Source organism: Ixodes scapularis, unplaced genomic scaffold, assembly GCF_016920785.2.
Source record: "Ixodes scapularis isolate PalLabHiFi unplaced genomic scaffold, ASM1692078v2 PGA_scaffold0__279_contigs__length_252992795, whole genome shotgun sequence".
Taxonomy (NCBI): Eukaryota; Metazoa; Arthropoda; class Arachnida; order Ixodida; family Ixodidae; genus Ixodes; species Ixodes scapularis.
Genome location: NW_024609835.1, coordinates 5,812,077 through 5,871,948, shown reverse-complemented (window position 1 = coordinate 5,871,948; position 59,872 = coordinate 5,812,077). Strand labels below are relative to the sequence as shown.

Genomic DNA, 59,872 nt, shown 5'->3' with positions numbered 1-59,872 from the left:
CAGCAGCTACTGCGCAAGCTCAGAGCATGTTCCACATCACAGTAGTCAAAGGTGACAGGGTGACACAAAGGTGACAATTATTAGAATTGTGTATACGTTGATTAAAGATACCCTTGTCAGCAAGCGAACGTTTTCGTGACAAATAACCCATAATAGCAGCTCAGCTCTTGAAGATAAAGCAGAACGCACAAGAAATTCTCTTTTGGCTCAGAAAATGCTACGGTGAATTTACTATAAATTTATCGCGTGATTCCAGGCCGTTGGTGCTATGACAATACATGCAATCATTTGAAATGTTTACAAAACGTAACAATACCTTGCAGCGGTAATGTTCTGATCGGCAACCTGCAAAGTCGTACAAACAATGTTATGGTAACGTATTAAAGATAGCGTTACTCACCTGTAATGAACAGCGTAAATTTTTGTGCAGCTTGCGCTCTGTATAGAAGCGAGGTGAGGGAAGGGTAGCTTGGTAAGTTGGGGAGTTAAGACGGCAAGTGCCACCGCGCTTGTGGCGGCAAGGCCACCAGCAACAAAGAATACTGAATTATTTTCAAATGTACTTTCTCGTGTTAACTGCAGCACAGTAGGACAGTCGATGATAACGGTAATGCCGAGTGTACGGCACCTAGCGGAAATGCGCAAAGGGCTTTCTTCGTCAGCGGATTTTCACTACTTAGTAGGCCACAAATTGTTTTAGAACAAATTATTTGTTCGATAATGACGAGAATGATAGACTTGAGTAATTTAGTTTTTGTTTCTAAACCTTTTTTGTTATGTGTTCGACTTACTTTGAGGAACACTTTGCCCAATTCACTTCTTGTGAGGTTCATTGTTAATATTTGTAAGCTACAACGCAAAGATGAGACTTTCAAAAGTTGATTTAACTAAAACAAGAAAAAAAAATGGACCACAAAACCCCGAAAAGCAATCTACACAGAACTAACAATTTAATACAACCCTTGCATTGCAAACGCCAAAATTAAAGAAAGTTTTCGAAAGTCTAAGCGCAACACCTCTTTCTCCACATTTTGTGTCCTCCACTGATGTCTTCAATGTCTGTACTAAGCGGCGACCCATCATAAAATATTATTCATAGTATTAAATATAAAGTAAAACAAAGTCCATCGATGTTTTGCAACTTAGTTGCGGTCGCTTTGGAGTAAGTGTCTTAATTACCTTCCTCGTCAATATACTGGGGACATTTTATTGAATTTGTAGCTACTTATTTCTTATCAAGGGGTCAAAATAGTTTTTAGAAGGGCTCTTAGAGGTGAGATATACTACTAATTAAAAGCAATATTCCTGGAATTATAAGAGTCAATCAATCAATAAAAAATGACATTGCTATAGCGTCAATTTCTGAATATTTGCTGACGTTATCTTACGTGCTGTGTGGTCCTGCAATCAATCCGTTGTCTCGATTTTATCCTTATTTATTTTTGAATTTGAGCAAATGAGCGAAATTTGTTTCTGCTGCATTTTCTAATGGAAGCACTCAAAGAAGTTTTTTTCCCCCGCTTTCTCTTTCTATCGCTAGAGGGCATCTGGCGTTGCAAAATTCATTGTCCTAACGAGTTCTCCGTAGCAAAGGGCCTTATTTTCGCCTAACAAAAACACGCAGGGTGACTCCGGAGGTCCCGCCATCCAGAGGCACGACGGCTACGCCTTCCTGACAGGTGTCGTGTCGTGGGGCATTGGTTGCGCACATGCCAACTATCCGGGCGTGTACGCTGAGGTTTCCTACTACATCGACTGGATCGTCGATCACTTGACATTCTCAGGGGCTTGCTAGGAGTGCTCGCCCAATTTTCACGACCTTTAAAAGGTGTGACCAACTACGCACCCTACTCCATGTTATGTTTGCGACTATATACTTTGTAATTTGTGTGCCGTGTTTGATTAGCTAGCAACGTAAGCAAACTATGTATTATAGTGGATGTTAGTGAAAACAAATTTAGGACAGAGCAAGTCTACAAAACGTATAAAGCTTGTTTCAGTTGTTAAAAAAAGATATATATCAAAATATAAAATAGAAACAAAGGTAAGCATTTCGCAAGCTTTTCAGGGCATTACGCAATTGAAATGATGGGCCAAGGGAGAGTATGCCAAACATCATAATTTCGCCATTGCATGTTTTATGATATATCATAGTATACATCTTTACACAGAGGAACTAACTTTGTGTGTCGTGGGCCTGAGAATATTGTTCTAACTAGTAAAGCATTTATGATACCCCTTTTTCTACCCCTATGTTCTGGCCACCATTTTCTTATAATATTTTTGGAAGTTTCACTTTAAAAAGAAGTTGTCTAGGTTATTTGCTCAGCTTTCGGCACAAAGCTGTCGCAGTACTTAGTTTAAGAAGTTGGAATGTTAGAATATCTATCTCCGCTTATTAAAGACAGCTTAAAAAAGATCCCTAAACCTGGACGCCAATACCTAAAACTTTGACAGTTCTTGACATAAAATGTTTCAATAAAATGGTACAGATATTGAGAAACGCCACGTCACGTCATAATAATGAAAATAAAAATTGAAAAGTGGAAATAAACGTATACCAAACTTCCAAACTTTTCACGCTTTTGTGTGTTTCTTTTTTGCTGCGTTATCTTTTGCTTCGACTACTTGCTAATTCAATCTGGTAAGTCCGCGTGATATAGTATGTATTGAGTAAAACGATAAAAAATAATTTGCATTGTTCGCCTACCCTAATTTTAAAAAAAATGTTTGAATAGCCAGTTTTTGCAAAACAACGTAAATACTTACTAGTGCTGTGTGATTCGCAAATTAACATACTCCAAAATATTTATTGGAATCTATTGCCTTTTGCCAAGTGAATACCACAGCAATATATTTTTCTTAAAACGGTTGCATATTCGGCCTTAGTATATTAATTACTGGACACATCAACGAATGTAATAATTGCCCAACGAGATCATTCAATGCATGAGAGAACAGTAAGGGGACAGGCTAGTTGGTGAAACGCAGTGAGTTTTAACCCCTGGACGGGAATAGGCAATTAATAGGACAGAGTACACCTTCGTGGTGAAGATGTGTTTGTCGTTTTATTGTCTACCTTCCACTCGGCTTCACCATTCACTTCACCAAATGCTCCTTAAAAAGAAATAACACTGGGGGCTCTAGAAAGCTCATCATCGCAATGCTTTATTCGGTGGTTTCAAATACTGCGAATTAATATATGCAAAGCGATACATGAGGCGCCTCCAGCTGGCTGCTTCTTGGGGGAGCTTGGGAGGCCCTTCATTTGCCAGGCATGAGTGGCCGATCTGATTTTATATGCGAGCGAGATAGATTATCCTGACAAACGCAAAGGAGCTCAAGCAAGCTGGAAAGCACACACTTCTTGCAGGAAGACAGAGAAGCGGAGGCTTCAACATAGATTCCTGCGAGATTCGAACCACAACTGACGGCAGGCGCATGTTCCCAAGAAGCAATTAAAAGCCCCAATGCACCGCGGTAAATTTAACCCACCTAACAATATTCCGTTTTCATTTTCCACTTTAATGTTGCACCCTTCCTTTACCTTTCAATTCGTAGCCACCGGTGTCAAGGCTTTCAATTTGCCAACCGTCACTCTCGTCTTTCACCCCAGGGTGTGGAGTTTTCAACATCCTTTACGACTTCGAGAGCTTGGCAGTGAAGAACGTACTAGTTCGACACCAGTTGTTTGTTCGATTTGAAATTTTAAAAAGAAGTTGAACTTCCTTGGAGGCTAATTATACTTACCCAAATAAAAAAATATATATTATATTGTAGAGGTTTTGGTTTAAAGCTATCGAAAGGTGATGAAGCTATATTGAGTAGCTAGGCGTCACCAGACTTGAATTTAGCCTCCTAACATTTTCAAAATGACAGCCGACGTCTCGATGAAGGCTCAACGAATCATCGATAATCCCTCCGAGGATTCCAGTGTTTTTTGTGTTTTTTTTTTAAGTTCACCTTTACAGCTTCGACTACCTTCATCTTCTGCTTGGACACATCCACATGAAACTACCTTCATTAGCCTGCAGGTATAGCGCAGGTGAATTGAACGCTACAGGCCCCACTGCGCATCTGCATAATTCGACGTTTCCAACATCTTTCAAAGATGCGCACACAAAAAGAAAAACCAAGGTCTCATAAATATTGTTGTGTATTTTCTCCCTTGAAGTCGCGCGAGTTGCGCTCTAGTTCCTGCGCCTCTCCCTTTCCTTTCCGTCACAACCAAAGTGAGAGATGCCGAGCTGAATTTTTCCAGCGTGAGCTGCGTTCCGGTGACACCGTTGCCTTAGACGGGCGATATGCATATATAAGCTGCAGTCGTTTGCGGGCATTCTTTGTTAACGCTTATTAGTCCAGATTACCAAGAATGACGTTTGGCGTTTTTAGGTTACTTTTATCTCTTGAAGTAATGTCCTTAGGTAAGTGGGTGTTCTTTTTATAAACCTATTACGCTAAATACGACGCCGCATCAAGAGGCGCTTGGTATTGTCCACGCAACTGTCGCAAGTCTTTTGTAGCATTTCAAGCATGTCATGAATTTTCAGGCATACTAAAGTTTTACACTGGCCAGAGCATTTCACTCATCATATATGGCACGTCTTATTGATCCATGTCCAATTGCACCTTGCCGGAGGAATTACCGAGTGTAAAGAATGCATCTACATACGATATTTGGCTATATTCTAGTCCTGGCGTGTGGAGAAAGCAAACACTTAAGGGCAAGGATTGTCGGTGGAAGAAACGCTCTGCCGGCGGAGTTTCCATGGCAGGTAAGTTCGGCCTTCTGATTTCGCAACTTGAACAAATGTATTTTGCTTTTGCATTCGGTTGACAATTTTAAACCTTGACATTGGTGGTGACGAAAATAATCCCTGGACAAGGGAAACAAGAGGGACCAAGGACAAACACAAACCTCCAAACACAGCTAGGTGACTGGTGCGCGACCAAAACAATCCTCCTGGTCTGGGTATCGAACCCGAAACCTCTCCATTTAAAGTGTTCCAGTATTTTCGTCATTTTTGTCAAAATGGAGAGGTCGCGGGCTCGATGCCCGGACCAGACGGATTTTTTCGGTCGCGCACTAGTCACCTAGCTTTGTTTGGAGATTTGTGTTTGTCCTTTGTCCCTCTTGTTCCCCTTCTCCAGGGTTTATTTTCGTCATTCTTGTCCAGCTCGCTTGCAGCTTTGCATTTAATTGTAATATAATCAACAGTAGTGGCACAATTAAATTTTAAAACACATTTTTCTAGCATCGCAATGAAATGTTAAATGCGACCATTGTATTTCACTGTGGCTTTCATATTACGCAACAAATGATCAGCTGCCTGTTTTTTTTTGTCAGGAAGGCATTAAAAAAACAACGCTGCGCTGCGTTGTGCTGCGTTGCATTTCACTACAAGGGAGTACGCGGCCCTAATTTGTCACAGTAATGCGTAGTAGCGCCTCGTCGTAACCAATAATTAGCGGTCAAATCCCAGTCGATCTTATTAAAACAGCAAAATTTGAACCATCCTTACTCGCAAGCGCTCATGAGAGGCACAGTATTTTATTAAGAAAACATAATCAGCTTGATATAAAAATTAAGTCCAGAGAATTAAATATATAGGTCTGTTTACGAAGTGTAAAACAAAAAGAACGCTGACGACCTTTAAAGTTTGAAAAACAAATTAAAAAGATCAAACAACCAGTTATCAAAGAATGGAAACGGCGCCTAGATGACAACACGTCCTTATAGCGAGAACTCATTATCGTTGTGCGTTATTCACGTAGCGACTGGTTGAAGTTATGCAGATTGGCAAAGAGTCTTGATGGCATGAACAAAAAGCCTTAAAAAAAAAAACGCTGGAATCTGTATTCTTCGATGAAGGATAAAATAGTTAGCTACTTAACGTTATGCAAAAAGGAGGCATCAGGAGCTTAACCATACCAATCTGTACATGCGACAATGCTTTCGCGTTTATTTGGAGAGAGAAACCGTTGTACTTAACTAATGCACAATTACAATTACAAGACAAAACTTCAGATGGCTAACCTTCAAAACAAATACGATTATTACAATGCACTTCGCTGGCCACAACGAACCGCGACCAAATAAAACTTTTTTTTTTACCGACAGAGCGCACGATAGTATCTTTTCAGTAGCGATAGTGGTGGATTGTAATAATTAATGCATAAAAGCTATTAGAAAGAACCTGAGTGACCAAATTTTAAGAAACAAAAGAACGCGAAACGTTTTTTTTTAATAGATCCTTATTTTTTTAATTAAGAGCGCGTTTCAGACAGTTTCACTCCTTTCATATCAACTATGTCGATAAATTATCTGCCGTCATTTTTGTATTGGGACAGTACTACTGAGAGCGTCATGTCACTATCCAGCACATTTTTAGTTGAATAAAGCACTGCAGACGTTAGACTTCGTTCTTCTGCCATTATACGTTTGACCTGAACAGGTGCTGCTTGAATGGCATGGACAACAGTTTTGTGGCGGCAGCCTGATCTCTCCAAACGAAGTTGTCACGGCTGCTCATTGCATCGTCAAGTGCGTAAGATTATTATACCGAAGACAGTTCAATGAAACGCGAGTCTCCGGATTGTAATTTGATTAAAAACCCCTCCACTGTCTTCATACGCGGTATAAGAAAAAAATGTCAGTTGTAGTTAAGTAAAGCATGACCTTCACAATAAATGATACAGGTCCATGTATGTTCTCCGTCTTCATCCACAGTAAAAAAAATTTGAATATCAGCTGCTATAATAAGTCTCTATAAATTATATTTTTGGGTGAAGGTTGTACTTCGGTTCATCTTCTTGGTATATGTCTGCAACGTCCTGCGCGTTTCTGAAAACGGAGACTATTTTGTTTTATTACAACAATAAAGTGCGCTTTACCGCTCCTTCTCCGCACAAATGTAGCGCTAGCGGTTCGAATGAGATGCCAAGGTTACGGAACTAACCGCTGTCATCTTGAAGTTCTAAGAGATTTTCTGATATTTTCAATGGGAAAATTGTGGCAGAGCTGAATGGCCCCAATTACAGAAAAAGACAAAAACGCATCCCGTGTTCCCCCTAAAACTTAAAAAAATCACTTTTAATCATTAATTAAGGGGATTTCTAAAACTTCGGTACCTTGTTCAAACCGCTAGCACGACATTTGGGCAGAGTAAGGGTGTTCGGCGATGCACAGTTTATTTTAAGGTGAAAATATTACTGTGAATTTTTTTACGGGAGAAACTGCATATTTTTTGCACGATTTTCAACGTGATTTTTTGACTCTCGCATTGTGTTTTTAGAAAATCGTGAATAAGACAATGAACTTTGAGCTTGTCGATCATGGGTCAATAATTTATGCTGATTATTATAAGGTGTTGCGTACCCCAGACCGAAAAAGATGCCATTGGGGTTAGGTAGCTTTGCCAATTAGATTCAACCACGCTGAACAGCGTCTTCTCCATCGTTTTATTTGTATTTTGAGTTTCCACAGGCTTGATACATTCTGTTGATTAGAGAAGTATGGATAAAACATAGAATTTCTATAGCTCATATTGTTTCTCCTGTACAATGTGAAAGGTTCTGTACCGTGGATGTAATAATCATCAAAAAATTGTGCTTGGGAATTTTTTTTAAAGCAGTGTAATATGGAATATAAACTTCCTAATCTGCATCTGATCCTACAGTGAGTGTACCTGGGCCAGCATACCTAAATTTGTTTTAAAGATGTGGCTTTAGTGTCTACTGTGCCATTAAACCCCTATAGTTATCATCAGAATCTCAGTACATAATCACGCGAATATTAAATGAATCTGCTACATTTCCTTTTATATCTCAGCCGATAATGTTATTTTTGCTATGCATAAATAATTTGTCTATCCTAATTGCTCAATATACAACAGAATTGTTACAGAATGACAGATATAGTAGATATAACTACTCAACTCTTGATGAATAAAAATATGTGTGTACGTGAACAGCTTCAATCCGTAAAAATGTTAGAAATAAACTGGTGGCATGTAGGAAACCTTTGATTGCTTATAAATACCAATAATTCATTGTATTTCAGCTTCACCTTCAAAGATCTTCAAGTTATCGCTGGAACTAGATATCGAAATCACAGCGGACCTGAGAGATTGTTTGTTCAGAAACGAAAGGTGAGTTTATAATCCTAAGCGCTTAGCACAATAATAAAATGCTGGTTTACGAAGTTCCGATATTATTAAAACTTGCAATTAGCAACCTTTCTCCATTTACATAATGTTCCATTACAGGACATTGTGCAGAAGTGTATTTTGCAGAACCTATAGTAAATTTCATGAATAAGCATTATCCAAACTTATTAACATTACTGTATCACTTTTATGGTGTGCCAGACCGGGTGTATCTCAAAACGTCCCATTCGCATTTGAACCTTGCGCATTTTGTCCCATTTTCATTTGGTCCTTCTCGTTTGAACCTTATCATAAGATACGAATCGTGATTTTCGCAACTGGGCCTATTCTCATTTTGCGCGTTATCTGAAAACGTCCCATTCGCATTTTGACCGTGCGCATTTCGTCCCATTCTCATTTGGTCCGCCTTGTTTGAACCTTGTCATAAGATCCAAATTGTATATTTCGCAACTGGACCCATTCTCATTTCGCCCATTGATGAGCCTTACGTTGCTTGGGCCCCCAACATACCATCAGATATATGTTATGTGTAGAGGTACGCACTGAGAATCGTACAATGACGCCCGCCTCCTTCCCTTCCTCCAAGGAAATGAGAAAAAAAAGCGATGAATATTTCATTTTTAAACTTTGTTTGAACAGAAATAGCATACCTAATACAGTGGTTCTCAACAATTGATGTTTCGCGGACCCCTTGTAGAAAGGCGGAGATGATGGAGGACCCCGTTCGTGGTGAGGTGAAGGGTTATCATAGGTTATCATGATAATGATTTACTAAATTAATATAAATAATTGCTAGTGTGAAGTAGACTTATCTCATTGACATACACACGAGAGTACTCACCCGAAAATTGGAAAGTTTCTTCTCAACGTGAAGAAAGACAACTAATATTGCCGTGCCTGACTGTTAAGACAGGGCTTCGCGGACCCCTAGGATGCCTTCGCAGACCCCATTTGAGAACCACTGCATTATAAAAGTGGTGGTATTGTCCCAAGTCGAGAGACCTCAACCAACCTGACATTTCGGAATATGATCTGGCTGCGGTAAATAGTTGGTCTGTTTTATTGTCAGCTATTAGCTTTTCACGACGACCTCGAGGCACTGCTAAAATCCTTAGCAGAGAAAGTATGCCTGTAGCGTGGCACACCAACACACACGCACAAAATATATGAATGCATTTATTAACATTACCCTAAAACGATTTTGGTATGAAAAGAGTTAAGTGCGACGGGTCAAAGCGAGATATTTTTGAGAATGGCTTTTTTGAAAAGGTCCAGGGTTGAAGGGCGAATCGAGAACGGGCGCAAATGAGGAGAGTTGGAATGAGAAAGACGAAACGGGAAAGGGCCAAATGTGACGGGCCAAAACGAGAAGATCTTTCTGAGAATGGTTGTTTTGACAATGACCAAGTAAGAAGGGCGAAACGAGAACGGACCCAAATGAGGAGGGTTGAAATGCGAAGGACGAAACAGGAAAGGGCCAAATGCGACAGTTCCAAGAGAGAAGATCTTTTTGAGAATGGTTGTTTTGAGAAGGGCCCAGTGGGAAGGGCGAAACGAGAACGGGCTCAAATCATAACCACCCTGCCAGACCAGCTCCTGTAATATTGTAATGTGACTGGGGTGATACGCTAAAATGACTGCTTCTATTTAACGTTGAAATTAGTTTATCGTCTTCAGAATTAAATAGCGGGTGTGTAATGTTAAATTGGTGAGTAAATAGCTCGAACTTTGAATTTACTACTACTTTCAGTCTTGAAACTCAATATTTCCTTTTAATCTATAAGCTTTTCAGCTTCCAAAACTTTCCCTTGATTTTATGTACGCATTATTTAATGAGTGACACATTATTTAAGCTCATCAAAGCAAAAATCGAAAAAATTGAACAAGGTGACATGCTTCAAGTCTCTGCAGTGGTAAGAAATATCAGCCAATATGCGAGAAATTCTTTAGTTACTAAAAGGTTAAGAATTCAGGTGGAGCTCCTTCCACCTATTTACACTTTACTAGAGCGAACGCTGGCGAGGAGGTCAGCTTCTCTCCAGTGTTCGCTCTGCTAAAGTGGAAAGAGGTGGAAGGAGCTTCCACTGAATTCTTAACCTGTCAGCGACCATAGAAGACATGGATAACTGCGAGCGTTGCTGTACAACCATATTTGTTTTAGGTTCTTCGGGGAATAAGACATGAAGACTTTTTCGGAAGATATGGACATCAGAAGTATGACATCGGAATTCTAAAGCTTCGACAACCATTTGACATTCGGGGATCTAACGGTTACATTGGAACCATTTGTCTGCCGCCAAAAGGAGCCACTCCAATTGGGGCGGTTGCAGTGAGCGGATTTGGGTGGCAAAAAGAAGGTAAATTAATTAAAGACTAAGTCAAATCGTTTTAGTCGCGATAGGACATAATATTAAGATTGCCTTCTCGTAATTCTAAAATATTTAATTCTTGTTTTTTTTTCAAGGTTGGTTATGTAAGTCCCGAAATAATATTTTTACACTGGTTTTTCTAGCATTCATTATGCGTAGAGTTGAGCACATTTAGCGCGAACACGAAATCGGTGACGCTACACAGTTTAATGATAATAAAAGCATTGAACCTCAACGTTTTCAGCCTGCATTGCTGCCCTACAAAAGAATTTCTCACTACATCCGTGGATTTGATTTCTAGCCCTGAGCTTTGATAGATAAATAGGACAAACCAGTATTAGTGTGTCCTTGTTAACAGAGTCATGTTATGTACAGATAAAGTTGGCGTTTCAAATAATGACAGCAGGAAGCAATATTTGGCAGTTCACATGGCAAAATATGTTTTTTAAACTAAAGGTCGCCACTTCTGAATGATTATTTACGCAAAGATAGATGCACTTCACTGAATTCTAATAAACGGAAGCACAGTCACAATTTAGCTTGATCAAATCGAAAACTATGCATGGTCCAGGAATTTTGGAGATCTTCTTTTGCCTTGAAAACAATTTGGCCTTCTTGTAAAATTATATTCCTTCTTTATCGGTTCATAATTCTCACTCTTACACCCACACACACACACACGTACGCACGCACGCACGCACACGCACACACACACACACGCACACATATGTATATACCTTAATTTGTCAGAACGCGTTTCCGCTTTTTGCCAAAAGGTTTTTTCTTTTAGAGAGCAGCTCTTAGATGCTCGTTACGGGCTAGAGCGGCGTCGCCATCGGCGTCCGCGTAACCGCGCGCGTCACATTATGAGACGTCAATCATTCCCCACTAAATTTAGCGGGCAAACTGAATTGGTGTTGAGGTCACGTGACGTCGATTTCCTCGGTAAATTTAGCGGGAAACTTTTCAGTAAATATCCCGCTAAATAGGAGCGTAAAGGAGGGGAGGAGGGAGGGTACGATCGGAAGGGGACTCACACCCTCCCCTTCATACCCTCCCCTCCTCCTCCACAAGAGCTGCGCTTTAGTTTTGCGTTACAGAGAGTTGTAAACATCTTTTATTTCTTAGAGCACAGCTCTTAGGCGCCCGTTTCCGTGTTCCGCGGCGTCGGCGTCGGCATCGGCGTAACCGCGCTAAATTATCGGGAAAATAACGTCAAAGGACCTCTGCACTAATTCCATTCCCCGCTACGTGACCTCATCACCAATTCAATTCCCTGCTAAATTTAGTGGGGAAATTCACTTTCTCGACTAGATTTAGCGGGCGAATTAAGTTTTCTGCTAGATTTAGCGAGAAAATGGACGTCACGTGACCACAAAACCAACTCAGTTCCCCGCTAAATTTAGCGGGGAATTCAATTGGTGGTGAGGTCACGTGTCGTAAATTCACCCGCTAAATCTAGCGAAGAAACTGAATTTGTTCATAGGGGACATAACACCAAGTCGTTTGACGTCATTTTCCCCGCTAAATTTAGCGGGGAAACTGAATTGGAGGAGGAATGGAGAGGAGTGGATGGCGATGGAGTAGGAGTAGGACGAGGAGAAGGGCCTTACTCTCTCCTTTGTCCCCTCCCCTCCTTCTCTCAAGAGCTGCGCTCTAATTTTGCATTACAGACATTTGTAAACATCTTTCATCTTTATCGAAAGCCGACATTCTTTAGGTAAGTTTTTTTTAATCTATTTCAGGTGGTAAAGCGCAATCCACAGTGCTACAAATAGCTACGTTGCCAATTCTTCCAAATGAGACGTGCCATAAATATTATGGGCAGCGTTTTCATGAAGGCACCATGTTTTGTGCGGCAGATCTCAGCCAGGGAAGAGACTCTTGCAAGGTAAGAAAATAAAGAGTAGTTGATTCTCAACAAAAAAGAAATAATATTTTTTTTAGAAAGTAAATGTAGGGTACGTTGTTGAGCTAAACAAAAGACAGGGACAAGATGTAAACAGAACAAGCGCTTACTTTCAACTAGTTTTACCCAGGAAAAGCAAATGGATATATACACGCCACACGCGAAGCAGTAACACATAAAAGCTATCAAGTCAGTATCCGATCACGCAAAAACTGAGATTCAACCTTATGGAGCACGATTGACGTGTCGATGACTCATGCGGTCCCTTTTTTTTCTTTTATAAAAGAGGTCTACATAAGTTATCTAGCAAGTCTTTCAGCTTCTCTCCAGAATCCTTATCTGCTGAAATCGCGGAACACAGCCCCACGTGTTGCAATGCAGAGGCAAATGCGAGCCATATTTATTTTTAGCTCCCATGGAGCACTCAATATCAGTAAAAAAATAAATATAGCTCGCATTTGCCTCTACATTGAAACTTATCTGGCGGTTTTCCGCCACTTCAGCCAATAAGAATTCTGGAGAGAAGCCATGAGACTGTCGCTCGTAATGTTTTGGAGGCATTTTTTATATTAAAAAAAGATATGTAGGACGGCATGTGTCAGTGACACAACAATTGTGCTCCATGGGATTGAATTGAAGTTCTTGCATGAACGGATACTGACTTGATAGTTTTTACGTGTTGCTGCTTCGCGAGTGGTGTGTACACGTGCTTTGTTTTTCCTAAGTAAAGCTAGCTGAAACTTAACGCTTTTCCTGTTTACTTCTTGTCCTTGCCTTTTTTGCGCTAGTATATATCTCTAACTAAGAATGACAATTTTTCTTTTATCGAATGCTTCTTTAGACATTTTACTCAGTGGTACTGCGTCAATGAACCCCACAGTTTGTTTCGTCTTTAAGTTTAAAAACAAAAATGAAGTTGTCCGAAATACATATAGCAATACTCCGTGCGCGAATCGTAAGTAGACAGACAAGGAAATTTGATTTTAAATGCTGAGGAGTACGAGTTATTACTGTCCTGAGAAGCCTACAGCTGAAGGACGTGGAAAAGCTTCGCGTATGATATGAAGAAAAACCGAACCACAGGAGTCGTGCTCTTGATGCCAGTGAGGCTCGCACAAGCATTGTACATACCTTGATTAATTTTTTCTTCCGTCATTAAAGCAGGCCAGAATCAGCACATCAAAAAGTTCGATTAGCACGATTTTCCAGTTTCAGCTGAAGGAATGGAATACGGTGCGCATCTGGCTAGCTTCATGGGGGCTAGCATGAAACGTCCTATCATCTTTGAAGAAAATCTGTAACGGCTGCATCGCCCTAAAAGACAATCAGAAACCAAACGCAAACTGATAATTACAGGCATCATTAACCAGTAAATCATTACAAATTGACTCTTCCTCGTCAGTAGTTAAGCAGAGGCCGGGTTGAGATGCCCCACAACCAGTATAATTATCGGTGTTCAGAAAGGGGGTAAGATGATGGTACCACCTACGCATCTCCGCAAACACGGTTCGTCTAAAACAAAGCACCATGTAAAACGGCTTTTAGTAGACAGTCTTTACACAGACTTTAGTAGACAGAAGCAAACCTATACATTAAAATTTATTTCTAAATATCAGTTTTTAAACCATTTCTCACCCTTGCGTGCAAGCGCCCATTTCTGTCCTGTCAGAAAAATTGACGTGGTGATAAAAAAATAACGCCTCTTAATTTCTACTTTTTCCACAGGGTGACTCAGGCGGACCCGCCATGCAGCGTCTACACGGTCGTATAGTCCTTTCGGGAATCGTCTCTTGGGGAGAAGGCTGCGGCCGCCAAGACAGGCCGGGCGTCTACACCCAAGTTTCCAAGTACATCGACTGGATTGAGAGGCAGAGGCAATAGCTCCCTGTGAAAATAAAGGAATTGACACTATTCACAGCCAAGGTTTCGTTATCGATTACGGTACGGAAAAAAATATGTTAGCTGTGGCTAAGTGCGCTTTCTACAGCAAAAATATCAAGAACATGCGTATAGCGTTTCATTTAGGAATCAGTAATCGGAATTAACTTTTTAATGAGAGATAAATAATCTCAGAACGAATGGTTTTGAAACCAAAAGTGTTGAGAACTGCCCGTACTATTTTGCAATTTATTAATAACACACGAAAAACGATTGATAAACATACACGTCGTTGTTTCGCAAATTATTGGTGAGAGAACTCTACTAGCGTGCTCCAAATAATAGCGTACGGAATTCGCGATCAAGACAAACTCACGTACTATAAGTCTAGAAGGATTATGCCACGCAACGTGAGGGAGAAACAGTGAAAGCGTAGGCAACGTGTTTCTGCCCAACTGGCCATGTAGGTCCCGTGCTTTGCAGAATCAGCGATGCAACGGAAACAGGAAACCCAGAAAGGCGTCCGTCGGTGCAAAGGCGCTCGAAAGGGAATTCCCGGTGTCCCAAATCAGCCGCGTACCGACATAGCGACAGCTGAGAGAGAGGAACGTTATGTGCCATCCGGCGGAAGAATGCACGTTCCACATACTTTTTTTTTTTCTTGTTACGAAGAGAGATTCTTGTGAAATTAGTTGCCATAGTTGAATGCCTTTGCATTACTGTCATCGAAATATAATTATTTATGTTTCGTCTCCTTACTTGTATCGTATGAATTTAATGCACGTTTTCAAGCGCATTAAACCGTATTATTGTCAGATATTGACTTTTATCCCGGTGCATTGATAACTCTGATGACAATATTTTTTTTTTTGTTCGGGTTCTCTATAGTAATCCTACGTTACTCGACAAGGTTGCCCCTAACTACGCGGGGACATATATTACAGAGTGTCGATAAACTTGCGTTCCTTTTAAGCTTACAGTCATTTTCACATAACTGTAACCTAAACAAACCTTAATGGCCTTTAGGCACGTGAAAAAAAAAAAAAAAAAACTTAAAAACATGATTTTAAGACGCACATTCCGAGTGATTTGAGATACCATTACGAAAACGTGGGATATAGACTCCAGATGGGTATTAATTAATAATTTGTGCATTCCATACGGTTTTCGTGAATATGTTTTTCTCTATTTAGTTGTCTTCGAAAACTTAATTAGGGCACCGGACCTGCTAGATATGGGAACAATTCAGATTAAGGGGTACTTCTCGTTTGTACAGACCTCGCGATTATAAACCAAAAGGACATCAAAGGGGAGAAAAGAAACCTGGATAAGTCTGATGAATTAATATCCGATGCACTGCGGTTCTTTCTGAGCGAGCGACAGTGCAGCTTCACGCTCCACTTGTAGGGGACGCATTAATTCATCGACGGCGAAAAGGATGGCAGCAAGATCATACGACTCGGAAGCTTGTTGTTACCGCAATGCACGCCTCATCGCAGAAACGATCTAGTGCCATGGAGCGAGGACGGCTAGCCTTTGTGTTGGTAGCTGTGATATTTCCAAGCAGTGCTCAAGGTAAGTCATGTTTGTGGCTTAAAATTACGGAAGCAAAAGAAACGTATACGGAATGTTGTGACTGAGATAGAAAAGTCGTGTAGTGATGATAAGAGTAAAATTATGTTGTCGGATTTGGTCCTAACATATATTTTGATGGGCGCATAAAAGTCACGTAACCGTAATACATATGCCATGTTGCTTCAACAGTTAACTCTTTCAATCAATGTATTTCTCCAACCAGGTGAACCCGACATTTCAGAATATAATGGGTCATTAAATCTTGAGCTGTTTTACTTCACATGGTGCCTGTCAAATGTTAAAACTTTCCTGACATATTCCGCTTGTCCCTAATTTTATCATGATACATCTTCAAAAATCGTTTAGGTACAACATATTTGTTCACCATATCTTGTTTTTTTTCGTTCTTATATTTGGTATGTTTTTGTTATCAATTTGTATATAATTCTACTTCGAAGGGTAAACACCGTTTTGCATGTAGATTAAAAAGATTTACCACCATTTCTTAAAAGGCGAGCTCAGAATAAATGTTCTTTACACCTTAAGCACGTGAATAACATCAGATGGTCGCTAATGTAATCATAGTATTAATGATCTTGTCGGTATCTTCCAATTATCACTCGTGTTGTTTTCATACATTGATATTTTTAAAAAAAATTTACTTCTGCCAAAACTTCCTGCCAAATACGAGCAGAATTTCTAATCCACCTTTAAAACACCGCATAAGAGAGCATCCGGTGTTTGGTCCTGCATTAAGCTAAGACAAGAGTTTCAATCATAATTTAGATTGTTTATTTCCTTGTTTAAAAGCCCTTTAATGAGAACCCAATGACGCCAAGGTATATAAGGAATTGTTGTTTTTTTTCGGCAAGGACATATAGCAGGATGATGTTATTGTACATAACAGCTATAAAGGTTCGTGCCACTCATTTGGGGCAATGAACGCAGTAAGCAATTGGCATAATAGGCAAATGTGACGCGCAACGTTACGACACGGTAAGGATATAACTTCACAAGCATTGTTGAAGCCATACGGGCCTATGACCGAGCTTCAGTTACTGGCCAGAACGCCTGAGTGACAGTGATAGTAATTTGTTTCGCAAAGTTGCGCACAAAGCGTGCACACCTTCGACTTGACATGCTTGGGAGCATGTCAAAGCGAAGGGATCATGTCAAAGCGCAATAATCTTAATGACGTAATTTGTGTTGTTTGCTGTAAACAATGTAGAATTATAAAAGTAGCAGGTGTATTTGCGCTGTCATTTTATGCATGATTGGGCGACATAATTGTTCAAGCTGAGTATACGGGGGGAAATAGGGTTAATCGTTATTATCTAATGATTAGGGAGCGAACATCAGACAAGTCAATGTTCCTCAAGTTTATAAAATCAATACAATAATTTAATTTCAATACAAAATGTATATATTTCTTTTTATTATAAGCAAGCGTTCGTGAGAGACATAGAATATGGTTATCGGCCCGGAATTCATTTCCATGATCATCACTATTGATGTCGATCAGTGTAGTTCAAGTATGCCGTTACATATTATAATGGTGTGAGCTCAAACGCGTGTGAATACCGTACTGCGTGCATGAATTTACCAGCTCTTCGTATTTGTATTTGGTTTTTGGATAATTGGCGCTGTAGTACATCTAGTTTTCTTTTGCGACGAAAAATTCGAAATCCACAAGGTCCGCGCGAATCAAGAAATGACAAAATTAGTTTCCTTTTGCAATAATGTGACGTATTTGGCTAGTTGGTTTGAAGTGACCATCTTCGGAAGGACAGCGGTAAAAAAACGCGGAAAAGGTTAAAGAAAGCACACACGACACACATGACAGGACGGCGCTGCCCTGTCGTGTGTGTTCTCTTTACCCATGTCCAAATTTTTTCGCTGTTCCTTCCCAATATACCGGGTGATTCAAGGAGACGGCAGGCTCTTTAAATCGTCCGCAAAATTCGGTTTCTTAACCTATCGCGCTACGACTTTGTGCAGCGTTACCCACAGAGGGTGCATTTTTTTGTGTGAAATTTGCAAAGAGCAAACTTATCTTGGGAAAAAGTAAAGAAACAAAAAGGCTTAGCTCCTATGGAAACGCAGCGACGCCACCGGTCTTCAAACAACACGGCCTCGTTTCAAAAGGGAGACAAGAGATGGCGCAAGCGGTTGCGACGCCAACTGCCGCTATCGAACGAGCATACGACGCCGAGAGCAGGCGTCTTTAGCAGACAAGGAACTGCAGTTCCTTGTTGTTACCGCGCCTGTTTTGGTTTCTGCGACTGTCGCCGCCTGCGGAACGCGCGCCGCTTCTGAGTCGGAAAGATTGTATCCTAAAGACGCCGGCTCTCGGCGTCGTATGCTCGTTCGTTGGCGGCGTTCGCTGCGCCATATCTTGTCTCCCGTGCGAAACGGCGCCGTGTTGTTTGAAGACCCGCGGCGTCGCTGCGTTTCCATAGGAGCTAAGCCTTTTTCTTTCTTTACTTTTTCCTCACGTAAGTTCGCTCTTTGCAAATTTTACAAAAAAAAAAAAAAAATGCACCATCTGTGGGCAACGCTGCACAAAGTCGTAGCGCGATAGGTTCAGAAAACGAATTTTTGCGGTCAACTTAAGGAGCCTGGCGTCTCCTTGAATCACCCTGTAGAATCCTATTGCTTTCGAAATTTACACGAGTGTTTAGCTCGCTTGCTAGAAAATTTCTGTTTTCTGAGGATTGGTGTGGTTTCTGTTTTCAAACATTGCTGAATTTCTCATATAAAGAACCTTACGTTACTGAAAAAATAACTGCTGTACTGTCTCTTGATAGCTGTTTTGTCCTGTTTAGTGCTTTCATGCATTGGAAGCACTTGGAATGAAGTTTTATTTTTTTAAGTATAACAATAACAGCGCGCTATATCTTACAGAGACATGCGGGCAAAGTCCACGGTCGAATGAAAGAATAGTGGGAGGATACCAAGCAAAGGTTGGCGAGCTCCCTTGGCAAGTAAGCATATCTCTATCCACCATATAAACTAACACTAATTAGTGATGTATTTGATCCAGCGATTTTAGAGTGGCTTGATGCGCGTTGGCAAAAACTGACGGTTTACATGAAGACCTTATTGAGTGCAGTACGAATCTTTGACTAACATTTCCCAAAAATGACTTCGCCGAGATTTTCAAAGCAAGGCTATTTATTGTAATGCAGTCTTGCAGGTGCAGGACCCTGATTACCGGAAGTTCTGTCGAAAAAGTGAACAGTACTGTAAAATTCTAAACAGAGATGGCTTTAAGGCTCCTCTGCCTTTTTGTTCAAATCTCGACGCTGTTGTATAATGCCTAAATCGTTAACTACGACAAAATTAAAAACAAAAGGAACGTAACCAATTATTCTTTGCAGTTATTACACCGAATATTCTCTTTCTGTCACAAAACAACGTATTTTTTGCAGGTTTCCCTCCAGCGAAATGGCTATCACTTTTGTGGTGGCTCAATCATTTCACCATCTATAGTCATAACAGCCGCGCACTGCGTTCGAAGGTAACAACAAATTTATTCTTATCTTCATCATCTTTTTGAATTTCATCAAAAAGAGAAAAGCAAGGCAAAAAGCTGCAATGCTTGCAGCTTTACGATGTCTTACCTTCTTGTGTTGATGGGAACAAAAACGCCGTTTTTTGTAGAAAGATGCTTTCGGAATAATTTAAATCCGCCATTGTTTAATCCAACAGTTATTCCGCCTTTCTATGACCACGGGGTTTAATAAGAGGGAACTAGATGTGCTTTCCGTTGGCCTGATACGATTCTCCAGTAATCAAGTTTACCTGTTTGTGGTAGTGATGTTTGTGTGACGTCTCTTTGTAGAATTACATAAGAAGAATTGTTAACTTACAAAATGTGAGAGACTCAGCTTTTGGTGTGTTGTGAATCACGCGTGCTTCTAATGAATCGAGTATGGTTAGACTGATATTAATTCAGTAATGCAATGAACGATATCGAAAATACAATAAATGGGTGTCCTGTATTTTTATCATAAAAAACTGCGGACGGGATTTAGAAAAAAATATCACGAATACGGCAGCAAATATACTGTGCTTTTGCTAAATGTAAATAATTAAGAACGATGGTTTCAGATAGGGAATATAAACGAATGCTTAAAATTTGAAACTATTTCTTTAAACTATAATTAAAAATCTAACAAAAATTAGTAATACCCCTGTCAGACGGGCACATTTAAGGACCTTCAGAATGAACTCATTTAAAGAATGGGCATTCGAATCAGCCCGCGATCTCGCTCTTACCAGCGAACGCTGGTTCGGCGACTTTTCAGAGGACTTCGTTCTGAAGGCCTTTAACGTGCCCGTCTGACTTGGGTATTACTTTGTAAGCTTAAAAGGAATGTCATGATATGACATATACTTTAAAAAAAAGCTAATTATAAGATAATACTTTTGCGTAACTGTAACGTGTTACGGTCACAACTGGTCACATGTTGCCCGCTACTATTTAGATAATGAGGCAAACACTTCCTGGCATTATTTTTTCGCAAACAGGAACGAATAACGTAGTTTAGTTGCCGTTCTCCTGGTAGCGATTAAAGATAAACTAGGCTATTTTTTTAACGTTTACAGCATCAACTTTTCGAATACACCTATGACAAGCATGCAAAACTAAAAATACAAATTTTAATGTTGAGCAATTCAATTACAAGGGATTGTTCCTCATAGTTTCTCCTGAGAAATCTGAAAACAGGCAACATCAAATAGGTTTATCAGCTTGACGTTTCAGCAATTCGCTTTGCTTCTCGCACCACGTCTGTATGTTTTATCCTAATATTGGCAACCAGCTATTTTAATTTAAAATAAAGAAAGGCGTTTCTTTTGGCACGTTAATGCATTCTTTGCAAAATGAAGAATGAGTTATCCCCTTAATGACTCTGTGAGAAAGTAACAAGTGAGCAAATTTAGGTAAATTTTTTTAAGTAAGTGAGTATGTCTGGCAATTACATACCATAGACATTAAGTTTACGCTTCTTTATTCGTGCAGGAAATGGAACGGGTTTTCCGTCGTGGCTGGCATAACCAACTTGGGCAAGCGAACGCCTTATTACCAACGGCGAAGCGTAAGTGACCAAGCGAGGGGATGGCAATGCCAAAATACAAAAAAAAAAAAAAAGAAAAACGTCCTCAGGAATTAAGAAGCCGTACATGCTAATCAACCAAGATCGGGCCATGGACGTATAACGGGCTGGTTGAATTATTTCGCTTCGTTTAATTTCAGCGCGTTCTTCGGTTAGATATATACTCATCCTTGCTTTTGTTTTTCAACTTCTTTGCAGTTTTAACAACATATGGTAAATTATAACAGCTTCACTGTGTGCCAATTTGTTGTATAACATACAGCCATTGAAAAAGATAAAACGGTGTAATGTTGTTAGTACGGGGAGGCAATTGAGTTGGACCATTCTTCGCAAGCTGTAGGTTTCTAAAATTAGGTTTCAAAAACCAAGGAACGTATATATCCAAAATGGGCGATGCGCCATCTTATCGGAAAACTACACATGGCTGAAATTATTTTCATCTATAGTAGTTTCTCAAAGGCCATTGGAGTGAAACCGGCGATTTACTTTGGTGAAACCCCTAAACACACTAACTTTTGGTCTTTGTTGACGCCCTGTTGAAACAGTTAATTGCTGTACCGCCCGTAACAAAACAGAGCAAATCTGATGAGTTTGTTTATGTGAAGCTGCAACATTTGTACTTCTATCTATGTTAGTTATTGTTTTAATATCATGTCACTCCCATAACTCCAATATGACTCCATTGATGCTGTTACCTTTATATGAAACGCAATTTGTATCTCTATTCCTTCGGATGATTAGCACAGAAAACCAATATCGTATCCAGCGTCCTTTTTGTTATTTCCTTCGGTAAAATTAAGTACGTTCAGACAATAATATATAAAACAAAGCTATCTCTTTTTTTCTGCTTAGGTGGCGACCATTCGGCGCCACAAAGACTTTGGCAAGAATGGACTGATGAACGACATCGCGCTTCTGAAACTTGTGGAACCGTTTGATTTCAACAAGTCGGAAGGTTACGTTGCGCCCATCTGCCTGCCCAATCCCAAAGACGTCCTAGAAGGAAGCATCGTCACATCCGGATGGGGCAGGACCAGAGAAAGTAACTATACTCAGCATGGAAAAAAGAGGGTCCCCTCTTTTGCCACTATGCAGCTCTATTGCTACTCGGAGTCTCTCGATCAGGGGTGCTAAACTCGTCGAACACAAAGTTTGGGCCGAAGTTCACGGAACGCACCGATTGGACGATCCCGACGATGACTTGGCACTTTTTTCGGCGGCGTCCAATCGGCGCGCTCCGCTAGCTTTGGGCTTCAACTTTGTATTCGACGAGTTTAGGGCCCCAGGGGCCCTAAACTCGCCAAACACTCTTCAAACACAAAGTTGAGGCCGAAGTTCTCACGGAGCGCACCGATTGGACTGTCCCGACGATGACTTAGCGCTTTTGTCGCCAGCGTCCAATCGGTGTGCTCCGTGAACTTTCGGTTCCAACTTTGTGTTTGACGAATTTAGGGCCCCTGGATACCGATCATGACTTGATCGCGGGAAACACACTGGTGTGTTTCCCGCGTCCTAAAAATCGGACCTTAGATTTTCACCTGATGACGTCACTGAAGTCTCAGATCACCGCCGCACGCGGTCCTGGTGGTGTCACAGCAGCGGTGGTGTGGCTGTCAGACGCCTGTTCTGCTGCAGGTCACTCTCCACTGTGGCAGTCCAGGGAAGCTTCGGCAGTCAGAAGTTGGGACCGCGCGACGATAGCAACAGTAGAATTCGCTAGCATTTTTGTTTTGTTTTGTTTTGGCCGTGTCTTCCAGCATTAACCGCCAGGATCGGGGTACCCGACAGCATTACGGGCCGCGGCTTCTGTGACGCCATATTTTGCCATTTGAGGACCGCTTTTGAAGTATGGGCTGGATAGGACTCTAAACAGGCCAGTCGCAGACGCTACCCGAGAACCGTAGTTCACCTGATAAACGGAGGACCAATGATTGGTGTTCCGGGGGGCATCGCGGTGCAGCACTCATTTAGGGTATTCTACGAGTTTAGTGATGATCAATGCATCTTAATATCTGCATCTCTTGCGTCCGTAAATCTTGCTGGCACCGGGAGACCTACGGATCGCCATCTTGGGAAAATCATGATTATCGCTGATTGTCAAGTATTGGAGGGAAACTTGGGGAGGGGTGGAGGTCTGTGCGGGAGGATAAAACAAATGAATTTTTCCCGACTCTTATATAATGGTCTACACAAATTTGTTCGTTCTGTTCAAAGCAAATAATTACATTTAAAATAAAAAAGTGAATACGTACAGTCAGTGTTTCTTTAGGATTATGGGCTTTTCATTTGCAGGAGAGACTATCGAGTTCATTTTGACAAAAAATTATCAAGGATGCTGCCTTGCTCGCTATATTAATAAAACGATTGGCGGAATGTAGCCATTTTGGGCACCAACTGACGAGTCGTGTCTGCTTTTCCAATAATCGAATACATACTACGATATATTTCCTTGCATCAAACTTACCGAATAGCGAAATCAACAACCTCGGCTAGCCTATCAGAGCGCCAGAAACATGTGAAAACATACAGTTGGAGTGCACCTCTCCTGTGCTGCGCTAACTTGTGCCCCGTCACATCATCTGATCGGCTAACTTGCGCAGTAGCTTTCTTCCTTTGTCGTGCTAAACGTATTTAAGATGACATAAGAATTACAGCAGGTCAGAACAAAATATAAAGTGTACGAATTTCAGGACTTCAAAGTTCTTCAAAAGGCAATAATTGCAGTTAATGGCAGATTATAGATTTCTTTTTACTTCTATGAAATATTTAAACACACATGCATGCTTTGCAATGGCAATTGTTTACAGACAAGATAATATAAACTAATTCGTGTCATATTTCAACATTTCAGGAGGGAAAACCTCGCAAGAATTAATGGCGGTATCCGTGCCCCTGGGAAGTGACTTGTTCTGCACTTACCAATACAGCCGGCTCATAACTTTAAGCTCGATATACAACTGGAATAGTATGTTCTGCGCAGGTGCGCTTTTGGGAGGAAGAGGCTCTTGCAAGGTGAGGTGGTTCTCTATTCAAAAGCTGAACGATTAAGAGCGCCGTGCACTTTACGAAGATAAAGTATGAGTTGAGGTTTTAGGTTTACCTTTTTCGGAAGGAAGGTACGAGGGACTTTAAATATACAGAACGAAAGTTATAGCAATGTATATTGATTAACTTAATAAACATATACATATCAATTATCTTATAAACAAACAGCTCCATTTACTTTGCATTTACAATTTTGAACAGAAATACCGCAGGCTTATTTTTTATGCTTAGTTACTGCGCGCGAGTGCGTGTGTGGGGCTCAAATTCATTTTATGTTTATTCTGCTGTTTATTGTGTTCATATGTATTTTGTGTTATGATTGCAATGTTTGAACGAGCAACCCCGCTTATGTAATGTCCACTATGAAAAACTGTAAAGTGTAACTAAATAAATAAAAAAAATAAGTTAATAGATGTTACCTGCAGAACATATTATAAATATAAATTAATAAATGATTTACACAGCCACAAAGAATATAAGTTTAAAAACAGAGTTTTCGTTCGAACGCGTGATACTTTGATTACGCATTGGTAGACAATTCTTCTGCAACCATACTACCAACTTTGAGAGTGAGGCATATCCAAATCTGTTTTACAGTTCCGGCTCAATACAAAAAAGGCGTCTTAATTCATTTCAATGTCAGCTATCTGCAGTTGCGCGAAGTTTATTGTTAAAAAAAAAAAGAAACTTGAGAAAATTAATGGTGAATAGGCGAATACTGGCGAGGCGATTGGTTTGAAGAAATGAAGCAAGATCTGAAACGAAGCTGGATTAAACTGTAAAAATAAAAATTCTGTCACTCTTAAGCAAAAACAACTCCATTCGTTGGAGGCTTCATACCGAAACTGAAGTATATTTGGGAACGACACTTTATATCTTAAAAATTGTTAAAAATCCTGATGAAAATATTTCTGTAGAAAATCTTGCTTTGTAATATAAAGCAGAAATCATGTTTATTTATCTTTCAACTATAGACACCTACAGTTTTGTAAATATTTAGGGTTTGGTCTTTGTTTAACAGATTATGCATTGACAAATCATGGGCACAAAGACTTCATCCCCCTATTGTTTGAAAGGCAGGTGCTGCAAGATGATCCAAGGACTGTAGAAAATATGTACTTACCGTTGCTTTATAGTAGTCTTAACATTGAGCGTCTTTCTAGTTTAGCTCACAGGCGCTACAAGCCTATACTTGTTTTTCTAACTTCAACTGTAGGCACGTTTACCTTTATCGCCGTTTACAGCAATACGAAGTGGTCTTTCGCAGGGGGACTCCGGAGGCCCGGCCACTCAGACCAAGAAGGGGATCACCGTGCTCGTGGGCCTCGTTTCTTTTGGAAGAGGCTGCGCACGAATAGCCAACGCAGGCGTCTACACGAAAGTCAGCCATTACATCGACTGGATCCAAGAAAACTCCGAGGATCTTTTAGCGCAATAAAAAGTAGGAATGCACCTCGACCAGAGAAAATCACACCGTCAATGTACACGGTGCGATGAGATGGCGCGTCTTTTTGTGTCTGTATGTCAAACTGTTTCTGCGCTATAAGGCGCCGACTTGAATCACCGAGCCCGCCTATTATTTTTTGTTGATTGCATAGGAAAACAGCAGACGGATCTGCGCCCTCTTGGTACAGTCAGGCAGAAGCTTTCGACTTCAAGGTAAGTTTTGTGATCTACCAATGTGGCTACGAAATTGCAGAGGGTTAGCAAATTGGCGAAGGAATGAAGGCATACTTCTGGATCTTAATTTCAAGGCTAGGTGGCGCAAGCTGCCAACCGTTATAAAGGGTACAGCCGTTAGCTTCCACCCATCTATCTATCCTTGGGCACGAATCGTGTGATTGGGTCAGAGTCTCATTCGAAGTCTGACGCAGCATTTGGTTTCAGTACGGGCCGAACCCAGTCGTTGACAAAGGCTAGTGCAGCTCTCGTATCCAATAGATACTCAGACTACGTGTCCGAACAGTCGCGGTCTCTAATAACTTGCGTACCAGGTACTAGATCACTTGCACTTTTAAAAAAAGGTCTATCGTCAAGTGACAACTGTAAGGTTGAATGCGAGGGAATAAGTTAGCCCTACATTTGAACTCCTCCGGCCGTCTTTCGGTCGTGTGACCCAGAAATGAAGCGCTAAAACATCTTTCTCGCGAGAAAAAGAAAAGTCGGGGTTTCTTTGTTTGTTTTTTTCGGCCAGCAAATTTACGTTTTTAGTTGAGAGACTTTAGTCACTGAAAAAAGACACGATTATTGCTGGGGTCTGAATTATACGCATTGGCATAAATGTACAGCGAGTTAAACATTTGGCCCGATCGTCCAATGGCCGTTTCACTTTTTTTTTCTCGCGTGTTTGAAGGATTTAGGCAACACAGAGCGTGTTGAGGCCCGATTACATCGTTATCGTTTCATAACCAATGAGATGGCGGAATTAGACAATAAAAACACCGAAGAACAAAGCACGAAGCAAGAGTATAAGAAACCACGCAACGGGTTTCTTAAGTTCTCGGGGATTATATAGTGTCGTAAAACGTGCGTGCGAATAAAATTTAAAAAAAAAAACATTACATCGTATTCTGGTTGGCTCTGGGCATATCCGAATAACTTAAAAGTGATTTCGTTTTCTAAATGTATCGTATTGGTGATGTGAAAGACAACTCATATAAGTTGCTACTCTACGTTTGTGGGTTACTTTTTGGTTATATACCGGGTGATATATTTTATTAGAAACAGATTTAAAAAAAGGCGTATTTACCACTACGTTAATGTCATTTTCACCATATATTTCTCGAGCTCGGCGGGGCTTGAACCGTCTGGCGAGTAATTTACTAAAATTCGTTAATTAACTTTTTCATGAGCTAAAATAAAGAAAATGGTTCCAATCAGAAACTTGCTGAGGGTCATTTAAAATCACTAGATCAGTAATTTTTATAAACCTTTTGAGCGCGTGAGAAGCGCAGTAGTGTGCGAAAGCCACCACTTTTACCACTTGTGGAGCAGGTACAAGGCTGTGGCTATGATAAGAGACGGAAATATCGGGCGTGCGCCTTATCGCAGCGTTAGCGCGAAAGGAATAAGGACAAAAAGGAAGGTCCACACGGGACAAACGCTGAGTAACAACTGATTTTTTAATCGGAATGTGTATATGGCATGTTGTGTTCGCGGAGGCAGTAAAATATCAGTTGTTGGTCAGCGCTTGTCCTGTGTGGTCCTTCCTTTCTATCCTTATCCTTTACCCGCTGCATTTAACGATCAACTCATATCAATTCGCCTAAATGTCCATACTGCCTAATACAAGTAAGTAGTCGAAAAAACCGTATCGATCATTTTTTCGTTTTTATTCTATTGCTCTTGTTTATCAACGAAAGCGAACAAGCTTACTACCCGAAGATTCATCGTGAAAACAATTTCATCAAATGTTTCGTTCTTCTTCTAGAAAGCAAGTGAACCTGACGTGACAGCTTCGACACACCTGGTAGCTATATAACCGTATACATTGATTTAGCTTTGGAGGATAGAAATTATGATTATAATGCAATTAAATGCAATGATTCAAGCGAGCTGGACCAGAATGACGAAAATAATCTTCGGAGAAGGGGAACAAGAGGGACAAAGGACAAGCACAAATCTCCAAACACAGCGAAATGACTGGTGCGTGACCGAAAAAATCCGCCTGGTCCGGGTATCGAACCCGGGACCTCTCCATTTCCAGTGGAGCGCTCTACCAATTGAGCTACCGAGGGGTTAGCTTAGTTAATAGAGCGACCGAAAAAATCCGCCTGGTCCGGACCAGGCGGGTTTTTTCGGTCGCGCACCAGTCACCTAGCTGTGTTTGGAAGTTTGTGTTTGCTCTTTGTTCCTCTTGTTCCCCATTCTCCGGAAATTATTTTCGTCATTTTGGTCCAGCTGGCTTGCACCTTTGCATTTAAATGCATTCTAATCATAACCTTAATATGCAAGCTTCACCCTTGTTGGTGAAGCTGGAAATAGAGGGGTCCCGGGTTCGATACCCGGACCAGGCGAATTTTTTCGGTCGCGCGCCAGTCACCTAGTTGTGTTTCGAGATTTATGTTTGTCCTTTGTCCCTCTTGTTCCCCTTCTCCAGAGATTATTTTCGTCATTCGTGATAAACGTTATCACTGCTTTGTCCTAGCGAGGCTCATTTTAGTTTGTGTGGTGTAACTCGAGTTGAGTCTTCATTGGCACCATGTACATCGATCCAGCGGGCACTGCGCAGGCTGCTGATGGCCCAAAGTTTCATTAAGGTATTTCACAGCGTGGTTACAATTCATTGCTATAATTGCTCAAACGAAATGCAACTTCTTAAGACACAATAGGTCACTCATAAACCGAAGTTAGGAAACGCATGCACGAGTATACTATATAAATGTGCACTCACGTATACTCAGGGCTATAAAGATTTGCTACTATATGCTCTAAATGTCTCGAGTCTTTTATTGGCCATGACATTCGACTGCCACGCCTTGGTATGCGCTGACACTAGCGAGTTTTAGAATACTTCAGCCAAAAACTTTGTGTACGAAATTAAACAGCGTTCTAACTCCAGCGCATGGGCCGAGCCCAGACCGCATATTATATTGGCGCAAATGAACAACACTGTTTTTTTTTGTTTTTTTTTACGTACTGAAAGCGTTTCGGTACGTTATGATAAAACTCGCTACTGTAACCTTTCCTCTGAGGTGGATACTGCATCTAACCAAAAGAGATAACGCTTAAAGCCTATCTTGTTTTACAGCGAAGCTGTATATACTAATAATAATATATCTTTTTATTTCCATCAATTGTGATGGTGGGACACGCGGAAAAAAAGTTCAATATGCAGCTTGACTGGTCCTCGGGCCCCTGAAATGGCCGGCAGCAAAAAAACGAAAATAAAAAAATATATACACATATGAATTCACAGGCTCGGCAGGCACATATCTGGTAGAATTCTGCCTGTTACTGTGAAATTCGCTGACTTTCGGGATAAAATGAAAATTCTTAACAACTGCACCAAACTAAAGGGTACCCAAATCAGCATTAACGAGGATTTCTTAAAAATAGTTGTGGAGATACGAAAGAACCTGTAGACCTCTACTGCAGATGAAAGCAAGGAAGGCGCAAAAGCTAGATTGTTTTGTGTTAAGGTCAAAATAAACAACGTTTTCTATGCCTGGGTCGAGTTTAGAAACGAACGATATCGGTGCTCATCATATCCGAGTACGCAGGATAAGGATCAACAACTTTACAACAAAGCACGCTTCAAACTAATTGACATAAATGCCAGAAGTATTGTAAATAAAGTTGACCTAGTTGAAAGCATTGTTCTTGAACACGAACCCGACGCTATGGTTATTACAGAAACGTGGCTACATTGCAATATTTTAGACAGTAAAATTACACCACCAACTTGTACCATAATTAGGAAAGATAGAGAAGCACGTGGCGGAGGCGTAGCAATTTTGATCAAAAGTGATATTGTATTTACTGTACTGGATGAGGTTAAAGATATCGAAACTCTGTGGGTCCATATTCTAATGAATGACCGGGTTACAGTCCTGGGCAGTGTATACAGTATATAATTCCCCACTTGACTTTTTAGTCAGGTTGCGACAATATATGGACTCTGTACTATGTCATAATAAAACATCTTGTTAGTGGGCGACTTTAATTTACCAGGCATTTACTGGAGTATGCTTTCGGTGGGAACAAGAGACGGGCCAGCTGTGAGCAACTTCTGGAAATTGCATTTGGTTATAATTTATCTCACTTTGTCACAGAAAACTCAAGAGCGACTTCTGCTGCATCATCATTACTTGACCTAATCTTTGTTTCCACAAACCTAACACGTCTTTTTTCAGAATTTGAACTTTTTGAAGGCACCTCAGATCACAAAATGACATGCATAACGCTAAACTTTAGCCCTTGCAGGCTTGGTCGCCCTCCGCATAAAAAGGTCCTTAATTTTGAGGCAGCAGATTACGTTAGCATTTCAGATTATCTTGAGAAATCGCTTGGCGACTTCCAGTCACTCTACCAGTTGGATGCTGCTACCGAAGTTTTGTGGAATTTTTCTGCTGATGTGACAGCACGCTGTATTAGTTTATTTGTGCCTACGCGTATAAAAAAAACAAGAAATAAGAAACCCTGGATCACTATAGAAATTAGACATGTAAAAAGAGAAATGAAGCGATGTCGTAAAGCTAATGCAATTAAATCAAATGACTCTAGGAAAATGACACTGCAAAGCTTGAGTCACGATCTGAAGAGGCTTGTTAAAAATTCGAAGTATACATTTTACGATGTCTCTCTTAAGAAATTTATTACGCAAGCGCCGGCCAAATTCTGACGGTATGTCCAATTCCCCCCCCCCCCCCCCCCCCTGAAAAAAGAAAACTACTTCCGACAACAGTCAGCAACAAGCGGAAGAATTCAATACCTTTTTTTCATCTGTGTTTACTCGAGATAGCCAACATTTACCAAGAGGTAGAGATTTTGCTGATTATCCTCCAATTAGTGAGTTATTAATTCAAAAGGAGAGAGTCATTAAACTCTTGCTTAACATAGATGTAAAGAAATGTCCCGGGCCTGCCTGAATTTCTAATGCGTTTTTGAAGCGGTACGCTGAATGGGTGGCCAAATATCTTACTATTATTTTTCAGTCTTCTATAAATAATGGTTCCGTGCCAAAAGCCTGGAAGATTGCCAAAATTGTCCTCATACATAAAGGAGGCTCTGTTTCTTTTGTGGAACACTACCGACCTATATCTCTCAGTAAAACGTGCTCTAAGCTTCTCGAACATATTGCTTCAAAACATATTTTAACGTTCCTTAACGATCACAATATTTTGTTTCAATATCAACATGGATTTCCGTAGATGTCTTTCCACAACGACCCAACTCATCGAAACCATGCACGATCGTTTCCAAACTATGAATAACCGTGGCCAAACGGACGTCATATTTTTAGATTTTGCAAAAACATTTAATAAAGTGTCTCATCCTAAATTGTTGCTTAAAATTAACGCCTTGTTTAAGTAACCCATCATTGCAAACTGGTTTTGCTCGTATCTTTCATCGAAAGTTTAATTCGTTGACCTTTGAGGCTGTGTGTCTAGACCCACTCCAGTTGCTTCTGGAGTTCCACAAGGTAGTGTGCTAGGACCGCTTTTATTTTTAATATATATAGATGACATACGCTGTGGAATATTAGTTCCAATAAAGCTTTTTGCGGATGATTGTGTTTTGTACAATAAAATCGAAACTGAACAAGATCAACTAAAACTGCAAAATGAACTCCTAAAAATCAAACATTGGTGCAACGAGGGGCAAATGGAGTTAATCCCTCGAAAATCAGTCGTTATGTCTATAACAAGAAAAAAAAACATTTCCTCAATTATGATTACTTTATAGAAGACAGCAACCTACCTCGTGTAGACCAAAATAAGTAGGGATGGGCCGAACTTTTGCCGAATCGAAAATTCGGCACCGAATCTTGGGATTCGGCCAAGCCGAACTTTCACCGAATTTCTAAAGATTCGGCAAAGATTCGGCAAAATTACAATGTTACCAGACTTAGCGTTAATATTCAGTTTTCCCTAGCAGAAAAAAAGGTTTTATGTTTTTTTTTTTCATAGCTTAAATGCAACATGTAATGCGTATTGACAGGGTTCTTACTAAATATGGCGATATTCTAAAAGATATTTGTATCAATGACGTTTTTGTGTGTTTACTGGAAGTTTTAGTGACTTCTTGCAGAAATGGCGTGACAACGAGGTTGGGTAGTACACTCTCAACAAAAGGGTAGTCGTAGGGTACTGCATTTGGGGTAGTCAGAAGCCATCACAGATATCGCTTACCCCCCCTCCCCCCCTTCCCCCCTTAGTAATACTGACGACCCTATGGGTAGTCACACGGCACGCAATCAACAGGTAGTCACAGTGATCACCCCCAAAAGCAACATGGCGGATGGCAAGCGACAGTGGAGCAATACGAGTAAGGCCTAGCAAGCTGGACTGATTTTTGCAAAAATATGATTCTCAAGTGCGTACGCCCGTTCGCTGCCTTCCGTGCGCACGAAAGCACTCCAAACGCACCTCGAAGCACCGGCACCGCACCTATTACGAGTATATATATAGGGGCGACGATGTGAGGAGGGGGGGAGGGGGGCATTCGAGGGGGTTTGTCCGTGAGTGCTTTCGCGCGGCCGGCTGCATTTACTTCGCGGCCAGAAAACATTTAAAGAAGGAATCGTATAGCGACATATGGAATTATGTCTTCATTGAACAGAGAATCTGCTTGCTGTGCTTGCCGCAAGTGATCCGGCGTTTTCGGTTAACAGCGGCGAGGGCAAGCATCACCAATTCAAGCGGCGTCAGTTCCGATCGTTCAACGCTGCTGCTCACCTGTTAGCATTCGTTATCCACTTTCAGGTCCCTGGTAATCCTCACCGCGTCTGTGCACGCACTGTTCACCGCACGGAACACGCATTCAACTGGCTATGAGACTGATCCCACTGGGACAAGAGGCCGAGAACCGAACCCTTTGTGGCTGCTCCGTGGAGCCATGGAACGCCTCCATGATTTTCACTTAAATAAGTAGACACATAAGCACGCGACTCGTTGAATTGGGCGGCGACACGCGCCACCTAATGGACAGCGCTCAAACTAAGAAAAAAGAAATCAACAGTTTTTGCTCTGAGCGCCTCGCCAGACACGTGCGCACATATTCCAGACCACACTTCACACATACGCGACATATATAGACACCATAGGATAGTATACATGAACGCGTTCACAAACAGCACAAGGTACAACATCACATATTGACACTCCGGATTCCTATACACACGACCACTCTACACCACCAGCTTATATACTGCTGTATTTTCTGTGACCGATTAAGATGGTGACCACTGTCATATTTTGCATAAATACGAAAAGACTGTGCAAGATTTATCCGTATATAATCTTTTTCTCTACTGCCCTTAGGTAAGCGTTCGTATCTCTAATGTAATCCATTGCAAAAGTGAACTGCAGGTTATAAATCAATTTGAATAGTCGCTACATGTCACGTTTTGATCAGTTTCGTTTTCTCGCTTGCCTCGACTTCAAGTATACAGAAGCCTGTTTAATTAATTGTATTAATTATCGAAACCAATTTCTGCAATCACAACTTTCTGAACACGCTGATGCATTTTCTTTTCTCTTTTTACATATCCGAATGACTTCAGCAGCGGTTGAGTAAATGTTGAGTACACTGAGCAAGCGCAGGTGATTCTATACTTCGTTTCAGCTTCGGTCCAGACGCGGCCAAAGCTACAAGCGCGAGCTCCGGGCTTTCAGCATCCCTGCCAAGCACGCGCGCTCGTGCAGTGCAGGCACTGTTCTGGGCCACATGCTCGCGCGTGTAGCATCGGCTGCGTCTGGACCGAAGCTGAAACGAAATATAGCGAAGCCGATCCGCCGGTCCTCCCCGAAGCGTTGTTTCAGTTTTCTTCTTTTCGCTACAATTGTTTCTGCTCAAGCGCGTGTCTTTCAAATATGCGTTCTATGCGCTCGCGCTCGAGCCAAAAGGACAGTGCAGAATTCCTGTTTTCAGGCCTTTGTCTTCCCCTGCAACGAACACGAAATACGTATGTGGAATGGGCTGTCGGAGCTGCAAGTGTGCAGTGAAAGTGAAGATGTGTTTTTTTCAGCATTGTAACCCCCCTGCTGTAACGCCCTCGGGCACTGCGGGGTAATCTCTGAATAAAGAAGAAAAATGCTAAATATAAGCCTGGTTACGACATTTGCGTTTGACTGCGTCTGACTGCGTTGCGGTAGCGAGAAACCAGGACATCCCTGCTGCTTATATCGCGCGCCAAGATGATTCCTTGAATTGGATTCCACGCTTCATACGAAGCACAGTTGTGCCGGTGACTCGCTTTTGGTTCTCGACGCAACGCTGTCAAACGCATTCAAACGCAAGTGTCTGAACCGGCCTTAAGCATCAAAGAACGCCGGGAACATAGTTCTTTGCGCTGCACCTGCTGGCGTCTCCAGCAGTACTTTTTCTTTAAAAAAAATCTGAAACAAATAGGACGTGTATGTTTGCCAACGCCTTATTTTTGGAAATTTACTTGAAATATTTTATGTAGGTAAAAGGAACGCGTGCCGGAAGGCCTGAAATCCTAGTCCCTTCAAAGTACTCCACCTTGGATGACACACACTTGTTCGAAACATTTTCGCTTGAAGCATTTTTTATCGAGTATGCACAATGAAATGAGCCAGTGAAGGCGAATCATATATCCCGAGACAGAGAAATACTGAAACATGATCCCAGATACGTTCGTCCTGTCCGGCCTCAGTCGTGGTGTTCAATACTTCATACTTCACTGCACTTGAACGCAAAAAAAAAGGGTATGACAGGCGTGCAAGTTCGGCGGAACCAAGGAGGCCATTTGCAACTGATCTGCACACAGAACTGACCGATCACACCTTTAATGAGAGCACGCTCTTTACTGAACCGCACAATAAAAGACGACAAGAGTATCTCGTCCGGCGAACATTCAACTCACGCCTGTGCGTAGCTTCCTGTGCTTTTTTAGAGATTCGGCTAAATTCCTCCAGCACGACGCCAGGTGCTAGCTGTTTACTAGCTGTACATGGTAAAACCCGCGAGGGAACCAAAAAGGACAACCAGGGTACTTTTTATCTGCCTCGGGTTTTAGTAGGTGCCTACCAAGGTTGCCTGTACTCTTTGGCAATGTTTGCTTTCTGCCAGTTTAGGCGAACTGGGCGACACGCCTGTTTCGACCGGTTCAAACTTGAATAAATGGTAACCAACGGCGCAAAGAAAACAAGTTTCGAGTACTTTTTGAGATTTTTTAAGTGACCTTTACTATTGAACGACTGCATGCACTTGAATGTTCAATTCAATAGTTTATAAAACGTGACCACCCCATGCTTGTCACCTTCCAACAGGGTGGTAACGCTCAATGACTCGAGCCCAGTGGGTAGCTAAGTAAGCCTGTGGGGTAGCTACAGCCGTCAAAACGCATGATGTCTAGGGGGAGGGGGGGGGGGGGGGGGGGTGCTCACTTTTTTTTAGAGTGTAGAGGGCGCAGTCACAGATCATGCTACTAGAGTTTCGGTTTTGAGGCCTCATCAGTGCAAGCCTGCAAGTGTGTGCACATTGTTAAAATAAAGGCGATAACGCTGCGTTCTTACTTTCTCTGGGAGTAACAGTAACAGCGATAGTAACAGCACGACCGCACGGCGTCCATTTGCAATCCATGGCCCCGTCGCGTTCTCGCGCGTGCGCACACTTGCCGAATCTTAGATGCGGAGCATCTCTTGCTCGGGCTATGTCCCGCGGCGTCGTAGTCCGCACTCACACTACGCATGCGCAACTCTCCTCGCTGCGCGTGCGTTCTCTCTCTCTCCAACAGCTGCGCAAAGTGCACGCAGCTACCAGCTGCGACCCTCTCTCCAACAGCTGCGCGTGCGTTCTCTCTCTCTTCAACAGCTGCGCGAAGTGCACGCAGCTACCAGCTGCGTGCACTTCGCGTGCGTTCGCTTCTACTCACACCACCGCGCGCGCAGGCGCAACTCTCCTCCTCTAGTTTCGTCTCCTTCAAGTTTGAATATAAGCAGCGGTAGCGCGCTGCGCGCGTTCAAGGGGAGGAAGTGGCCGAGTGGGCTAACGCGTCTCAGCTCGGAGCGTGGAGCGAAAGCTTGCGCTGGGAACCTCCTGGGTTCGAGTCCCCGCCAACCCCCGCCGGTTTCGATCTGGACGAGTTTCGTACCGGCACGCGTTCGTGTGATGACTACTGCGTGATGCACGTTCAGAATCCCAGGTTAGCGGTTGTACTGCACTGGCTAAATTTCTCATCTACAGCTAAGAGACCGATTACCCGTTGAGGCGCATCTCCATCAAGGCTGTATAAACATAAAGAGCAAACCAATTTCTGCGCGCGTTCAGTTCGCCGCTGTTGACTCCACTTCACTCCGTTCTTCCAATGAAGTGTGATGGAACGATGCTCCGCATCACCCCATGGTTCCCCTCGGGAAGATGGTGTAATTTTTGCCGAATCTTTGCCGTTCTTTCCTTCAAAAGTTCGGCATGTGCCGAACGTTGCCGAATCTGAAGTTTGGCAGATTCGGTCCATCACTAAAAATAAGTACTTAGGAGTGACCTTCACAGGCGACTTACGATGGCATACGCACACGGAAAAGAGTGTCCAGAAAAGCTAACCAGGCACAATGGAACCTCAGATGAAATTTTTGCAAGCGCTTCGCCAGAAATAAAAACATTAGATTACAAAACACTGGTGAGACCTGTCCTTGAATACGCAAAAGTAGTGTGAGATCCATATACAGTATTTAACTCGTCCGAACTTGATAAAGTCTAGCGGCTTGCTTCCAGGTTTATCTTTAATAAATATAATCGCAACCATTTTCCCATCGAACTCTGTAGACTTGCTGAACTTCCTTCTCTTGAATTAAGAACAAAGTGCGACCGCCTGAAATTCATTTTTTTTCTCGTTCATGGTCTAGTTAAGATAGACAAGAATAATTACATGGACGTACGTGTCAGTGAATGTACGCGACATCGTCATAGCTTGCACATCAGGGAACCATCTGTCAGAAATGATTTTTTAAATTTAGTTTCTTTCCTGGGCAATAAAGGAATGGAACCAACACCCGAATTCCGTCGTCACTATGACAAATGTTTGTGATTTTGTTAAAAATATAAAGAGTATAGTGCTTGATAATGTGCCGTGACTTTTGTGTTTTGAATGTATTTATTTTGCTTTTTCATTCCTCCGGGTGAACCACTTCTTTGAAGTGTCAGTGCATGATTGTTCTTTTACACCTTGTATGTATTACCACTCCTGTAAAGGCCTTCTAAAGGGCCGACAGTATCAATAAATACACACACACACACACACACACACACACACATATATATATATATATACAAAAGGAAACAATTAAAATTTACAAAAATACGCGCTTTGGCTTATTAATGAAGCAAAATAAAACAGAAAATCAAAATCAGGTACAAATCAGGAGCAAAAATACAAACGCAATTCTTTAGAAGTTACAAAGTCAAAGTCCACATCATTAATATAAATCATATTTAGCAAGTATGTTAGGGCGAATTTAAGCATTTGGAGACCATAGTTTGTTCGATGAGTGAAAATCTTCCACTTCGCGCCGCGAGTGGGGTATGCTGTTGAATTTTCCTGTAAACCTACAAGGTTTAAAAAAAAAAAGTATGAGCCCCTTATTTTCCCCCCTGAAACTAGGACACAGTCTATAGTCGTATAACTTGTAAATAGCAATTATCTTGAAATCGCTAAATATTTCAGATGTGTTAGCATCATAATGGACATGACATATGCTCCATAATATATTTTTTTTTTGTAACAAAAACTGTTTTTCCATTTTGGTTAGTGTCATATTAGATGGCAGTATGTTAAGTGAGAGTAAAAGAGAGAGTTGTAAACTAACAATTTAATATTCGTGGGCAACAAAGAACGGTTGCGATTTAGGATCTCAATTACTCGGCATGCTTTTAGAATAAAATAATTTATATGATAATCCCAGGACATTTTTTGATTAAAAAAATACGCGGAGAGTTTTGAAGAAACTATTTCAATTGGACGAGAATTTAAGCTCAGTTATCTAGATAGAACCACAGACTTGTTTTTTGGACGAAAAATTACTGCTTTTGTTTTGTTAATGTTTATCTTTAAAGATTTACAATCGCTCCAGGATTTTATCTTTGATAAAGTGTGGTTTGCCATATCTATTAAGTCATCACCTGTTTCGGAAGAAAAAAATAAGCTAGTATCATCCGCGTAGTTAACAAATTTTGCTTCCTCGTTAACGTTAACAATGTCGTTAACAACATGGCTAGGGTTACGTGAATTTTTCATGTGCGACAACAAAAACTCGAAGCGCCCTCTTTTTGTCGGCGTTCCAAGCTCATACTTGCCTAGATTCCTTCCGCTGTGCCGGAGTGGCGGTCCCGTCTGGTTTCCTCGGTCTCCTTGGGTCGGCGATAGTCGTCCAGGCGAATGTATATAAAAAAAACCAGAAAGAAAAGGTGCCGTTCTCCATTTTCAATTTCACTACTCTTCTCTCGTCGTCATGGGGAGGCCGATCAACGCGCCTACGAAGAACAACGGCGGGAACGGCCACGAGAATGTCAGCAGCGGCGGCGGGCGGAAAGCACCACCGATGAAGATCGTGCATAAACATATTCGTACCTTTCTTCAAAATTCTGTGTCAAGTTTGTGCAGTCTGCTAAACAGCTTCGCTGGTCTTCCACCTTCACAAAGGGGAATGACTCGTGATTTTTATATCAGCAATTTAAATGTGTCGTCTTCGCTTGCTGCTTGTTAGAACAGGAGAATAATCAAACAGTTCATTAAAACAATGAACAAAAAAGGCACACAGTTGTTTTGGCACACAAGGGTAATGGTGGGTCATGATAGGACTAGAAAAAGCGTTTTTAGAAGTTTTTAAACTGAATAATAAAGAAAAGCACTTTTTTTTGTAGCAACGAGGAAACGGTGTGCTCCGTATTTCTTTTTTAAATTATAATAAATTCGTATATTCTGAATCACCTCAGTATGTCATTATGCCCGGGACGAGTAAAATTTAATAAAATGAAGAAATAAAGGAACATCGTCATATAGCCATGCACGAGCTAAAATCATTAAGCATAAAAAGTGTAACGTGAGCACTTTCATTCAACATCTGTACTATCTTTTTAAAGCGTTACCATTTTCCTCACAGATACGGTTTGGTCCAACAAAACATATTGAATGAGCACAAATTCTTGCAAAAAAAATTTTTAACGACGAATATTTATTACGAGCAATTGTGATTCTGTGAGATGATAATGCTAATGCATTATTGTGTTGCCATTTACAGCACCGTAAGCATACGTTGAACCCGAATCGCTCACGGTTCAAGTCTGAGAGAGAGAGAGAGAAGTTTCGGGACTTGCACTCCTCGCTTGTTTGCATCAATCAATGACTCACTTGTTGATAGGCATTGTGGCTGGAGCTGAACAATCTGAAACAGAATTCTGGGGTAGCCATAGCTTTCTGAGTAACCACCACAAACCTCAGAAACATACCAATTATGTAAATAATATTTCCCAAGGGAAGTTCAGCTGTATCGTACAAGATGAATCCACGTTTCGACAAAACCACGAAAAGCCATTTTGTGCTTTTAGACAGTTATTTCTAACGTTGCTTTTGCAACAATGTTTTGCAGATTTGAATTGCTATACATTATTCCGTTACATAATAGGAGTTGGGTCCTCGAAAAATACAGGAATTCGCACTGGCCAAGCTAGTTCGGTCACATTAAAATATGTTATCACGGCTTCTATAAAGTAATTTAGATGATTGAATCATTTACGAGTTTGAGCCTGTGCATACAAGAGATATAAATAACACTTTCTTTTCGCGACTTGCTATAGAGGGTGTTGTTATTTTCGCAAAAAGAAAATAATAAAAGAAATTACACAGGAGAAAAAGAAAATATTCCTCCAGAATAACGTATCGACCATGGCGGACGTTTGCTTACGAGTGCAAAGTTAATAATTCAAAATCCACTCATTAACATTTTAAATGTTAATATTAGTTTGCACATTTTAATACCAGATGTGTTGTTCACCGTCCACGTATGACATAACAGTATTTAAAATTCAGACAACTAAATTCTGCTACGATGCAATTAAAGGCACCTGTCTAAAAATATGTGATGATCGGCACAAATGTGGTAGTGCAATTCATTCCGGTGCAGTCATGTTTCATTAATAGGGGCCCCCGTTAATAGATGTCCCGTTTTATAGAGAAGTTTTTCGGAGACGAACTGGATAAATATATGCATTATTGTGCTGTTATTATGGACAACGCGCATTATAGGTGCTTTTGGGGTTGCGGTGTCCATATTAACGGGACATCGCTCTTGTGGATCACGAGCGATAAAGAAAGGAAAACTTAAACTCATTAAGAGAAAGTTCAATTTGCTGTTGGCAAGCCGAGTACGTGACGTTTTCTGAACGTCATTTTGTAAGCTTAAAATAAAACTATAGCGAAAAAGTAAACAAAATGAGATTGTCGTTTTGAGAAAAGTTACAAGTTTCGAAGCGTCAGAGTTCTCCCATTTTATTTTCGAAGATTAAAGTTCTCCCATCAAATCGTGTAGACTTACTGGCTGCGCGATTTGAGGAAGTCATTTCCATTTTAATTATGAGCTCCGGCATCTTGGGATGTCAGACTTTACAACTTTGTGTCAGAACCGTCCCTTTTCAAGGCTGGTTGTTCGCAAGTGGTTAATTAATTTGTGCAAGCTACAAACGCACCGTTCAGAAAATATTGATTTTAGTCGTGAATGGCACTCAATATGTTTAGGTAAAAATATTTACGAATGCGTTTTCTCCGCTTTACGAACTAATCGATAATATAATAAGCGTAGAATATTATGGCCCCTGTTCTTTGTATTTCCTCACCTAGACCGCAACAGAAAGGAAACTCGGATTGAGTGACCCGCATTTGACGGGGATCCTGCCCTCCGACGGAAAACAAGAGCACCGATTGAGAGCACTCTGCTTCCTGCGTCAGCCGCGGATCGTGGAGCTGCTCAAGGTTACACAACTTACAGAGGAGTTACATAATGAAGCAGAGTCGGTGTAAGCCTCGACGTCGGGGTCATAAATCAATTATTCATCTGACCTCTTTGAAGGGACCCGACTATTTAAGGGATTGGCGCAACACGCGACATTTGCTTTCCTTTTTGTACGACTCTCAAAGACCGCAGCGGAACATGGTTAATCTCCGCGTCCTTGTCGCCGCATATGCAGCTGTTGTGTTAGCTAGCATCGGATATGGTAAGTGAATTTTTTTCTTAAATTTCTGTCGACCACGCAATAAATACCTCATAATTTTGATCGCGTTGTTTGGTAATGGAGTATAAACGCCAAGTCTAGGTGTTGTCGACACCATACGTGAATGTTTGCTCATAGTTCTATTGTAGTTGCAGTAAACACAAACATCATCTATAATATTGGTAGTCACATACTTTCTCTTGCACGCAGTTTTTTTAAAGTCTGGCCGATCAAGCAAATGATCAGCATTCGAAAAAGAAATTAAGTTTCGACATGAGCAGTGACCGTTTTTTGTTTAGGCATCAATAAATTGTATGGTTATGACTGTGCTCGTGATGAATATTAAGATAGTTCATCGAGATGTCAGATAGAACTACAACATTTACAGGGTTACATAATATATATATTTTTAGCGGCTGAGATGGTTTTTATTTGAGCTAGGGAGTGTATGCATATGCGGTCGCCTTTTAAATTTAATCGAATTCATGCTTTAGGAAACGGCCAGTGCGGTGTCACCAACTTCGACCTCCTTCAAACTTACGACGAAAGAATCGTTGGAGGACGTGATGCACTTTACAGAGAGTTCCCTTGGCAGGTCTGTGTTTCATAAAATACTCCGCTTTAACAATCCCTGTGCATTTTGTCTAGTTTGACTAGTTAATTATTTGCGATCATTGTTTTAGGCCAAGAAAGGTACACAAGAAAAAAGACAAACCTGAACAGGGCACTTTTATGTTTTTAATGATCATGCGTTCTTTAAAGATTGTGATGACGTTTCATCAGCTATCCACGTACAATTAATCTTAAAACGAATCTTACCGATGTAGGGATACAGTGCATAATGTACTTTCCGTAGTTGAAGGAAACAGCAACGATTCGAGTCTTACCAGCGGGTTTTGAGGTCGACCCAAGATACCGGGCGATCTTTTCTTAGTCTAAAACCCAAATGTTTTTTTTTTTTTATTCCGTGGTATACTTTGTTTCAGCTGAAATCAGGACGCAGCCGATGCTAGAAGCGCGAGCTCCGGGCTTTCAGCTTCCCTGCCAAGCACGCGCGCTCGCGCAGTGCAAGCGCTGTTCAAGGCTATATGCTCGCGCTTGTATCATCGGTTGCGTCTGGACTTAGCTAAAATGAAGTATATTAGGGTTTAAAACGATATATTTTATTCAACCTAACTTTGCACCAAGATTTGCTTCACCAAAAATCACGGTCACAAATTTTCTGAAGGTCAAGACATTTATATATATCTTAATTTATGCATTAATTTCTAGTCAGGAAACTCTAGGGCTGGTCGTGTTCGACACTGGAATACCCAGCGATAAACACAATGGTTATTTGCCTAACTATATCAGAATCTAACTTAAAAAAAAGAGCATTGTAAGTACCATGCACTTAAAAAGTATTCTGGCACGGGCACACACATTCTGACTGTTGTATTTAGAAAACGTTTCGAGTTACCTTATTTTACATCTCTACCATGACGCACGCTACCCACTTGCTAATTTAGGTGGTTTAATTATATAAATAAATAGCTGATTAACTGCATCAGTCATAAAAAAGAAATGTTTGTGAGGATGCTTCTTCGCACCTGTAACCTAATATGAGCTAGGTGTCCCACTTTTTTCCTACATGTTAGTCGCATCATTTACACACACAAAAACGTGTTGCCTAAACATTTCCAATAATTGCGAAAAATATTATACAACTACCAAATGTGCAGTTCACAATACATGGTGTATTGATGTGTTTTCGAGAACTTGCAGGGCCGACTCTTTTTCATCAGGTGTCCATACGGTTAGGAAGACGACATCATTGCGGAGGAGCGCTGATATCGCCTCAGTGGGTAATCACGGCCGCACACTGCCTCAGAACGTGAGTAATATAGAAAGTCCATATTACAAAGGCATATACATTACCCGATTCCTTGTCAGCCTGATAAACGCGTTGTTCATAAGGCGGATGTGCAACATGACAATTCCGCTTAATATGTTATCACTGTGATTTCTGTGCGTCCTGTCACGATTGTACCATATTTCTTATTGCATGAATGACAACATTTCACTCGCGAGATTTTAGCCTTTAGGACAACTTAAACAACCAATTATTTATTGAGTTCTTACCTCGAATAGCGCATTTTCACACTGCATGTTGAAAATTTAATATTTTGTGTGCATTCGCATTTATATTCTAAGAAGCAATCAAAAACTAAAACGCGAATAGCAATCGATAGCCCTTATTATTATCATAATTTTTGAACTATATCTTGAAATAAAATTGTCCCTTCGCGGTAGACTTCCTCTGTACCTGTCGCTGGACATTTTTTTATTATAAATCAGGCAGCCATATTACCGCGCACAAATATGTTTGGCGCTAATCAGGGCTTAGGCGTCCAGTTGGTACAAATCCAACCAAGTTGCGCGAAACCGTTCAGCGGCATGTTTTCTTGAAGTTTGTGTAGAAAAAACAGCATTTAAACATGGAATTTTTATATTGAAAATAAACATAAAATGATCAGCAATGTTGTGCCGAATTAACGTACTAGTAGTCACTAATATCTATGCCAGAATAGAGGGAGCTATCTTATTTAGCTTTAATTTCTCAATTGGAAGCAACGCATTCTCAGAGTTTCTCATTTATTCATGCTGTCCAATGTAATGTGCAGTTACTTTCCAGTAATCCGTTTTCCCAAAGTTGAGGTATAACGGTACGTATTTTTTCCTCTTAATTTCTCAGTATAACCATGTGGTCAACATTTTAGGAGCTATATCTATAAATAATTTCCAAGGTACCATTTGTTGTAAGCTGATTTTCGGCGTTCAAGTCCAAACACCACCAAAAGTATGAAAAGAAGAATAGAAATTGGAAGAGACTGATGAAAGATAATATCGAGGTACTTTATAATGTTAAAACACAAAAAATGTATTTAACTTTGCCACAACCAGCACGAATTATATGCAGTGTAAAAATCGTACAAAGGTTGCTGAATTAAAATATATACTTATTACTTGATTGGTACCGTTAAAACGACGAACATACAAATATTATGTTGAAGAGCATTTCAATCATGTTAATTTTTCTACTCAAGTGCGTTAACTATAATTTTCGTCCATGCAGTAGACAACCTGGAGATTATGCTGTCTTCGCTGGAGTTCATCAGCTGAGCCTTGACAACGCACAGAAACAAGTGGGGAAGGTAAGACAGCAAAAATGTTAGCTGATTATGCTGTTTGTCCAAAGTTCGACGGTAAGAAGTTCTAGGCCTTGCCCGAACGTTACAATGGCATCTTGCTCAAAGCGGCCTTGTTCAAATGTTATCATTGGGAATTATGTCTTATTGAAGATGTTTGACTGTAGGACAATAAGAGAGATTGAGGGCACTTGTGCTGCGCTAATAAAACCTGCCCAGCCTCAGGAGTTCCAGACTTTAGATAAAAAAAAAAAGCTCACTCTATATCAACGTAACTTTATCATGACGTTTGTTTCATAACAAGAAACTACTAATTATAAAGTGCACACGACTACCAATAACATATTCGCCAAACCTGTCCTGAAAGTCTTTTCAAGCCAAGGTTACACCTGTATTATTGTTTCGAAACCCCCACTGTGAGAGTTATTGCTATCGTTTCCAGAAATTGATTTTGTCACCTCGAAGCTTCGTAGCGGTCGATAGGTGAAAACGCACTGAGCGGCTACCTCACTGCAGCTCTGCCAGCTCACGGGGCTTTCAAAGCGCTGAGACTTCGTCAGGGGGCCGACGTGGACGTACCGCTGATGAACTGTAAGAGCCACAGCACCCGCATTGGCAAGAAGATGTCCAACATAGAGCGAAAGTCTCGTTGACGTAACGAGCACAAATTAAAATTATATAATTATAGTATGCCGATTGAATATGACAACATGACTTACGTTGGTCATTTGGAGAATAGTTAAAAAAATTAATCTCCAATGAATGCTCTCAGTTTCTACTACACTCCGTTTCACGATAACTTGGCGAACTGTGAAGGCTGCGGCCCTCGCGACCAAATAAGAGCGTCGGAGCGAGGCACGTGACACCACGTCACGGGAGTGTTCCTGTCGCTGCGCCAATTGCGGTGCCCGAAGGGGCGTATTGTCGTCTGCTGCTCAAGGGTCGTCTGCTGCGAAACCAACCAACTTCGGATGAGCGCCCACCGCCGCAACATTGCCGTCCGCTTGAGTAGCGAGCTCTTCGAGAACAATTCGAGAGACAACCAAAACTCTCAATTTACCCGCGAATCTGTGGCTGGTGCTAATGGCAGGGCGATATTTTAAGCGGAAGCGTTTGATTACACGGCTGCGATAGTTCAAACATCGTTCAAAAGCTACGTTTTTTCACGGGGAAGTGTTGATCTATATTAAGTTTCATTGAAAAGTATAATGTATTTGTCTTTCTTCCGTGTCATATAGTGTGGCGGTCAGAAGAGAATGACCTCAGGACTACTGAAGGAAAAAGAAGCCTAGAACTACTTTTTGTCGCTGTCGGCGCTGTTGCTGTAGAGGGCTTCCATGGCCTTGACCAAACTTTTGCTGGTTCGCTGAAAAAATATAATGGATTAGGATTACAAATTACCGAGCCCCAAATCTAATGATTTACCGTATCAAATTACTTTCTCTGAAAAGTAACCGATTACTTTACTCGTTACGTCACAAATTACTTTCACGTGACTTTTTCGGGTACACTTATCGATAAAACAATTGAAACAATTTTGATGTTTTCAAAAATGTCCTGCAAGACTGCGTTCCGTTTCTCATAGGCAGGAGAAGAAGAAAAACACAATGGAAAGAGATGGAAAGAGGCAGAGCCTACTTGGCGTTGTCATTTTTCTCTTTATTTTTCGCATATTTGTATATAAGAACAACAAAGATCATTTTAATAAAATTATTGATTGAAATGATGCATGCTCGTCTAGCGGTTCTAGTGACCGCTCACATAAAAAAAAAAAAAAAAAATCTTGCTCTTTTTTTCGGTTATTCTCCTCTTCACGAAGTTTTCTATTTTGTTTAACTTTTTAAGGGACCCTAAGCTGAATTTTCGGCTGGGATAAATTGGGATTTTACTATTCACATTTTGTTTATTGCGCCACAATAAAACTAGTACACGAGCTTAGAAAGCCTAAAGCCTCCTTTTTGGTACGAAATTTTGAAAACATAGCGGACTATTTCGCACCTCTTTTTTTTCGAAAGCTCTCCCCCTTTTTACTGTGATGCATCCGCGGTGCCCGCGAACGTCAGCCAAACCCAGCTCACGCATTGGACGCGAGCACTGACTAACTCGGACGAATGCTCTCGTCAACAAGCAGTCCGTCGACGAATATTTGAATTCGCGTTCGTAACCAATGAGTGCCGTGACGGTACTTATCATCTCTTGAGAATGAGAAGTTCCATGGTGTGCTTAAAAAGCACGGTGTAAGTTTAGAGTCATCGCATCCTAGGCCAAGCACATCACGACCGCGTGATTTCTCATTTCGCTTTTGAGTTGAGGGTTACAGCTAAAGAAGAAGTTAAAAAATCATTGCAAGGCTTCTTTAAAAACGCCATGAGATCATTTTTCAACCTCTTTGACCTTAGCTATTAATCTTCAACTCAAAAGCGAAATGAAAAATCACGTGTTTGTGATGTGCTTTGTCAGCGGATCAGATGACTCCGAGCTACTACTGTGCTTTTTAAGCGCACTATGTAACTTGTCACTCGCAAGTGATGACAAGTTTCGTCATAGTACTAATTGGCCACGAACGCGAATTCAAATATTGGTCTAGGGATTGATTTTTGACGAGCGCATAAGTCTGAGTTACACAGTGCTCGCGTCCAATGCGTGAGCTGGGTTTGGCTGACGTTCGTGGGCACCGTGGATGCACCACAGTAAAAAGGCGAAGAACTTTCGAAGGAGAGCCGGTAAGAATAATCATCCGTATTTTCAAATTTTTTTACCGAAAAGCAGGCTTCTGGTTTTCTGTTTTCGTGTACCAGTTTTATCTTTTGGCCCACTAAACGATGGGTAATCGTAAAATTCCCATCTAACGTGATTTTTCGCATCGCAAAATTAATTTCATGGTCCCTTTAATTGCCCTCTCATGTTCCTCCAGTTTCTGTATCATGTTTACATTTTTAGGAAGCAACGGGTAATTAAAGTAATCCGTTACCAATATTTAGTAACAAAATTACATTACAAATTACTTCCGCGAAAAAGTAACTTGACAATTACGAAATATTTGAAAAAGTAGCATTTACAAGAAATCCGTTGCTTGTGACGATTATCTCCCACCTCTGATCTCGACCATGGAGTGTTGACACGTGCCTTGCTCCGACGCTCTTATTGGGTTATCGTGAAACGGAGTATAAAACTAAAAGATCTAGTTTTGCTTTAAGCGCTAGAATGCTGGTACTGTTGCAAAATAATAAAACGGCTGACTTGTATTATACGCCAGCATCAGATCTCACATCATACCATTAATGAGGAAAGTAAATGAGGAAATAGAACGAATTCTGATTGGGGTTCTGTTGATATTTATACAACGTGTAGTTGGTCAGTCCTTTCAAAGTTGCGACGAGTCACTCGCTGCAGATGAGATATTTAGCCAGTGCGCACCACGTAGTTGTGATACACGACCGCACGCCGCTACGATGCTCATCCAGGGGCCCTAAGCTGGACACTTGGCGAAAAGGTCGGCGAGATATCTGGCGGCCGTAATTAGCCGACGCCGCACTTGACCTTGGCGCCGGCCAATCATAGCTGCCACGTTTCTCGCCGTCTTTCTCGCCAAGTGTCCCAGATCGAAACGGGCAGGGGTGGGGATTGAACCCAGGACCCATGGGGTCTGCAACGCTTTCGCTCCACGTGCTGCGTGGCTGGTGTGCGCTAGCCCACTCGGCCACCGATAAGAATGCTTTATTCGGTTTCTAAAACCCGGGCGACAGTGAAAAGGCTATTGCCCATGCCATAAAGGCCCACTGTACCCGCTACACAGACGAAGTCTGACGAATGTAACTCCCCGTATACTGAATCCTCAACTGCTGGACACGAAATTAACAATTGCGATTTGTACCGATAAGTGGTATCAAATCCATAATGTCGGATAAAACATAAAAAGTCGCGTAGCTCTCAAAGGTAAAGCAACTACAAAGTAATTGCAGTCTCTTTTTAATGCAATGTATAAGCTTAATAATCACCTTTTTAAAAACAACTAGTTTCTGTAATTAACTATTCTTAGATCAAATCTCTTTTAATCGTAATTAAATTTTGGAAGTAATCATCAACCCAGTTATGTTTAAGAAGCGATCTACTTCGGCGTTTTATGGACAGGTCGTTTCTCTTGGCACTGACAATGCATTCCTTCTGCTCTAATCGCAAGAACAAACGAAGAGCTCGAGCCCCGTGCCACTTCAACATCGACACTTGAGTGGACTTATCTCCCTTGTCATCTTAAACGGTTATTTTATGTAGAGGCGGGCTAAGAGAAATCAAAGCATGGCCGACACGAGCTCTTCTTGCGGGCGATAACGGACTTCTCAATCCCTTTGCAAGAGAGTTGTGCAGAAGACGACTGTTGGACACGGTTGCGTTGCAAAGGTGCGCATCATCGCGAGTGTGATGCTTCGCTTATCTGAAATCACAAGGCTTGAGATCGGCGTCTTTCGTAAGGCCGACCGTTTGATGGTGCGCGGTGGCCGCTCGCTGGTTTTTGCTTCCTCCGCCGACTCTTATTGGCTGGTTGAAGGCAGAACAAGAGACGGAAAAAAATTATGTCTATGTTGTACTGCTATGATCCTGCTTCTTACCAAAGAGGCACTTCGACGACGGTCATATGAGAAATGTTATTTTGCATGGTATTGAATTTGGTTTCAGGTGGCCGGTCGTCTTGGTATGCTTGAGTGTAAAATAAAAGTTTATACTAAAACACCCGTAGAAATAAGAAAAAAATATTGTAATGAAGCGAAAAGTTTCTCGCTGAAAGGAATTTATTGAAATCAGAACTATATGTTTAGCTAAAACTTTTGAAAAAAATTTTACTGAAAAATACACCAATCCGAGAAAACACTTTTCAAAGAAAATTGCTGACCTCTGGTGATTTCAACTGCCCTCCTGCCGACCCCACCAATGGCGCATACCCCGCGCACAGCCAAACTCTCTGATCAAAGGTCCGCACAAACTGAGGGGGAGCAAGCGCGTCCAGGTCGGTAAAAGTTTCCAAGTTCAGGAGCGAGCTCCACAGCCGAAGCGTAGGGGACGTGCCGGTTGGTATCTAAAACCATGGCGTTGACAAGGTCTGGGTTCCCGGCTGCCAAACTGTTCCTCTGCGGCCATTGCAGGGCTCCTTATGTTGGCTTCAGCGGCATTCAGTACCCGCCCAACGAGTACGGAACACGCGAGCTTCGTTTTATCTCGTGGAAGTGCTCTCCTAGCGAGAGCCGAAAAACTGCTCTATGACCTAGCCATCAATGGAGCAGCTAGCCGAGAAGGGGAGGCCGCACACTATAGCACGAAATCGCGGCTGGACCTGGGGCAACGCAGCAATTCCGCCTGCTGGGCGAGCCACGCTTTTCACCACACCCTCACGCTCTGGTGCATACGGCGCTGCCGAAAATGTGTTTTCCGTGCCCCAGACGCGATTTCGACCTTGAGCGTGCGGCCTCTCCTTTTCGGGCTGCTCTATTGAGCGCTACCCCATAGAGCCATTTTTCGGCTACCTCCAGGATAACGCCCCCATGAGATAACACACATCTTGCGTATTTCGCAAAGATTGTTGAGCAGTGCACATTCCAAAAGACCAACCTAAATATGGAGAGCATGCAAGCACGCCGGGAATGAAACACCACTAATAATTCCCTGTTCCTTTCAGCCATTGCCCCCAGCAGGGGCTACTCTTCTAAAACACGCATGCCGAGTGCTACCACAACACTCCGCTTTTCGCTTGAAGAGACAAACTACTTAAACTAAATGGAAACCGTAGCCCGCACAACGAAGACACACCCCGGGCTACTCAATACCAGAACGGGGATCCACGGAAAAACCATTTCGTGGGGTACCCTTTGACTGACCTGCTGTGGCGGCCAACAACAACCGAAAGACACTCGCGTACCTATAATAAAGCGTAAAATTAAGTACCAAAGTCGTGAAAGTTCGCCGTCATGACAACATGGTGCCCAATAGTGAGATGTTATATAAGAGATATTTATTCGATCTTGTACAGATCAGGATCCGTATTAGAGGAAGACTCTTCATTTTGAAATCAGAACATTTTAGCAAAGGAAGGTCGTGTTATAAATTATCAATGACGACCCGTGTTAGCTGGTTCACGAATATTCGTTAGAGCTGACCGGCTGTGTTGCAAACACTTATCATTGCTTGCAACCAAAGACTAGAACTTCAAGCAGAAAGCGCTAAAAAAACTTTCAAAGTGCGTACATTTTGTAACTTTGTTACGTGTCACTGCTTCACCATAGGCTCGGCATAATTCTCAAAATGTTTCGAGCCACCATTTTTTATAGATAGTGCGTACATTTGATACCACAAATCCTGCAGTACCTCGAGTCTAGTTGTACTAATATCATAAGTGAATTATGGCTACCTGATGGACGGCGCCGGTGTAACGCTGTGTTCTTTAGTAATAAGCGATGACAAGCGATTGCAACGCACTCGACCACACTAAATACACAAATGCGGTGAAGCAGCCTTTAAATTGCCGAGGATTCTCTTTTTATTTTGTCTTTTTAACAAACCTCCGCAGGGGCTGGAAAAGTTCGTGCACTCGGGCTTCGGGTTCTGGACGTTCAGGAACGACATCGCCCTCCTGAAATTGGAGAAGCCGCTGGACATCGCGAGCTCCGAAGGGTACATCGGGACCATATGCCTCCCGCCCAAGGGCCACAAGGTTGAGGGGGACGTCATCGTCTCCGGATGGGGAACCACCCGAGAAGGTACGCAATCACAGGAATTTAAATCATTATGGCAACGCGTCTCGAACTAGTGGTTACATCGTCCAAAAAAGGTGGCCCTCGATTTCCGCCTGATGAGGTCATACAAGTGACATGTTACCACCGGTCGCGATCCTGGTCACGCGACAGCAGCGATGGTGGACGTGAGAGACGCCTGTTCTTCCCCAGGAAGTTCTCCAGCTTGGCAGTTGACAGAAACTTCATGTTCGCTCGTACCTTTTTCACGGGTCTTTAAACACAAACCGCCAGGGCCGCGGCATCCGACAGCATAAAGGCTCGTTCACACTGTCACGTTCGATTGCGTTTGACTTCGTTAAGACCGCTTGTGTCCAGCTGTTGCTATGGTGGCCCTTACGACGAGCCACTGAAGGAGGCGCTGCGGTGCACGACGCTAGCAGCGCGACGCAGTCGACGCAATTGTGTGAACCGGCCTTAACACTCCGGCCTCTCCAACGTAATGTTTGCCTCTTCGGGACGGCTTTTGACGCATGGGTGGGGTAGGATGCTAAACAGGACGCGTTCCAGGCACCATCAAGCCATGTGGTGACATCGATCTAACTGACCTCTGCGAACCAAGCCGGAAAATACGGCGCGTAAAGATAGCGAGTTGAAAATGTAATCGAAACTGCAATTTTGAAGTCAATTATAGCTCTAAAAAAAAGAAACCAGAAAAAAAAACATTGCTTAATATTACTGAAAGTAAGAGTAACAGGTTTTAACGCCGGATCCAGGTGGAGACGAGCAAGTCGAGCGGAGAGTCAGGTTTGGTGCTTTTTTTTTTTTCTTTGAGAAATGGTGCCAGTTCATTGAAAAAGAAAGTCGTCGGCACAGGCCTACGACAGATGTGCGCTTCATAGAGTTATTGTAATATACGATAGAGGTTCAGCTGGCGCTAGTGCGCTATTACAAATTGAAGCACACAGCCACCGGTTAAAAATTGACTTCCGGCAAGGCATTTCTACGGGGAAAAGCGCTGAAAGCACTGTGTGTGTCTGTGTTCGTCCTTTACGTCTTTTATTCTTTCTGTGTATTCCGGGGAAAAGCAGCTGCATTTCTTTTTTCTCCGCTTGATTATATGAGCAAATATTACAAGTAATTATAACGTAGTAAGTATTCTGGAACGTTTCTCAATCACATAAATGAAGATATTGGTGAGCTAGAGTTTTTTTTTTTTTTTTTGTCAAATTCACGTCAATAAACACAGTGCTAAAACAGCTTCTTACATGAGTTTATGCGCAGTGTTGGGCCCTATATATATATATATATATATATATATATATATATATATATATATATATATATATATAATCGGAGAACATGGCGTCGACGCTTTTCTGCATGGGGGATCAACGTACCAAGCGAAAGAAGAACACATGGAAAACAAAGAGAGACAGCAACATTAGATCAGTAACTCCTTGTGCATGTAGACGATCAAAATAAAGCGAGGGAAAATGTAATATAGTCCGATTTGAAATAAATAACTTTTGCTTTATTCTCTCGGCTCGTGGTTATGCGCGAAAATGCTTGTTCTGCGTCTAAAACATCAACCGCACGCCTGTAATCTTTGAAAATGTAAAAAAGCCAGAAAAGAGGTCCCCGATTAAAGCTGCCTGGCAAAGGAAATAATAATACGAATTTTTATAGCCCACGTACGTTATTCTTTACATTTTGAATGGGTTTATGGGCTCGTAAAATGTACGATGGTTTCATTTTCATATATCTGACAGGACTGGCATATTAGAATTATATAAGCTGCACCGGGGAGCTGCCGAACTTTGAACACTCTCTATATTTCTTTCGAATGTTGCTTTACTTAGATTCATCACTCGCTTTTGCACACCTTCAGCAGAACACAGTTTGGGGCCTGAAATATAGCAGATTTTATCATCGTTCACTGACGAAGAAAATGATGTAAGTGAAGCAATTACACATTTACAATGTTAATAAAGGTACATACTATTCGGTACGACGCAAATAACAAACGTGAGTCATATTATTTTCCGGCGAAGAGACAAAACGCACGCTCGTTTTCAAATGGGAATGCACAGGAGTACCGCAAAACTAGCCTGGTTGCTGTCTGTTTCAATTTTCATCCCGCAGTTCGCACAGACACGAGCTCCGGTTGAACCTCTAGCGCACATTATAACTCTATGGTGCGTGCACAATCTTTTTTTTTTTTTTTTTTAATTACCTGCATGAAACCCACTGTGCTTGTTTAATTTTAGACGAATACAAGGCTACACGAAAATTAGATACAATCATTTACCATTGTCGTCAAACAATTTTTTATTCACAATATATAGTATTTTATTTAACTTTCAAAATAAGAAAAACAATTTAAATTTCGGTTTTGGTTCAGGTATTTCGGATTGTTTTTTTCTGTAAAATTGTTTTGGTCTAAGCCTGTTAAAGGACTGTATTGTTCATGGGATAATCAAAACTGCCACATACAAATAAAAAAAAATCGGACGCCCCCCGCCTTCCCCTCTTTTCCCCCTTCCATCGGACAAGCTTGGTCGAAATCAAATAAAACCACTCCCACACATTTTTGCATCCATACGACGACGAACTTGAATGGACGATATACGTCCTCTCGCAAGAAGCAAAGAAACTCTTTTTTCGACGGGTGTGCCATCTAGTGGCTGCTGTGCCAACTATTTCAGACCACCGTTGTTTGGGCACGTACTCTAAGCATGCATTGAACAGTACGGTTGCGTCAGCTTTCGGCGAGGACTTGGATCCAGACATACGCTTTGGGCCCCAGAAGTGTTACTTGATACACTTTTGCGAAGGTTCTTTTTTTGTAAGTAAAAACAGGTGCCGTTTTTCAATCCATAAATGAAACGGGTTCCATGCAGGTGGCATGGGATCGGACATTCTGAAGGCAGTTTCGGTACCGGCCCTGGGGGACGGCATGTGCTACTACCGCTACTTCTCCTTCTGGTCGCTCTTCATCGGCGGAAACATTCACTACGACAGCATGTTCTGCGCCGGGGAGAGGAGAGGGGGAAAAGACTCGTGCCAGGTACGGCCCTTACTCCCCTCGGAGAATGTACAGCAGCGATATTGCGTTTGAAAGGGATAGCTCGATGTCGCGGTGCCTGAAGAAAACTAGGAAAAAAGAATATCATGATCTAAACCCTTAGACATGGAGAAATAAAATAAGAGAAAAGGCGGTACAAAACCGTGGTTTTTATTCTCCTTATCTCGGGTTTCAGATGATGTTTCCTAACCAGCTCTCTTGCACACTTTGGCTCCCGAAAAAAATACTCATTCTTAAAAGAATCGACAAAAGATTTTTTCCAACAAGCTGTCTTGCTTTTTTTTTTTTTAATACGGGCAGAGGGGGTAAATGAGTTTTATGAGAAAAGTAAATAAATTTATTTATTTTATTTAGATCAAATTTATTTTGGTTAAATTATATTACTTTGAATTAAGACGCTGTATTCGATTATAATGCAATTAAATGCAAAAGTGCAAGCTAGCTGGATAAGAATGACGAAAATAATCTCTGGAGAGGGGGAACAAGAGGGACAAAGGACAAACACAAATTTCAAAACACAGCATTTGTGTTTGTCTTTTGTCCCTCTTGTTCCCCTTCTCCAGGGATTATTTTCGTCATTCTTGTCCAGCTCACTTGCGCCTTTGCATTTAATTACATTCTAATCATAACCATAAACTGCAAGCCTTTCACCCTTGTTGGGGTTCGACTGGTGACAGCTGATAAAACATGTTTGCTCTACTCACGTCTAACCCCCGGTTAGCTCAGTTGGTAGAGCGCTCCACTGGAAATGGAGAGGTCCCGGGCTCGATATCCGAACCAGGCGGATTTTTTCGGTTGCGCATCAGTCCCCTAGTTGTGTCTAGATTTGTGTTTGTCCTTTGTCCCCCTTCTCCAGGGATTATTTTTGTCGTAAGACGCTATAGGAAGAAAATACTGTATCTTTATCCCTAATGCTATTCGTAAACATGGCAGGTTGATTGATCGGTCCGTCTGATCACTGATGACAATGCGGAAGAAATAATTACTGAAAATTTAAAGTACAGTTTAATTAACATTTTTTTGATAATGTAAGCCCTGGCATATTAGCACACATAAAAAGCTTGACTATTTTAGTTAGCTAAAGATTTGCATTTGCTTTTTTATTTTACATTCTGATTTGCTCGCAATAAAACATTACTTTATTTTGGTTTTTGTTCCCTTTTTTTAGAGTTATGATTTGCTTGAAATAGGACGTTACGTAACGGACAAACAAAGTCCAATATAAAAAGAGAGCTCAGTGTTATTTTGTTTTTACTCTTATTCAGCCTGATAGAACTATTTCTTGCTTGATGATTCTTGGTCTTCGGTACAAAACAGGTGCATATAGGAAACATGAAACCATAGACAAATGGTAAATAAAACAATTTCGGAATTACTTTTGATGGAAAGGTTTGATTTAAATCATCATCGTAAAATTGGTTTGATTTAAATCATGATTTAAATCATCTAAACTTTTATTCTCCACCCTGCTTCTGGGATAACATCATTTAACTACATTAAACTAAACTGGACTAAACAGCTAGTGGTGCTGATTGCCAGAAGTAGGAGTAGAGAATGGCGTAAGATGGCTGGCTGCCGTCTAGCCAGCATAGACTCGGAAAATACAAAAGTATGCTAGTATGGTAGAATTCGGTGTAGTAGGTGCTATGGGCTAGATTATTAAAAGCCACGACTCTATAGCATTGACAATACAGTTCGTTTTAGAATTCGTTTTTAATGAATGAACACCTATTAATTTTTATATAAAACATTTGCAAGCAATTTGTGCTCATAGTCATAACGATTTCCTTTAACACGGATTAAAACGTTACTTTCAATATGTCCATAACTAAAGTCAGCCCCTTGGAATGGACCGTGTTCCAGTGTTACCATGTAACACCATGAACTTAGTCCACGTCCTTCGTAATCATGAAGACATGCTAACACGAATATCGTTGGCAGAAAAATGTACGTTCAAAGGCAAGAATGCAAAAACTTGATAAAAGTGGCTATGCCAAAAATATACTACAAACTCATCTGACGTCGTAGCAATGCTGTTGGAAACGTAATTATTTGCTTATCATGCAAAAGCTGTCTCCCTCACAGCGGGAGCTATGACAGGATCAGACTTGTACGTAGCTAGTTACAAGTAACTGATTACTTGTAATTACATTTTTAGTGTAACCTTTTAACTCTTCAATCACTTTTTGCTTCCGGTAACGTTCGTTGTAACTCAATTACAATATTTTTGTACAAGTAATTAATTATATGTTTACGAAAGAGCTAGAAGTGTTGAGATGAGTTTTATATTAAAAGATCGCTGTTTGCTAGTGCGTCACTCGTCTATGTTACACCAACGTTTGACATATTTTTTTACCCTTAAACAACTAAATAAAGACACCAAGTTGCCAGAAGGATTAGAATGTCCACGCGCTCAGCGACGTTTCGACTGTCGAGCTGTTGAGCGTGCCTCGATTTCTGTGTACGGGTTGTTACGGTCCGGGTTTGTCGCGGCGTAGACGACTGTGTCCTGCATTGACGTCATCTAGCAACTACGAAGCCACCCCACCCCCCTCCCAATTTCATCTCGAAAAAGAGACAAAAAGAAACAGAATATAACCTTTGGGAACACATGCATTCATCTTTTATTTCGTAATAAAAAGTTAAAAAAGTAGCGTGAAAAGTAATACATTACTTTCTTGTAATTTTTCAATTACTTTTGTGATGCAGTAATTGATTTCTGTAATCAGCTACATTTTTAATACAGTAATTGTAATTGTAATTGTTTACTTTTTTCAGTAACACATACAAGACTGGATAAGACGCGTACGTGTTCTCCAGTCTTGCACGTCAGAATAAATAATAATGAACACGTAAAAAAAAGCAGGAGTGTGTCCCTTGAATACCATGTAAACCTTAGTTAACACTGTGAATAGTCACATTATAATAGAATATAACACAAAAGAACACAATACCTAGCGTTGAATGTCTTAAAAGGCGATAGTAATAACCTGGAGTTCATTAGCTACATTCCATCCTACTTTACAAAGTAATCCGAGTAATAAGTCATTCTCTCTTCAGAAAGTTGTCAAACGATGTTTCGTCTTTGTATTTTTTATAGGGTGATTCTGGCGGACCTGCAGTACAGTACGTCAGTGGCAGGGCGATTCTTGCTGGGATCGTTTCGTGGGGCGAAGGCTGCGCTCGCGCCGGAAAACCCGGAGTCTACACGGAAGTCTCGTATTTTCTCGACTGGATCGAGAACCGAACCTCGTCCACTCCAGTTGTTCCGGAATACTTCAGCAGCACAACCGAATCTCCTCCCGTGACCCCGGCCGCAGAACCTCGAACAGTGTATCAAGTCCCGGTCACCGAGACTTGATACTGTTTTCGACAGGCCGTAGAATGTAGAGATTGGAAAGCGAAAATGCCACAGAGGTCCACAAACCAGTAGTAGACTAGAGTTTGCTTTGACCACTACTTATTGTTAACGCGAGACGAAACAGGTAACGCCACGTTAAACGATATTGCGTATACTTCTGTTTCTAATTTTTTCGGCAGGGATATATTGTTATAGTTAAACAGTGGTAAGTAGAAGCACCGTGTGCAATAAACCAGTTTGTACTACAAGGCATGGTAATATGAGTAAAACATAGCTTTCAATACGAATGATTGATCTGGAATTAAAGCATGGAGAATCACGTAAGGTAGCGAACATGTAGGACAGTTTTTAATATAGTATTGTCTATAAAGTCCGGATCGTATCATTGTAAATTATTCGGCTTTATGCATTGAGTTATCTTTCTTTCTGCTGATTTTTAACGCGATGAGTTCTTTGAGTATTCCTGATTTGTGGTGGTTTTTGCGATGATCAAGTGAACGGTATGGCTAAAGTCGGTGGTGTTCAGACCCTAATGATTGTGAAGGTCTACAATAAAACAGTCTCTACGTTTGTACTTTGAATTGTCAAATCGTTCACCCCCTTTTTCCGTTTTGTGGGCCAACTTCATCAAAAACTAAAAAAAGAGCATTCTGATGTATATACCCTGAAGCATATTTAGAGTTCACATTAACTGAAGAGCGTGTTGGTAACATTGACACGAAATGTTCGTCGTCCCTCCGTGCCGAGTTTGCTTTATTCTTTATTTTGCCAGTCATATTTAAGTTGCGTGTAGATTTTGTAATATTGATTCTGAAACTAACCTCGCTCGCTTCTAATCCTCTTGCTGTCACTTTTAAACCTCAGGAGGGTTTTCCATGTGCCAACTTTTCATTCATTTTTGCTTTCAAAACTGCCAACACTTCAGGATCTAAAACTTGCTTCGTCGAAGTTACGGTAGTTTACCACAGATATGATAATCGTAATTCAATGACATTGTTATATGCATCGTTTAGCTAATTTCCCAAAAACAATTAGGGTGTGTGTATGTTTATACAGCCTCAAACTTAGTCTTCCTCAACGGACGACGAGTCTGCCAGCGGTAGATGGGAAATTTAGCCAGTGCAGTACAAAGAGCTAGCCTGGGGTCTTTAACGTGCATCACGCAGTGGTGATACACGACCACACGCAGGAACTATGCTTATCCAGATGGAAACGGGCAGGGGTGAGGATTGAACGCTAATTTCCCAAGAAACGCTGACGTTCACACTTTTTCAGGGGTAACCCTTATATGAAGTCACGTGCATAGATTATGTCACATAAAAAGGACACTGAACCCTAACCAAATATTTTAAGTCCTTATTAAGCAATACACGTACAATACAAAAAAACTCTTTCTTTAAAAAGAAATGCTCCAAATTTAGGCGAAGATAACTACTTTTTGAAGCAGACGCAACGGCGCCGCAACATATGAAAGACAGCTAGATATTGGACAAAGACAAATTTGGCGTAAGATGTTTAGACAGCGCGAATTTAGTCTGCCACAGTTTTTGGCGATACTCTTACGCGCAAAGAACTTTTTTCACTGCAGTACGACTGCTCGCCTATGGTATTTAACATGCATCACTCTGTAGTGATTCAAGACCACCCGCCTTTACGATGCTTATCCCGATCAAAAAAGGCAGGGGCTGAGATTGAACCCAGAATCACTGGCTTCTGCAATATGAGCTATCGCTCCACAAACTCCGGGGAGGGGGGGGGGGGGGGGGATGTTGCAGAGGTGAGGGAGATGTTTTTGCACGAAAAGTATAAAAACAGATGACAGTTGAGTTAGGATGATTGTGACAAATGTATAGAACACGAGCACACATACACACGAGCACACACACACACACATTCACGCGCACGCACGCACGCACACACATGCACACACACACACACATAGATGCGCCTGTTTGATACCACTGGGGCAGGGTCCTCCGCTCCCAGCAGAACGCATAATGGCGAAGGACTGTTACAGTTTGTTGAATAGGTCGGTAGAGGTCAGGAAGTGTAGAAGTAGTCGCTAGAGTTTACGGTATTGGCGTACACTTTCAGACGGACATATAATATTTGCTATTTCCGGCGCTGGAGCGCCAAATATTGAGACCTTTTTTGAAAAAATGACCTCGCAGTCTTCACAATGAAGAAGCAGATGTTGAATTGTTTCTTCTTCATTGCACGTTATACACAATGCGCAGTCCATCACACCAATTTCATGTAGAAAATGTTTAGTAAAGACACTATTGGTGCGTAAACGTATTAGAAAGGTGTTGTTTGCACGAGGAAATCCCTTGGTGATGCAGTGCTGGTATGCCGTTCGGCTTGAAAGAGCGAGATCTTCTATGGGTGCCTTGACCAGGCAAAGCGAGTCTTTAACATTTACTGGACATTGTATCGAGGGAACTTGATTATGAGCCTCTCCCGCTAGTTGGTCAGCTTTGGTGTTCCCGGAGCTGCAACTTGTGAAAGTACCCACTAAAACTATACTGTGAGGCTTTTTCCTGCGAGGGTCTTCAGTCAGTT

The 59,872-nt window shown here is 41.4% G+C and overlaps 3 protein-coding genes across 3 annotated transcripts; all 3 read left to right on the top strand.

The window, feature by feature from the left end:
- Positions 1–7,640: 7,640 nt before the first annotated feature.
- Positions 7,641–14,327, top strand: LOC8027135 (plasma kallikrein-like). The gene is made up of 5 exons (XM_042290221.1): positions 7,641–7,678; positions 8,063–8,150; positions 10,330–10,525; positions 12,283–12,428; positions 14,172–14,327. Exons 1-5 carry the CDS (start codon positions 7,641–7,643, stop codon positions 14,325–14,327), a joined length of 624 nt encoding a protein of 207 aa, XP_042146155.1.
- Positions 14,328–15,805: 1,478 nt separating this feature from the next.
- On the top strand, positions 15,806–25,502 carry LOC8027136 (trypsin-1-like). Its single transcript, XM_042290209.1, has 7 exons — positions 15,806–15,899; positions 18,804–18,883; positions 19,331–19,419; positions 20,926–21,001; positions 21,872–22,061; positions 23,871–24,031; positions 25,332–25,502. Exons 1-7 carry the CDS (start codon positions 15,806–15,808, stop codon positions 25,500–25,502), a joined length of 861 nt encoding a protein of 286 aa, XP_042146143.1.
- A 1,831-nt stretch (positions 25,503–27,333) lies between these two features.
- LOC120842436 (trypsin-1-like) lies at positions 27,334–57,475 on the top strand. Its single transcript, XM_042290196.1, has 5 exons — positions 27,334–27,355; positions 46,852–46,865; positions 50,699–50,888; positions 53,765–53,931; positions 57,050–57,475. Exons 1-5 carry the CDS (start codon positions 27,334–27,336, stop codon positions 57,308–57,310), a joined length of 654 nt encoding a protein of 217 aa, XP_042146130.1. The 3' UTR covers positions 57,311–57,475.
- Positions 57,476–59,872: the final 2,397 nt, after the last annotated feature.

Coding starts and splice junctions, on each gene's coding strand:
- LOC8027135 (XM_042290221.1), top strand. CDS start 7,641: ATGGAATATAAACTTCCTAATCTGCATCTGATCCTACA. Junction 7,679..8,062: donor AATCTGCATCTGATCCTACA/GTGAGTGTACCT, acceptor ATTGTATTTCAG/CTTCACCTTCAAAGATCTTC. Junction 10,526..12,282: donor ATTTGGGTGGCAAAAAGAAG/GTAAATTAATTA, acceptor AATCTATTTCAG/GTGGTAAAGCGCAATCCACA.
- LOC8027136 (XM_042290209.1), top strand. CDS start 15,806: ATGCACGCCTCATCGCAGAAACGATCTAGTGCCATGGAGCGAGGACGG. Junction 21,002..21,871: donor CTTATTACCAACGGCGAAGC/GTAAGTGACCAA, acceptor TTTTCTGCTTAG/GTGGCGACCATTCGGCGCCA. Junction 22,062..23,870: donor ATGGGGCAGGACCAGAGAAA/GTAACTATACTC, acceptor TCAACATTTCAG/GAGGGAAAACCTCGCAAGAA.
- LOC120842436 (XM_042290196.1), top strand. CDS start 27,334: ATGTCCATACTGCCTAATACAA. Junction 50,889..53,764: donor ATGGGGAACCACCCGAGAAG/GTACGCAATCAC, acceptor GGTTCCATGCAG/GTGGCATGGGATCGGACATT. Junction 53,932..57,049: donor GGGGAAAAGACTCGTGCCAG/GTACGGCCCTTA, acceptor TATTTTTTATAG/GGTGATTCTGGCGGACCTGC.